We start from the raw sequence: 72,089 nt of genomic DNA, 5'->3' as shown, positions 1-72,089 counted from the left end.
TTTTGTGTAACAAAAAACACCCTTGTCGGTTCTGAAGGCAGTCTTGTCTTCGTCTTGTGGTGCCATTTGAATCTGGTGATAGCCTTTGTAGGCATCCAGGAAACATTTGAGCTTGAATGGCGCCACGGAGTCCACCTTTGCGTCGATGTTTGGGAGGGGGTAACAGTCTTTCGGACATGCTTTGTTGAGGTCCTTGAAGTCAATACACATCCTCCATGACCCGTTGCTTTTCTTTACCATCACAGGATTGGCTACCCACGTCTGGTATCGGATCGGGCGGATGATGTTTGCGCGCAACAGGTCCTCAACTTGCTCATTCATGGCCTTCGCCTTTTCATCCCCCATGATTCTCTTTTTCTGAGCAATTGGCTCCACCGACTTGAACGTGTTAAGAGAATGTTGCGCCAAGTCTCGCGGAACCCCAGTCATATCGGAGTGTTGCCACGCGAAGACCGACGTGTATTTTGTGAGCAACCTTTTCATTCTCAATCTCGTTTCGTCTGAAATGGTAGCGCCAATTGTGACCGTTTGCTCTGGGAATTTTGGGTTTAAAATCCACTTCTCTGGCGCATTGTCCGCCATTGGAAGTTTCATTCTCCCTTCCCGCGGCGTACTTGTCACTGCGCACAAATGATCGCGGTAAACAAATGTTACGCCTGTTGGTGTAGGGAACCCCAATGCGCCGTGCGCTGGCGACGGTACAGCATTAAATTGGGCAATCGTTCCCCTACCCAGGATCATATTGTGGCATGACGTGGTGGGCAAGACCAAGAAGTTGACAACTTCGGCTCGCTTGCGCTCATCATCCCCCATAGTTAGTTCAAACTGAATTTGACATAGGGGATGGATGATTTCATTTGAAACACCACAAATTGGTGCGTTCACCATCTCGAGCCGCGCTTGGTCTGCCGGGTCTAACTTTCTGAAACATTGCTCATACATAATGTCAGATTCGCTTCCAGTGTCCACCAGGACCTTTGACACTTCGTAATGAGCAATGTGTGTGGTGATGACGAGAGGGCTGCTGATTGAAGGGCCTCCCCTGATTCTTGGGAAGATAACTTGCTGCTCGCGCCAATCTCCGCTGATTTGCGCGCTTCTCTTTTTTGACGTCTGCCCTTGTCGTCCCCCCTCAGCCACACAGATTCTTTTGTATTTCTTGCTGGCAGAGGCTCCTTCCGGTTGCTCATCTTCTATTCTTTGGTTTTTCACCAAATGAGCCAGCCTGCCTGATTTTACATCCTTCTCGATCGCATCCTTTAAATGATGGCATGCGTCGGTGTTGTGGCCCGGGGACCTGTGAAATTCACAATATTTGCCACTGTTTTGCGGTCCCTTGTAGTGTAGTTGCTTGGGGGGCTTGAATTGGACATTCTCAGTACTTAACACATGTGAAGGTGTTTTAGTGAGGGGAGTCCATATTCTTGGCAGAGGTCTGCTAGGATCTCTGCCGCCCTCCCCCTTGTCACCCTCCCCGCGATTACGAACATCTTTTTGGGGCTGGGGTGAGCTTGGTTGCGTTTGCTTTTCTGCGGAAGAAAAACTTGTTGGTTGCAACCTGGACCATACAGAGTTCTGTTTGGCCCTCTTCTCTTTGCTGCGCGGTGATTCAGCTTGATGCGCTCTTTCTCTTGCCCTATCTTGGGCAATCTGTTTTTCATTTCTCGCGAAGACTCGCGATGCTTCCATTAGTTTTGCCCAAGTGGTGGGCATACCATCTCTGCTTACGAGAGCTCTGCGGAGTTGATCACTGCGCGCGCCTTGTATAAAAGCCACGCGCAGGAGTTGCTCAGTTATACCCCCGATTGCCAGAGACTCCTGATTGAAACGAGTGATGTAGTCCTCAATCGTTTCATCATTCCTGCACACGCAGTGCATGATGTCATCAGGATCGCGCGTGTGTCTGCGCTGCTGTACGAAGTGGGCTTGGAACTTTTCCAATAGTTCCTCGAACCCATCAATTTTCCCAGTCGGCAAGCTCTCGAACCAGACACGCGCCGCGCCCGTAAGGCAGCGGGCAAACATGTGACACCATGTTGGCATCGTCCAGCTCTCTAGGTTTCCCGTGTTATAGAAACCTTGCAAAAAGTCATCTGGATCTGTTGTACCATCATATTTGCCCAGACCACTTGGCATCTTGGTCTTGTGCTGGATGGGGGCCTTAGCGATGCGCTCAGTAAATTTTGAGTGCTTCACTAAGATGGCCGGCCTGTACGGCGTGGTTACGTCCACTTGCCCCCTCACTGGCGGGCTGTACGGCATGTGCAGATCCAGATCTGCTCTGGCTCCAGGCGCCATGTTCACAGGTGCGCGGAGTTGTGAGCCTCCTGCATGAGTATCTCGCGTCTTCCTCATGCTATGCACTTCTTCATCACTGAACTCAGTGTGTGCAGTGTGAACAGAATGTCCTTCTTCCGGCGCGCGCGGCCTTTTTGTAGTCTGCTTATCAAACGCTTGCCTTTGTGTTTGGTCGGCTAGCTTTTTCTGTTTGACCATTTCATTGTACTTTTCCATTAGACGCCGCTGCTCGTTTATGAGCCATTCATTCGGATCATTTGTTTCTTCTTCTGGACCCATTGGTCCTTTCATTTTCGCGCCGGCAAGATTTTGTAACGTGAGATCGTCTGGAGGAGTTTCAGTCTGGCCGTGAGGGGTTGTGATGAGGGGACGGTTACTGGTGGCGCGCGTAGAATCACGCGGCACCCTCAGAAACTGCTGTCCCTCATTGACACCCTCACGTTCAATATCCTCCAGAACTTGATCAGCGTTACGAACGCCAGAAACCATGGTGATTGATTTTTTTTATGTAGATCTGATGAGATCTGATTGCCGTTTGTAACAGTGGATGGCGCCAATGAAGAAACGTGGATCTACTCGCTGGTAGCAGATCTACTTTCCTCGGGTTTTGATTGTACTATTTCACCGATGGTTCTTCTGGATCTGTGTTCTTCCACCTACAAAATGAACAACGCCGTTAACTTACCCCTCAGAAAGGGACAGAGGGGTCCTCTTTGGGGTAACCCTCCGGCGTGAGAATAAGTATATGGTGGAGAAGATAATAATATGTGAGTAAGGGAATCTTAAGAGTATTGCTTAATAGCTGAATACTGTATGATTGTGTGACTGTGTGTTTGTATGTAACTGACTGTGAGTGAATGTAATTCAATATGTTTGAATGTGATATCACTGCCTGTAACTGTCAATGATTGAGTATGAATGTGTCCATCAAAGTGGAGTTGATGCTGTATTTATAGTGCTAGGGTTTCCACTGATTGGGCTCAACCTCGTTGGCCTCCTCCAATCGCACTGCGCCACGTGTCCTCTGGGACACCTGGCGCTTTCTCGTTGGTTGTAATCACGTGGTAGCACTTGTGTCATGCTGAGTTGTCGACCTTTCATTTGGCAGCTGTCAACATCAGCATATTCTTACTCCTTAAAAAGATGCCTTCTGGAAGGTTGTCTGACGTGCACAATCAAGGTTGCCCTAATCCTGATTTGGATAAGGACGAGGTCGATTATGTGCATGTGTGATATGCGCCAATCCTGAGGATGCGCGAGGTCTTCTCTTTATTCTCACGCGCAGATATTTCATGCGCAGATGTGATATGCACGAGCATGTGATATGCGCCGCGCGCTGATGCGCCGCGCGCATATGTGATGCGCGAGCATATGTGTGCCTGGGCAGATGTGATATGCATGAGCATGTAATATGCGCCGCGCGCTGATGCGCCGCGCGCATATGTGATGCGCGAGCATATGTGTGCCTGGGCATATGATGCCTGAGCATGTTTTGTATGCGCCATGCGCATAGGTTTTGGCTTTGTGCCTTCATAATGTCTTTATCTTGTGGGTTGACCCGCCTTACTCGGTGTTGAGGCGGGTACATATCTCTTCACCCAACATTTATGAGTTCGTTTCAGATTGTAGAGTTTTGTGTCAAGTTTGAACCGCGTTAACAAATAAACATAGCCCATTTAACAATCTGACAATTATCATATGTAATAGCCTTTCATCACGTTTTAAATCTAACTTCCCTTTAAAAAAAGGCCAATGCCTATTTCCATTATTAATTAGCGATTCAATAATTTATAGAAATAGAAAATAGTCAAATACATGATTTGGTATTAAATACTTTATAAATGGAAAATAAAACTTTAAAAAATCAATATAAATAGGTTTAGATTAGAGAGAAGGTATCCCATCTCCCCAAGAAACCTCTAATATAAATAACCCTAATTCTTAAACCATCCAACCTACCAATGGACAGACAATCTTCGTTCATCTCAAAGCTTCCGGTGATCAACGCAACGTTTGAGAAGCTGAGAGTAGAGCTTGCCGGCAAGAAGCTGCAAGTGTTGGAAGCAAAACGTGTGGGAGGAGACGTGAAGGAGCTTGAAAAGGAATGGGGGTTTCTGGAATCGGATATTGATCTGTTGGAGCACACAGCAAAGGTTATGAGAGATGCTCTCATGCAAGACGGGAGCAAACTGGCCGGAGTTACACCGGAGATGGTTCTTGTCACCGGCAAAGTTTGATTTAAGGAATTAGTTAGTCTGTTTATGTTTTAATATGTTAACAGATTAAGCTATTCTCGTGTGGGGTTGGTTTAGTTTTTTTTTTTGTTATGGTTGAAACATGTAATCAATTCATCAATGTTCGTTAAGTGTCTTACATTAAAAGTAGAACTGAATCATGGGAATATATGGTTTATGTTTCTTTTTTCTTAAAATAATATATTAATTGGGCATCATGAGTTGTTTAACCAATTTGAGAAAACTAATATAAGGGAATATAGCTAATTATTTTTTCGAACTACAACTTTCATTGAAACAGTAAGAGCCTAGCAAGACGTTATAGGCCCAACTTAGAGGAAACCTATGTCATTGGGGATTGTTTTGCAGGTTATAAACTTACAATACGTGTTGAGGAGATCTTAGAAGTTAGAACATAAAAAACGAGTTTCAGATCGGATGGGTATAGAAGGTCAATGTGTTCAATTAATGTAAAAACAACATAAATAAAAGGGGTGGTCAAAGATGTGATAATTTTTTTAATGGCCAATATATGCTCCAAACATGTTACTCGTTAAATTCATTATATTGGGATACACTTGTCTTTTGATTTGAGAAAAACTCTCACCTAAGACCAACCCCTGTGAACACTCACTAGAAGGCACGACAAATAGGCAAAATCCGTTAAGTTGAATGATCCAACTAGTAAAAGCCACATACTCTCATAGTCTCTTATCACCTGGTGTCGCTGAAACTAGATAATGAAGACAGAAATCAAACCTGAGTCATATAAAACAACATGTCTCTCCTTTACCACTAACTTATTGGCTCAAAGATTTGTCAATATTATAACATCAAAATCAAACATGCTTTTGTTGTTTTTCACTTAAAACTTAACTAATTAAATTTAATTTAATACATTTAAAAAAATCAAATATATGATTTTTTGTCCCCATTTTCTAATGGCTAACAAACACACCCTCCAATTTTAGTTTGCATTCAACAAATTTGTCTTCCATAAAACTTAAACCATCTACATAATAACCTTAACTTAAACTATCAACTACATAACAACCTTGATACCACTAGGCCATATCCTTAAGTACCTTTGGCTAAATATATATATCTACCTATGAGGAATGATAGAGCCTCCAAATATATACATAAAGACAAGTAACTAATGTGAGCCTCCAAATATATATAAAGACAAGTAACTAATGTTTTTGTGAATGATGCCTCACATGCTTCTTTGGCTTTCTAAGGATACAATTGTGAATGCTCAACTTAACCAGTTATGTTTTATTTTGTCAAATTTAACTCATTTTACTGTTCCTAGCTTACAAGTTTGTTTTTAAGTAGTTTGGAAGTTTGAATTATTATATAGTTGATTTAAACTTAAGGTAAAATGAAAAAAAAAACATAAATAAATAAACAGAAAACACCTATACATTTTTATTCCCCATCTCCATATTGTTGGGGATGTTATGGGAAAGCAATTCAAACCTCCAAATTTATATCTTTTGTGAGTGAATATGAGTGTAAGAAAAAGAAAAAAAAAAACAATAATAAATATAAGAATAAGAATAAGAAGTATTTTATAGTAATTGATTAGAGATAAATATAGGAATGGGATGTAGGATCTTTTAAAAAAGTGAGAAACAAATTTAGAAAAATGTGATTTTTATTGTAAGGTCGTGGATATATGTTTTATTTTCCTGATGCCATAACTCTCCTACATCATCTCCATTCTCTCTTAAAATTCTCTTAAAATTCAAAAATATATGTCCACCGCTCGACGTATCTCCTAAACAATGTTATACTTCTGTGATGTATATCGAATGGCATCTAGTAAGTTTTTTACTAGTGTCATAATTTAAAAGCATACACTGTCACTCGATTTCAGGTACAAAATCTTTTTCTCCACTAGTGTCGTGTGACGTTGATATAGTAATACGTAAGGTCTGTCCATGTATGCACACATGTATTGTTTTGAGAGTAGGCAGTTGGATACTAATTAAGCCCGGATCTTACCACTCGTCCAAAAATTCCTAAATTACATTGTTAATATTCTTTTAGTGTCAAGATTTTTTGTTGCCCCTTCCTTTGTCATCACTGTAGTACGAGTTATGACTGTATAGATGCAAATGTGTTTTCGGTTTTGTGATGTCAATTTAAAATTATACATTATTTTTGTTTGGTATTTGGGTTTCAGTTTGAATCTCACTCTTTTTTCCTCCTAGATTAGTTGCTCTTGACTTGAATCTCAAACTCAAGATTTCATATTAATTTTTTAGAATCTCTCGAGATTTTTAAATACATGGTGAATATAGTTATAGTTTTAAAATTTGTTTTCGCTAAAAACAAATAAAAATTATTTTTATTTCAAAATACATGGTGATTTTGGTTGATTTGGTCAAAGCTTTTGGTTATGACCCACATACCACATTTTTGTTTGAAATCTAGCTATGTTTGTGTTGATGAGAATCACCAGTTTGGGATCTTTGTACATACTTGCGCTTTCTAGACCTAATGCTTTTTTTTTCCTGCCTTGTGGTAGGTAATATAAATGGTGGGTTGAAGTAGGTGACGGTGGTGGTGGTAAATGGTAGGTGGCTTTGGTAATTCATAACATCAAGTGTTTTTGAATATATGCCGAAGAATATTTGCATGCCATAATAACAAATCAATAAAGAAAAGTTAACAGCTAATATTTCTGAATCCATCTAAATTAACGGTTTTAGTGCAAATGGTTGTTGGAAGACTTCAAATTACCACCCGCAGGCAACTCATTTTACCCGAGTTTAAATCCTAAAAGAGTAGTGTTCTTCTTTATTAATGACATACATCAATCGAACCGAGACCCCAAGAGGTTCCTTTAAAATTCTTGTCACATGCATGATTCAAACCATAATACACCCTCATTGCCTCAAAGTAACTCAACTAGTATTTACCAATTGAGCCATCCGGCCAAGGATCTTTGACAATATCTGGCCAAATGCCCTTTGATAATAACAATTTAATAACTGGTCCAAAAACTTTATTCATCATTACTCATATGTTAATTAGTAATTACTGTATGTTAATTATCGACCTAAGGAAGTTAGTTATCAAGTCATTCTCTGTTCCCGAGTTAATTTAAGAGTGAAAAAGAAATGAAAGGAAATGAAAAAAAATATTATTGTGTTTCTGAGGATTTTTATAAGGAAAACAAAAAAGGAATTTAAAAAAAATTGTGTTCCTGAGTTCATTAAACAGATGAAAAGAAAACATGTGAAAAGAAAACAATGAGAAATAAATAATATGTTGAAAGAATATGTTTTCTTTCCGGTTTGAAAATAATTTGAAAGAAAAGAAAGGAAAAACAAAATAGAAAAGAAATGAAAACAAAAATTTCTCTTTCTTTTATTTTCTCTAATTTAATGAACTCAGGAAGAGATTATGTATATTAATATGCTACCTAGGCCGATAAGCAAAAACTAGAGCGTAAATAAGTTACCAAATTAAGACCATGATTTAAGATACCAACCTTTGTATAAAGTTTTAGTATTTTAGATTTATACATTTGCCATATTTTTATTAGTTTACGTATGTGTTAATTAAGCAACAAATTAAAAAAGCAAACTGTAATTATAAAGACAATAATTTTAAAAATCTCTTGGCAGCCTTTAGAATGAGTCCAATTTGAGAAAAAGATTGTTTTAATTTTGTCTTATTCTTTTGCAATATTATTGTTAAGTAAGATTAAATAAGCTATTATATTTAAATAATCACGTGCTTATAAACTGAAAAAACAAAAATATGAGTAAAATAAACGATAATTAACTCAAGGAATCTGCCAATGAATATCATATTTTCTTTGCTAGTGACTTCTAGAAAAATACAAAAGTTATAAAGTTTGTTTGTTTATATAACATTTTTCACACAAAAGAATGAAATTTATTTTCACAATATATCATCGGTTTTTATTTTATGAAATGATGATTTCTTATCGTCTCTATAAAACTAACAGGGTATTTGGGTGAACTTTTAAAACTAATGTTTATTTGATTTTTGAGAAGTGTGAGCGCTCTTGAAAAAGAGAAAATTCCAATTTGCCTCCCTGTGATAAATCGGCGGGAGATGTATTGACCACTGAAAAAGAATTTGCCCATTTTGTGCACCTGTGGTTACTGGGTGGGTTTTTTTGGCTCCCTGCAGTGTTTATTATGATCAGAATGCTCCCTGCAGTGGTTAATAATTGGTTAAATAACTATTTTACCCTTCATCTTCATCTTCATCATTAACATTCAAACACATCAAGAACATAAACCCAGAAAATCAAGAACATCAAAAACCCTAACACAAACACAAACCCAAAAAATCAAGAACATCATCTCCGTCTAAGAACCCTAACCCATAAATCTTATACAAACACATAAATTAACATCATCATTCAAACACAAACTCATATCTTCATCTTCATCATTCATCTTCATTTCCTTCACCTACAACCCATCACCGCCGCTGTCACCACCATTCCTTCGCCACACCATATCTTCATCTTCATCACCACCACCCATCTCTTCACCCGTCACCGTCGCCATCATCATCACCGCCGCCGAAAATCGTATTCCGGTCATTAAACATTACAGACGCCATCCTCTCATGCTTCTCTGCCGGAAAATCGGATTCCGAACCTTTTCACATTTTCAACCTCCATCATCACATCACTACTCACCAAACACCATGCGCTACCATTCTTGCTCACCAAAGTGGCATCACCATATTTATTTTCAAATCTCATCCACACCTTAGATCTAGATCTATGCTTTTTTTGTTCAATTTCTTGTATAAAACCTATGGGTTTGGTGGTGGGAAGTTTTCTAGTGGACGATGACGGCGACGGTGACGGCGGGGAGGGATGAGAGAGTTAAGAAGATGATGATGATGGTTGAGATAATGATAATGATGATGATGAGCTGCTCTAGTATTATTATTACTATTATTGTTGTTGTTGTTATTATTATTATTATTATTATTATTATTATTATTATTATTTGTCTAATTACTAAAGTACCCTCAACCAGGGGCTCAATACACTCAACCAGGGGCTCATATTACAAAATTAACAAATACATTGTTACATAATACGCAAATTGTTTTTCAGTGATCAATCCATCTCCCGCCAATATATCACAGGGAGGCAAATTGGAATATTCTCTTTGAAAAACTACCTTTTGAAGCTTTTGAGGGGTTTTTTCAAATACCTTTTGTTTTTCAAAAATCAAATAAGCAAAATTTAACAGTTCACTCAAACACCCCCAAAATATGTACTCGAACTCGATTTGACAAAGACTGGAGTTATCTATTCCTGAACACTTGAACACACCCGATGTACAAAGACTTCATGCATCCCGATCATAATGGGCCTCGGACAAAATCAGTCATATATATATATATATATATATATAGTGATGGACGTGTGACGTAGATTGGAATCACAAAAATACACGTAGACGTACAATTCTTAAAGAAAATTGATATGTTAGTGAATGATGAAACCGTAAATAAGGGTGCCTTTCCCTCACATAGTCCTAATAGATGATATCTAGATCCAAGTTATGCTTTCCCTTTTATGTTTGATACCTTTTCGTTATCTTTCCTTAGCTAGTCCCGTTTAAGATGTGTTAACTACCAATGACCTTTTGATCCAATTGCATAGGGGTGATGATTAACGTTTGGAATCATATAGTCTTAGGTAGGAAACTTGAATCAATGGAGATTTTTCAACAGTGGTGGATTTCCTCATTGGTGGTATAATTGGATGAGTCAGGGTTAAGTGTCAAAATTAGTATGAACAATTGATATCTCGTCCTATAAAGAATATTAGGGGTAGTTTCAAACGTTGTTAAAGAAAGAAAAAACAATAAAAAGAAAAGAAAAGGTGTGCAAAAGTTTTAATTAACTTTGTATTGATTTGACACCGAAGTTCGGATCGACCATAAATCAAACCTTCTGGAAACACATGTTATATTTGATATCTATCAAAATGTGGTAAAATGAATGTGACTAAACATTACTAAAGTGTAACAATATAGCAAACGTCTAAATTAGTGAAAAACATAACTAACACGTTTTAAATCAAAACATAAACAATCAAATCAGGAAAAACTGGAAAAAAAAAATTAAATTAAAATCAAAGACACATGAAATAATTTTGAACATGAGAGTAAAGAGAAAATAGCTTACTGCCGTCAGTGCAAATGTTCGGTTTATTGAAAATTTCCATTCATATTTAATAGTTCATACGTAGTAGCTAATGTGAGGCTATCCCATTTACTAAAGGTTTGTTAAAAGTCAAAAGCAGAGTCAAATTTGAAGTGTTCAATCAGTCACCCACTTGTCATTAGGCTATGTACAGTGGAGGGGCTACAAATTGGGGCGTTTTGCGTCATGTGGCGCTCAGTCAGCAAATGGTGGGTTTTTGTTTTCAGGGTGTAATTGTGTAGGGGCTACAAATAGTAATATATATACATATATATATATATCTCTTACACACAAATATATTTAATTAAAGGCCCGAATCGAATTAAACACGATAATATATTTGGCACAACTCACCAATTTTATTAATCAAGAAAATAACTCAAAACTTGATCAATTCTCTCTTAACCATTACATGAATTCTTTGGGTTTATATAGAGGCTCGATTACAATTAGAGTAAAACACAAACTCCTATTTATCTACTAAATAAAATTTCATCTCTATCTAATAAATAAAATAGATAATTATTTCTAACCGCAATAATTAAATAATTAATGAGATCGATCCATTGGCTCGAACCGGCCCCACCTTCCCGACCCATAACTTGGTTCGGGAATTAACTCCAACAACCACCCCCTTAATTCTCGAACCGGAATAGGCGAACCTTTAACCTCGAACATGTCTCTTTTGTTCTGTTTAAGCTGACCGACGATCTTGACCTTCTCGGCTTTCACAGCCATATTGGTCCTCATCATCTTGGTCTTCACTTCTTGGAACTTCTCTTGATCCATGACTTTGTTCTTTCGGCTCTCCCGAACTCGACCTCCTTTATGACCTTGTCCCCGACCATTCCCTCAGCCGCATGAACTCGCATAACCGCTCCTTTGGTTGCGATTCTTGTCATCTAATCGAGCGAACAACAGTTTTCCTTGATCTTTTGTTCCCGAATCATTTAACTTAATTTGAATCGACGTGGATTTCTTAACATAACCCGGAACTCCCACGGTTAATTTAATCGTGTATAACCGGCTTCTCGTTCGAAACGCCTTCATCATAAGTTTACCCTCGCCATCGTACAAGAGCAAATAATCTTCCTTCATATGAACATTACACCCGTTCTCCGTTGCTTGACCGAGACTTATTATATTATCTTTCAAACTTGGTATAAAATAAACACTGGATAAAACTCGATCACCTCCGGTTTTCGATTTTAATCTTTCCTTTACCGCATATATCAACACACGACCCGTCCCCGAATTTTACCTTACCCGTTATATTTTTGTTGAGTTCGGAAAAATACGACTGGTTACCTGTCATGTGGTTCGACGCTCCGTTGTCGAGATACCAAGTATCCTTTTCCACTTTCTCGGCTTCAAGCCTTTTCGGGTTAACTCGTTCTTCGTTTAAGTAAACCTTCTCATGAAGATTTAAATAACCTGCCAGGCTGGTTCATTCGTTTTAGTGAGATTTGCTTCCTAATTTTCTCGTCTCCGTTCCGGACACGAGGACGCAAAGTGTCCCATCTCGTCACACCAAAAACATTTAATCTGGGAGCGGTCTTTCCTTTCTCTTACCCGTCCTTCGGTTTGGTACGATCTTTGTCCTCCGGTATCCCGGCCTCTTCCACGTTCCCCTGAACTCGACCCACCTTTTCCTCGGTTACCGGACTGATCATACAATTACCTTTGTAACTACCTTCTGATCGATTGAAAAGTAACTGACTTTGAGACTCCGAAGTAGCGCGCTCTCTTCCTCGTAAACGTTCCTCAAACGCCTTAAGTCTTCTTACAGCATCTTCAAACCTCATACTACCGAGATCAACAGTTTGCTCGATTGAAGCTACCAGATTGAAGTATTTGTCTGGAACCGCGTCGAGTAACTTTTTCACCAAAACATCTTGCTCGAATACGTGACCAAGACCTGTTGCCTTTGAAACCATACCGGTTATTTTTCCCGCAAACTGATCAATAGTCTCGTCTTCCGCCATCTTGAGTTTCTCAAATTCACTTTTCAACGTTAGGAGTCGAGCCTTTTGGACTCGCTCGGCCCCAACAAATTGTGCCTTCAAAGCCGCCCATATTTCTCGAGCATTCTTGTATTGAGCAACCTGAAGAAGAATATTACCTTCCATAACTTGGAACAAAAACGACCTTGCCGTTTTATTCTTCTTCGCATCAATAGCCGCGCCCTCTTCCGGTTGAACGACTTCCCATAATCCTTGATCGTCCAAAATCGCTTCCACCACAATGGCCCATGTGATGTAATTTGTTCCGTTCAGCTTTGTAACCTGCACTGATATCCCCCCGTTCGCTTTGGGTGGGATTATCGGTCTTTCTTCGGCATCTGCCATTGACTTCTTTTTTCTCTTTCGTCGGTAAACACTTAACGGTGTCGAACTCCCTTGCTCCAGTCCGTTGGAACAAACACAAACAAATCAGTCCCGAACAACTTTTCAGAACCGAACCCGTTTGCTCGTGACACCCCAATCACAAATAACACTTAAAAGAAAAATAAACAAATCTTGTGCAAAAGACTATAACTGTAACAAAATTATTAATGTTTTCTTTTATGCAACCTGTGCAAATTAACCTTTTCCAATCCTTTTACTCCTTTGACTTTTGTGTCACCCAACACCAATCACAAAAGAAAATTACTTATCTTCTTTAATTGCAAAACAATTCCAAAAAGAATATGAACTAGAACTCGTTCCTTGTCCTTGCTCCTTATTCAATCATCCAACAATCACCTTCCTTGTTCATGTTCTCTTTGTTAAGTAGCAGCGACTAAACCAGTTTCTTGTTTAATCGCCACGCAGAACACGTGACGAGAACCCCGGTGACGACAACGAAGATCAGCGGCGGCGGCTTGGGTTCTTGAACTCTCTGAACACGTTTAACAAGAGGTATACTCGGTCCCTTTGAATCACCCTCCTGCTTATCTTGTTCAGTTGATTCGAACCGAACGCTTCCTTCTGTTCGATCAGCAACTCTACACCCCTAGTCTCGCCGCTCGAACACAAACCCGATTATTCTTGGCCTGCTCCTCCTGCGATCTTAGGGTTATTCAATCCTTGCTCTGATACCAATTAAAGGCCCGAATCGAATTAAATATGATAATATGTTTGGCACAACTCATCAATTTTATTAATCAAGAAAATAACTCAAAACTTGATCAATTCTCTCTTAACCCTTACATGAATTCTTTAGGTTTATATAGAGGCTCGATTACAATTAGAGTAAAACACAAACTCCTATTTATCTATTAAATAAAATTCCATCTCTATCTAATAAATAAAATAGATAATTATCTCTAACCGCAATAATTAAATAATTAATGAGATCGATCCATTGGCTCGAACCGGCCCCACCTTCCCGACCCATAACTCGGTTCGGGAATTAACTCCAACAATAATAATAATATAAACAAACAATACACACAGACATGTTGGGCGAGAAGAACTCATTGCCTGCGCCCCATTTCGCCTGAATATCGCCCAGGGAGCGATGTTCGCGCCCCTTCTCGCCCAAACCCAAACCCCACTACACATGGCTTTACCGTCTTCAGGTTCATGATAGATCACCCCACCTAATTTTTCTAATAATTATTTATCATGGAAATTAAGAAAAAAAAATTCTTTTGGTTTCTTGATATTATTGTAAAATAAGAACATCAAATTTGACTTTGAAAAGAATATATAAATTAGTGGCCACTTGGTAGGGCTGTACTTAACTATAAAACAAGCAGGATCCATATATGTTGGAAAATATAAGAAAGAAAAATAAAACATATAAATTTAATTAATTTGAGTTTCAACTCATTAAGTTAAATTTATTTTTAAGTTTCAACTTATTAAGACTAAAAAAAGAGTTTCAACTCAAATATTCAAACAAGAATAAATTTTGAAAACTTATTTATTCCTTTTATTAAATTTATTGAAACATGTTTCTACTTTGAGTTATTTTTGTTTTGAAATTTTGTTTCCTATAAATAGTAATTACTAGGTGTTACTTAGCAAAAAAATCACACAAAAAACAACTAGCTTTTGAGAGACTTTGTATACTCTAAAGAACATTTCAAAAAGAAGCTAAAGAACAATCGAAAAAGACAACATTCTCCAACATTATTATTTTTTGTCTTCATTCAAGGTTTGATTTCGGGCTTGAGTTCTCTGCGGTAGCCTATATATTGTTCTGGTTGTTATACTTTGTGAGACAGACATATTTATCGAAGAAGAGACGGATAATATGTTTTAATGGGTTTGTGTTAAACAAGAATCATCAACCAATACTAACGACTTCAACTGTTTACGTGAAGAGTCAAGAACAAATTCAAAGACACTTTTCATTAGAAGAGCATCGTTGAATATCCTTACATTCAAGTAAATTTATTTATTTTTATTCTTTGAATATCTTTAAATTCAACAATGTAAAATATACTTCACGAAGCATAACCAAAATCTATTAAAGTTGAAAGAAGGTTGAATCAAAACTCTGTTCTTGAAATACGATATTTGAATTTAATATTATACTTAAATAAAATCCTATTTGTACTCCTCACATTATTTCCTAAAAAAAAAGATTTTTTAAAAACAACTTAATATTTTAACTTTTCGTAAACCAAAATCCTTGATTATTATAAACCTTTTCACAAAAATATGTTTGCAAGATTATAGGAAGTTCATTCACTCTTAAATCAAAATAAATAATAAAAGTTAATAAAGGTACTCTCTTTATACATAAACGATCGAATAAAATTAAATGAATAAAATTATTTGAATGTAAAGATATTCAACGGTGCTCTTTCTATGAAATGTGTATTCAATTTTGCTCTAAATTTTGCTCTTGACTTTTCATTTAAACAATCAAAGTTGTTATCGATGGTTGATGATTGTGTTCGACACGGATCTCTTAAAACAAATTTTGCGCCTCTTCTAAGACAAACACATCTTTCTTCCATAATACAAAAATTGCAGTAGTGTGTGTACTGCTAGGAAGGACTCTAGCACTCGAAGTTAAACCTTGAATCAAGAGAAGAAAGTTTAATGTTGGAGAATGCTTTGTGTTCTTAGATTGTCTTGAGACTATAAAAGTTCTCTCAAAATATAGATGTTTTTGGTGTGATTTTCTACCATGTAACACTCGTATTTATGAGAAACCAAAGTTCAAACATGTTTTAAGAATAATTTAACTCAAAGTTGTAGCATTAATGGTTTTGAACAAAATATATTCATGTTTGATTAGTTGAGTTCTTAATTAATAAGTCAACAAAAATGAATTTAACATAAGTTTGGTTGCTTGAGTATTAATCTTGTACTCTAGCTATGGCCTATGTGCGTATTCCTCTTATGGCTAGGCTACCCTTGCTCATTTTGATACTTGTTTGGGCCCAACTTGGTTGGATTATATCTTGCCTTATATTATATTTGGGCCCAAGTTTATATCTATACTGTATACCCTTTTTATTTATTTATTTATTTTTAATTGCTATACCCTTTTAATCTTAATATTTAGATCTAGTGAACATTTTTATATTAAAATAAATAAAAGATTGAAACATAATTTCTTGTTAGACATGTGGCCAGCTGGCCCCTCTAGTCTTAATAAGGCTTGACCATTCTTGATTAAATGTGCAGGCTGAACCTTATTTTACATGAAACTATTGATACAAACATAAACAAAGATACAAATGTTGCCTGTGTGGTTCAACCAATATTTTATGGCCATGAAAATAACAAGTGAGTTACCACATCCTCACTATATATACACACAAGAAACTACAAATGCGTCAACATGCAACACATACTTATGCATAACACAATGTCGAAACACACGGAAATGATAGCGGTTATGCCATTCATCCTAGTTCTAGCAGTCTTACCAGCAACCTTTGCAACAGTAAGCTACAATATCACCAACACCGCTGCACAAACTCCAGGTGGGGTCCGGTACGAGAACCAAATCGGTTACAAGGTCACCAAACACACCTTAAAGTCCGCAAACTTATTCATATGGAGAATCTTTCAACAAAGAAACAAGGCCGACCGTGCAAACGTGACAAATGTCCATCTATTCCTTGATGACATGGACGGCGTTGCTTATTGTGAGAATAACGAGATCCACTTCAGCACAAATTATATTGCAGGTTACCAAGGTGATCTCATGAAAGAATTTAGTGGTGTTATTTATCATGAAATGACACATGTGTGGCAGTGGTCGGGTAACGGGTCCACCCCCTCGGGATTGATTGAAGGGGTTGCTGATTTTGTGAGACTAAAGGCGGGGTACATACCAAGCCATTGGGTCCAGCCAGGGCAAGGTGACAAGTGGGACCAGGGGTATGATGTAACCGCTCGGTTTCTTGATTATTGTGAGGGTCTTAGATACGGGTTTGTGGCTGAACTCAATAAGAAGATGCGGTATGCTTATAGTGTTGACTATTTTGTTGACTTGGTTGGGAAGACTGTTGATCAGCTGTGGAGTGACTACAAGGCTGCTTATAATCATAGTTAAGACATGAACAAGAAAACTTAATTATGTTGCATCCTTATTTAAAAGAAATGGTATAGTTTGACTTTGACTTTTATGGTCAAACATGAAATATTTAAACTTAAACATATGCTTCTGTAATTTTTATTGACATATGTTCCTAAACAACAGAAATAACATCAGTAATGTTGTTGAAATTTCTTCGTTTCTTCATAAGCATCTTGGCAAAATCAAGAGCGCGACGTTCACAGTCGGATCGTTTGACTGGATTAACGATTGACTCAAAGTCCTCGACATGAGCCACCCCAACAATTCGCCTGTTACATAAGTTATCAACAAAATAAAATATTATCAGAATAAGTTAAGAGTTGCATCAGTTATGAATCACCTTATCATTTTGGCAGCCGCAAATCCAAGTGAATCATGGAATAAACCGATCATATATTTTTGTTTTACAAGCTCCCAAAGCTCGGTATCTTTATAAATTTCATGAATATATGCCTCACCAGGCCCGTCTTTGTGTTTATCCCAAAGTGATGTAAACTTTTTGTGAAAAAGATTCCAAGTTTCGGATATGGTATTGATGATCCATTCTTTATATGTCTGCATTCATAATTCACGATACACTAATACTTGACTTATGAAACCAAAAATAGACACTAGTAACAATTTAATATGTTAAACTAGACATACTTTTCGGTCATCCGCATATCCATCTTGCGCAAAATAAGCCAAAAACAGGTTTCCAATGAAAGCGCCGATGTCAAATCCCATTGGACCATAGAAAGAAAACTCTGGATCAATGACTTGAGTTGAATCTTGAGTAACCATGACTGAACTTGTATGGAGATCACCATGTATTAGAGCTTGTGTTCTCTCACAAAACCTAAAGAGTATCAAAATAATAGAATGTGAAATATTAAAAATAAAAATAAAAATGAAAAAAGGAACATAAAGCATGGTTGATTGAGCATGTACATAGACTTGAGCTCAGCAACTTCAACTTTCAACTCTTTGTCATTCCGAATAGCCTCGACATCACCATCAAGATAAGGTGAAGTCCAACGGTTATGTTCAGAAATTTTGTAAGGGTCTGAAAACACCACTTGCTCGGTCAACCTGCATATCTCCACGTTTCCACAGAATTCGGCCACTGCACGAGGTAAAATCTCATGTCATGTGCCTTAAAGCATACATAAACATAAATGTAGCATCCGGCCAATATTGTCCACTTTTTGCACAAGAGCGCATGCATCATGGATTGCTCTAACTCAATCACGATTAACTATAGATATCTCCACTTATCCACATCAAATGCGCCCACTGATAAGCTGATCCAAGAGTTAGCACACTTTTACATGGACCAGTTGGACATAGAGAAACATGCCACAAAATACCAAAACTTGAAAAAAGCGTAACTTGGGCTACAAGTGGCCAAGTGGGGTTACGGAGCTCATAAGTAGCGGACGAAATTGGCCTATATCCAACACGAAATCTACAAAAGATTTTCTCTAAATTTTAGCAATTTATAGTTATGTCTATTCAGAGCTGGCTCTTGGGTTGGGCAACCTGGGCGACCGGCCAAGACACTTAATTTTTGGGCACAAAAAAAATTATATATATATATTTTTTAGTTTTATTTATAAAATAGGTAATCCTTTTATCAGATATTAGGCCCAATCTTTTTTTATCCATAACCCATTTGAAATATTGAGCATACGAGTCTTTTTATTTCGTTACTCGTTAGGGCCTACGGCCTTTTCATTTCAGCTCGGCCAAAACATTTAAATTCTCGAAGACGGCCATGTGTCCTTTTTAGTCTAAAACACGTAAACTAAATTGACATACTTTACAGTTTACACACTCATTAAAGTCATTAACTTCAATATATAATTGCCATTTTGTATTTGTGTCACAATAAAAGTTGCCAAAACTTCCAAAAAGACAACAAAACATTAAAAAAAAAAAAAAATCTTATGTTGTGTAGTTGTAAGATAAAGAAGAGACGTGTAAAACAAAGTGTTAGCCATGAACTCCGACATGTGTTCAGCCAACAAAGGATACTTCACTCCAGAAACCAAACCTTTCCTCAATATTATATGCGGCGGCTCGATATACCGCATCCCGATTAACGACATACTTCTATCAAAGTGATAAACTTCTGGAACATGTTTTGGACACAACTCATGCTGACGTTTAAGAGCTGTAGCTTCAAAGTACGATCGTTCCTTGGCCAACGGCCAAGACTCACCGATCAAACGGACATATGGTACGGCCTGTTTAATAACGACTGAACCGGATGGAGAGATGACGATGTAGACGAAGTTCAGGTTGCCGTCACCTACTTCTTTTATTTTGAGGTTGTTGAGTTCGTGCCCGAGCTTGGAGGCTAAGGATGGCGTGGATTTGATGTATTCGATTAGCGATTTCTCGTCGAGTACTCGGAATCCATTAGTTGTCATGTTTTCCGGTTGGTTTGGTGTTGACGGCTGAAAGATGTTTTGAAGAGCAAAAGCTTGACTTGTTTTAAAGACGAATAAAGATGGAAGATACAATGAACCAAGACCACAACTTTTTACAAAACGAATTGAAATGTAACATAGATGTTTGAAATTTGTTGAGTTCATTATTTATTTTATATTTATATTTTATATAAAATCATAAAAAAAATAATTAATAGTTTGTTGATGTCAACATAGTTGGCCTGAGTGGGGTGGCAGGGCGCGACGTGTTCGCACGGTGAGATAGCTTAATTGTGAAAGTTACCGTTCGAAAAAAAAATAGTTTGAATTAGAGTTAAACATGTCCATATTTCACGTATAGTTTCCTCTTTTAGAAAACTTTCCTGCTATTCACTTAATTGTAACAATAATCATGGTAAGTGAATGCCTCTTAAATTTTGAAGTTAGTTTTTTAAGAATAACTAAAATACCGTCGTGTACAAAAACTTAAAAGATAAAATTAGAAATCATTCTTCACGTTACTCTAATAATTAATCTGTTACATTTTTAATAATCTTGTAACACAGTTCATCCTTTGGGCTAACTTCCATTAGTTCTGGATGTTAATTAACTGCATGCGAAACAAATGTGAGCGTAAATCAGTAATCCTACACATATATGTACTCTTCTTTTTTCCTAGCCTTCTGTTTATTTTCACACGGTTTGGGTTTTAACTTTCACACCCCTACACAAGTATGCATATATGATAAATGTTTAGTATCATATTTAGAAAGTTATTCGATGCAGGTAAAGTGAGAGTTATGTGCTCGCTACTTCAATATGATATTAAAATTGTTTGCTACTATTCTATAGATTTTGAAGTTTGAACAATGCATATACATGAGTGTTATATATGAAATTTCCTCATTTCATGTGTTCATTTGTATTAGGTTAGTAATGACTTTGTTCCATATTTTTGTTTAATCTCATGTGTTTAGGGGTTGTTACAGGTTAAAAACTAGATCTTTATGCCTTTCGATATTGAAAGCTTGTTTTTATTGGGTAACTTATAAGCAACCTGTTTATTCTTGATCAAGTTGATTAAGAGTGACCCGATTCTATTTCCTATCCTAATTATCTCTTGATATCCTGTTCGTCTCATCCTAACCAATTCTAGCAATCGCTGCAATCCCATAACGAACCTATGGTTTTACATATACAGGTAAGTTAGGTATGGTTTGGTTTAGAAAACTTTTAAAGGAAATACATTATTATTTTTCTCATACCCATTAATTGCTTCCAAAAACCTTCAAAATCATATGTATACTTATTTCTCACACGTATTATCAGGCATTACACACATATATTATCCAGCCATCAAATAGAACCACCAGATTTTGATTACAACATGACTACCGATTTTGACCCGCAGTGGTGATATAAGCAGTACATAAGCAAATGACACTAACCCACAGTGGTGATATAAGCAGTACAGAAGCAAATGACGATAAAATAGTTGCAGCTCGTCCTTCTCCTTTAGCGTTCGGTTGACGAACTTTTATTATATTTGCATGTCATCCACATCGCGTGTTAGATTACTGAGCCGTAGAAATAACATCAGCGATGGTGTTAAAACTTCTTCGTTTCTTCATAAGATTCTTAGCAAAATCAAGAGCCCTTCGTTCACACTCCGCTCGTTTCCCAAGATCAGTTATAGACTCAAAATCCTCAACGTGAGCCACCCCAACAATTCGCCTGTCATCCAAACATTCTTACAATACCATAGGACAGAAGAAACATGTTACATACACTAGCATGCGTATGAATTACCTTATCATTTTGGCCGCAGCATATCCAAGCGAATCGTGAAACAAATCAATCATGTATTTCTGTTTAACAAGCTCCCATAGCTCCACATCATTATAAATTTCATGAAGGTACGCCTCACCAGGCCCGTTCTTGTGTGTATCCCAAAGAGAGGTAAACTTTTTGTAAAACAGATTCCATGTGTCTGCTACTGTATCAATTATCCATGCTTTATACGCCTGCATTCACAATAATCGCCTTAAAAAATACAAAATGATGATTAACAAATTCATATTCTCAATAGGTTGACATACTTTCCGGTCATTTTCTTGCCCTGCATGCCCGTCTTGCGAAAAATATGCCAAAAACAAGTTTCCAATAAAGGCACCGATATCGAATCCCATCGGCCCATAAAAAGCAAATTCTGGGTCAATGACTTGAGTTGACTCGTGAGTAACCATGACTGAACCGGTATGAAGATCACCGTGTATTAAAGCTTGTGTTTGTTCACAAAACCTGTACAATACGCCTCAAGTATTATCACAAATGGGAAATTCAATAAAGCGTAGGGAAAAAAGAGAGAGAGAGAAAGAGCAGAATTACCAAAATATACGGTTTTGACAATTGACATCGACAAAATAGCATTAAGTTTTTTATTTGTTTGAATATCATTTAACTTTCTTTTTTAGCTAAGAAAATGAAACTCGCTGCATTAAAGTGGATCCAATCTGTTGCGCCAATACGACACATGTTGATAGGCGATTTTAAAAAGTCAAGGCTATTAACAAATTATCTTGGTCAAAATGGTTATTTTGGTAACTTTCATGAAAAATAAATAAAAAACAGGTGACTTAAGTATTTACTTAGACTTCAACTGAGCAACTTCAAGCTTTAACACATTATCATTCCGAACTGCCTCGGCATCACTATCAAGATAAGGTGTAGTCCAACGATTAAATTCTGCAACCTTATACGGGTCCGAAAACACCACTTGCTCAGTCAGCCTACACAACTCCACATTTGCACAAAACTCAGCCACTGCACAAAAACTTTCCATCTCAACAAACAATCTACCAACTCGAAACCTTAAAAAACACAAAAGCAATCTTATATTCACCTGCACTTTTATGTTGTGTAGTCGTAAGATAAAGCAGAGACGTGTAAAACAGGCTGTTAGCCATGAACTCCGATATGTGTTCCGCTAATAAAGGATACTCCACACCAGCAATTAACCCCTTTCTTAAAATTATATGCGGTGGCTCTATGTATCGCATACCAATTACCGACATTGTTCTGTCAAAGTGGTAAACTTCCGGAACATGTTTGGGGCATAAACCGTGCTGGCGTTTAAGCGCGGTGGCTTCAAAATATGATCTTTCCTTTGTCATTGGCCATGATTCACCGATACAACGAACATACGGTATAGCCTAATCACATGAAAAATGTAATAATAACATTAGTTACTATTTTTTTTATATTATATTACAATAATTTTTCTCTAAAAAGTAGCGCTTCATTCAATATAGAACTCAACCTGGCAACAAGCTACACCGCTAGCCCTTTTTGAATAGCAAAAATTTTGTTATTATTGATATGAATGATGAAATCATGTTTTTAAAAATGGCAAAAAGAAAGGAAAAAAAAAAACCCTTTCGACCCGGACCCGATCTGACCCCGAATCTGTTCCGACCCGACCCAAATCAACTCTTTTTTAATTTGACCCATTTCGACCCTAACCCGCTCTGACCCAAGACCATTTCTGACCCGACCTGACCCGTTTTCCAGTCCTAAGCAAAACCAAGTCGTTTAAAAACAAAATTCATAGATCGTTGGGTACATAACTACATAACATTACTATTTCAGTTACATTATTATTGGTTTGTATATCACATAAACCCTAGGTATTGTAAGTACTATTAGCTACTTCAATTAAAGTTAATAAACCCTAATTTAACAAATTACATGGTATTTATGGAATATTAATTGGGGAAAACCTGTTTGATGACGACTGAATCAGTTGGAGAAGTGACGATGTAGACGAAATTAAGGTTGCCGTCACCGACTTCTTTGATTTTAAGGTTGTCGAGTTCGTTACCGAGCTTGGAGGCCAAGGATGGTGTGGATTTGATGTATTCGATAAGCGATTTCTCGTCGAGTACTCGGAAACCTTCCGTTGTCATTTTTTCCAGCTGGTTTGGAGTTGACGGCGGATGGATGAGAGTTGAAGATTCTGTTTGGGGTTTTGGAGTGGAGTACGTTTGTTTTTCAAAAAGGCGTTAATTGCGTTAGAAATGAAATATAGTAATAAAGTAAAGGTTGAACGAATATTATTAGAAAATTATAAAAAGTAGAATTATGTGATTTGAGGCGTGAGTCATGCGTGTTACACGTGACGAGTTGTGATTGTAGGGATAATAATCAAATAATGCATTGAACCTGGTCACTTGTTATTCTGTTGGACTGTTGAAGACATGGGCTCAGAAATTGGGCTTGGTAGTTTTGTTTTGTAGGCTTCTGTTATGGGCATGGAAATCATGGATCAAACATTCCCAAAATCAAAAGACGAAACTGAAGAATCGGTGATGAAGTAAATCTTTTCTATTACTTAACACAATCTAATGTTAAAAAAATTAAGACTTTTTAAAGAAAACCGCATTTTGACTTAGCAGGCCACCTAGTTATTCCCGAACCCGTCCCTATAAAGCCGGAACTAACCCGAATCCAAAAAAAATGTGAAAGATTCATTTCAGGTTTCAATTTAAAAACCCTATCTGGAAAACCCGTAACGTAAATTTCAACCCAAAGCACCCTTGCTATTTAGTACTCCATTAAAATCCCATTCCTACCTAACCAATAAATTAGTATAAATTATAGAAAAACAATAGCTTAGCTGTTTTGATATCCCAATTAATCATGTTTATAACGAAATTAATTATTTTATAACCGCAATAATCCATTATTTAGTAGTTTTAAAACCATAAAACTGAATTCAATACTTTTAATAGAATTTATTAAAGTAATTATTAAAAATTAATAAATAATATCTTCTTCCCTCCCTTTTAATAAAAGTCACAACCACAAAATCTGACTCATTTTATAAAAATTCAAAAAATATCCTTCCAGATTCAGAAGCAATCATGTTGGTTCTTCGATAAGTAGAAGTTATTATTATTATTACTGGTGAATGAATCCAACTACCACCTGACTGACTTCATGCCACTGGCCTTCACTCCTATGGCCACATCACCGTTGCTGTTGACCATCGCCTTATGCATCATCTTCTCCGCCGACTGTTTGCCCGTTGACTCCATCATCCAACACAGCCAGTCGTACTGAAGAGGTAGGTCCCAGCAGAGCCCAGTTGGACCCGCAAGACTCACCTTAAACAGGGACGTCTGCGCAGAGACCAACTGGATCCGAAGGACCAACCATGCTCAGAGACGTGACGTCCTTACGCGCAGTACGCAAGCTGGTCCCGCAGGAAATGCCTCCCAATGATGAAGGACTCCGCCTGTCCCCGCAGCCTCGGATACAAGCCATTAGGGAAGGCCACCCGCGCAGCATGGCTACACGCACAAGGCACTTAGCTCTCGATCAGTGTCACCTGAAGGAATGAGCAAAGCCGGGAGCAATCCCGCACAGAGGCGGGAGGGGGAATACTCCCGCCCAAATAAGCCAGTCTGTATACTGAAGGATCTTTTACTGTACCTGACGAGGTATGGGCGAAAGATCTGATCAGAGATACGACAGCTCACTGATACAGTATGGCGAGCAGCATGCTCCTGTACTGTATCACTATTAGCCGCTGCCTACTCACCAACTACTGTCATACCACGTGCGTAGCCGGCAGTTGGTGGAAAGGGAATAGTATACAGCAGGCCTGGTCACTATCAGCCGCTGCCTACCCACCAACTACCAGCAAGGCACGTGCGTAGGCTACTGTTGATGAACAGGAACACTGTTGCAGCTGGCCATACCTCCTTGGAAACCTACCTTCGGCTATAAATACCCCAAATGGTATGATCATCTGAACACATTATTACATTATCTTATATCATCATAATATACCTGATATCTGCTCTAGCAATCTCTTAATATACTTTTATATTTAAAGAGCAATCTAGTCTGATTCTCACGCCGGAGGGTGGTCACAAGGAGGAACCCCCCCCCCCCTTCTCAGTGACGAGCTCACGGTGTCTGTTTTGCAGGTTATCAGAAGAACCATCTTCCAAGGGTCTAACCCCTCGTGGGAAACAGCTATCCAACCCCCAGGTTACCAGTAATCTGCCCGCCTGTCCGGTTAGTGTTTCTTCATTGGCGCCATCCGTGCATAAAGCTAGAACTTTATTTTTCTCCAGTTTTTTCAAACTTCTACAAAGATGGTTAGAGAAATTCCGGTAATCACAACCCCAGTTACTGGGGTGAATACCGGTAACACAGTTTTTACAAACACTACCCCGGTTACCCAAGCCGGGGCAAGTGAAGTAAATTTTACGAACACTACCCCAGTTACTCAAGCTGGGGCAAGTGCAGTAAATGATCGCCTACTGGGATCCACTGATACCCAGCTTGAGAAACGAAGACTCCCCCGCCAAACTCTCGATGAAGTTAAGGCATGGGCGGAGGCACGACAAAAAGAATTCCAGGCCGAGTTGGACGAACGCTTGCGTTCAGTACAACAGGCCGACGAACTCGAATACTGGGAGGATGACTCAGAGAAATCCGACTCCGACGCGAACCCTCGCCATAGGGCAAAAGGGAAGCGTAAGGAAACGGAATCCCAACCGAAAAGGCATTTTGGACAAGCCTTCAAACCAAAAAGCACAGGTGGAAGTCCACGAGACTTCTCCAAAACGTTCAGACCAAACGTTGCAAATGCAGGAACGTCCAAGTTTGCAAGGGACATTGCGGAAGCAATCGCCCCAAAGAGTGCCAAACAAATGCCTAACATAGGCACATATGACGGTTTATCTGATCCAGACGATCATTTGAACAGGTTCATAGCGGGGGCAACCGTCAGCAATTGGACGGAACCCACGTGGTGTTACATGTTCCAAATGACGCTTGTTGGGGCTGCTAGAGCTTGGTTTGATCGTCTACCGGTCAACCACATCTACGACTGGGCAGACTTCCAACAGAAGTTTAGCCAACACTTCAGCCAGCAACGGAAGTATACCGAGGAACAATGGACAATCCTCAAATGCATACGAGAAGAAGATGAATCTCTGCCAAACTTCATCACCCGCTTCAACTCAAAGAAGCTAAGTTTGGGCAATATCAGCGAAGATCTTGTTCGCGCTGCCTTCATCCAGGGCGCGCATGACCCAGAGCTCATCCGCACCCTAACGGGTAAAGATGGCATGCCATCCACATGGGATGCCATCATGACAGCAGCAAAACTCTATGCGGAAACGGAGAAGCAACTGGGTAGAGATCTCCCACAGAGCACAAACCTCTACGCTCAGAAGACGAGAGAAGACAACGTCCTCTCCACCCGACTAAATAAAAAACGGAAGCAAGGCATTTGGCAGTCAAGGGTAAACTTTGACACCTCATCCGGCTTGCAACATCGATTGGGCGGAAGGGATAATGCACAGCCGCACCGGAACTCCAGATGGACGCCACTCAGCAAAAGCGTCACTGAGATATTCGCCACTGAACAGCTCCCGTGGCCAAAGCCTCCAATAATCCGACATCGTCACGATGCTGATCGGAGCAAATACTGTGACTTTCACAAGACTAAAGGCCACAACACTGAAGAATGCACAGACGTAAAAGACATGGTCGAAGCATTTGTCAGAGATGGGACGCTCGCGCACCTCGTGGCGCAATAAAGGCTGAGCAGGCAGGTGCGTGTAGAACCCCAGCTGGGGAAAACACGAATCAATCACAGCTTCAATATCGAGACTACATGCTGCGTAAAGAACGAGATCCCGAACCAGGTGCGTATCGGCTCGATGGCACTCCCATCCCAACAACATGGAAGGGAGCTCATTTACACAGTTTGCATGTAAATCAATTCCAATTTGTAAAGAAAAGGCCAAGAGCCACTTCTAATGGAAATGATTCTCTTTAAGAACATCGAAGCTGATGATTTTACATTTATACTTTTCTGAACACTAATATGCCGGTTTTCACCGCATAATTACGTGAAGTCATTGCATGGGAAGGCGGTCCTACCCGCACGAACCCAATAACGTGACAAACCTTCACGCAGGTCAGTTTGGGAAAAAGTTCAGCACCCAAAAATGAAAGTGCCGGTCTATCCGCATGAATCATTAAAGGAAACTGAATAATAACCTATTAACAACCGCGCGTCGAACGGTTAAACTATGCAACACTGGTGACGGCGTTCACATTACGTGAAGTCGTTGCATGGGAAGGCGGTCCTACCCGCACGAACCCAATAACTTGACAAACCTTCACGCAGGTCAGTTGAAGGGGAAGAGTTCAATTATCCCATTAAATGAAAGTGCCGGTCTATCCGCATGAATCATGAAAGGAAACCGAACACTAACCTATCGACAACCGCGCGTCGAACGGTTCAAAACAAAATTCTTAAAAGGATGAGGAAAACCTACACGCAGGTCAGATAAGGGTAAAGTTTTGCCATTCTACTAAGTGCAAGTGATGGTTCTACCCGCACAATCACGAAAGAGGAAGCAAGACTTCCTGTTATCAACCACGTTCAAAGGTTAACTTATCCTCAAAAGGTGAGGAAAACCTACACGCAGGTCAGATAAGGGTAAAGTTTTGCCATCCTACTAAGTGCAAGTGACGGTTTTACCCGCACAATCACGAAAGAGGAAGCGAAAACTCTAATCCATTATCAACCACGTTCAAAGGTTAACTTATCTTAATGCCTTAGAAATTTCGAAAAGGAAAACCTACACGCAGGTCAGATAAGGGTAAAGTTTTGCCATCCTACTAAGTGCAAGTGACGGTTTTACCCGCACAATCACGAAAGAGGAAGCGAAAACTTTAATCCATTATCAACCACGTTCAAAGGTTAACTTATCTTAATGCCTTAGAAATTTCGAAAAGGAAAACCTACACGCAGGTTAGATGAAGGTTAAAGTTTAGCCATCATACCAAGTGCAAGTGACGGTTCTACCCGCACAATCACGAAGGAGGAAGCGAAACTTTAACCCATTATCAACCACGTTCAAAGGTTCTTATTCTAAACACTTGGAAAATTGCTAATTTAAACTAAGTATGCAAGTCATAAGTTTATAAAGCAAGGAACCCAAAGAAGGAAATAACAATCTTATACGCAAAAAGATTTATATTTCACAAATTAACTATTACAAGAATGGCCGGGTAACTACCCGCCTAAAAGAATAAAACTATACAAGTCATCTTAGCAATGGGAAGGGATCTTCAGGATCAAGCTTCAGGGCCGCTTCCACTTGGACCCGCTCCGTCAGAAGAACGGGGTGGTTCGAGGAACGCTTTGAGGACAGCTAACCCATCATCAGCAGCAGCTACTTCGTCCACCTTTTCCACCACTGGATGCGGGAAGGCGGCGTATTGGTTCAATGCTTGGTCATAAATGGCTTCGGTATCCACATCGAACAAAGGGAAGTTGGAAGGCGGGACGCCTTTCTCAACAAACCCTAGACCAAGCAGGAAGCCGGCCTTTTCCCCATCCTCATGAGAAGCGTTGAGGGCTGCGGTCATAGCATCATCGTAAGAGGTCTCTGAAAAGACCCGACGCACAACCTACAAAGAAAACACAAGTATTAGAACCTTTTCTTACAAAAGAAAAGCGTGAAGATAAAACTAAACATACCTGAGGCAACGCTTCTCGAAGAAGCCATTGGAGGGCAGCTTGAGCTTCGCTATGGGCGCGTTCGGCTTCGCTCTTGTTAAGGTTGGCAAGTAAAACTTCCTTTGCGGCAGCCTCTTCGACGCCCTTAAGCTTCCGCTCGGTGTGGTCAAGCACCCCCCTCTGGTCCAGGATTTCCTGGAGTTTCTTGGCATCTTCCATTGCCAAGGCATCATGAGCGCGTTGGAGAGCCTCTAATTTGGCCTTGAGCTCCTCATTCTCCACACGCAAAGGCTCAGCAACGGCTTCAGCCTTGGCAGCCCTCTCGGTTGCGTTTCGCGCAGTCTCCCTGGCCAGCCGAAGCTGTTCATTCACAGCTTGGGCAGCCTTGGAGCGGGCCTCGAGTCGCGCCTGAACTTCAACCTCGAGGGCCTTGAAGGCCTTCTCCTTGTCGGCGGCAGCTGCCGCCAGCTGTTGGTTCTCCTCCCGAAGAGCACGCGCCTCAGATACGTCCTTGGCGCGAGCTGCTTTCAACTTGTCGTTTTCACGACAAAGCAGCTCGACGCGCGGCTGCATCCGGGCTTGGAGAACCTGAAGCTCATTGGTTAGCCTACCCTCCTGGTAGCTAGCCATGGCTTCCCCCAACGCACCATGAGGAGCAGCGTGGCGAGCCCAGTCCACGCACTCCACAGGGGTACGAAGGGTTGTTCCTCGGCGTATGTTCCATCGCGGAACATACACTTCATTGGAATCCGACACTGCAAAAGAAACAAAGGCAGTAAGGAAAAGATGATAAAAAACAAGGGAAAAAGAAAGGAACCCCACGCACCTGTAGGGTCAATGACAGGCCGATAGCCGCCAAACCCATCACCTGAACCTAAAGGAAATCCATCCAACAGGTCAGGCAGACGGGAAGGTGGCAAAGATCGGCGGGAAGCCCTGTGCGTACCTGATGGTCCGGCCATCGGTGCCGGTGGCGCGGGCATGGTGGCAGCCGCCGTGGTCGCCGTTGTGGTCGCCGCCTCGTAGTCAGCAGCAGCAGTAACCGCCGGCTCTGTGAAGGATGCTGTAAAAATCGCACTCACGGCCGGCGGTGACGTCATCTCAGCTGGAACAGTCTGCTCAGGAGCAACTGAACCAGCGGAAGCAGGCGCGGTCACCTGGGTCGACGCCTCAGGTAGGCTGACCAAGCCTTCCGTCATTGGCGGAAGGGTATCCCTCTGCGCTTCACCCCGGAATGCGTCAACATCCACGCCTGCACAAAGAAGAAAGTGTTAAATTTATGAAGCGATAAATTTACAAAGACAAATTATGATTGTACTTACGGGTTTTCTTGACCCTGAACGTACGGACGGGCGGGGAGGAACCCGATGGAGCCGGCCTCTTGGTACCGGTCACCGTCGTCGTCGCTGGTTTTCCGGAGGTAACAGTCGTAGCCTCCGGAGCAGTGGTCTTCTCACCACCGGGGTTCCCCGCCACCTCTTCATTATCTGACTCGGAGTCAGATAGAACCACCGGATCAGCTGTGGAGGCCTTCTCCTTCCCTTTCCCGCCGGCAACCCTCTTCTTCCGCACCAACGGAGGAGCATCTGAGGATTCCTCAGAAGAAGACAGGTCAGGAATTCCAGCAGCGGGTACAGCATTGAGGGATTGAGGAAAGAATATCGCCTTACCTGGCCGCCGGTGGCTCAGGATCTCGTGGCCCAGCGGATAGACCTCCACAAACCGATCCGCCGTTTGCTCCAGGATGGGCAACTCGCCCTCGTCCAGAGCACGAGCACCCATCCGCGCGGGACCGTCGGTTTCCCGCGGGTACAGAAGCGACTCTAAATCATTTCCCTCTGAAAGAAAAGAAACAGTTAGAAGACAAACTCGTATCAAAAAGAAAAGACAAGACATACCATAGGGAATAGAGTTCAAACCGTATTCGAGAAGGATGGGAACCTGAGACGCATCCTTCCACACCCGGCTCATCCCTAACATGACCATCCCGGACTCCGCAAACCGGTAAACCGGAGATTGGACCCGGGATATCTTCGAAAACCATTCCGCCTCCTGGTAATTGGGGGCGTGAAGGCTCGGTATCGCTTGGCCATTTTTAAACTTCATGGCAAGGGGGATGGCGCGGGCAGAAATGTAGAAGAATTCCTGCTTCCACGCGCGAAGACTGCGCTCGGTGTCGCAAATCTTCAGACCCTTAATACGGGTCGTCAGGGTGTACCACCCCTGGATGCACCTCCAGGTATAGAAGGTCATCAGGCGGTCCACATGGGGCTCGATGCCCAAAATCCGGCACACCCACTCAAAATGGCGAATCTTGGCGATCGCCATGGGGTGCAGCTCGGTCAAATGAACACCGTGCCTCTCAAGGACACGGTAAACAAATTTTGTCAATGGGAATCTAAGATTCCCATAGACAAAAAATGCAGCATAAACCCCGATCTTGCCTCTGGGGGCATCGTACACGGTCTGGTGGGATTCAGGAAACTCAGGCTCGAGATGATCGAGCATGAACTTCCTGACAACATACCGGTACTGATCGCCGGGCAGAGCACACTGGCACTCGCCAGCAGTACCCCTGTCGTCAGCTATAGCTTCAGCATCACGAGAAGACATCTTGCAGAGGAAGAAGAGAACGATTTCGAGAGAATGCTCGATTGAATAAAGGAGTATTCGCCGGAAATCGCCTTAAAGATGAAGAGAAGAGTGAAAAGTGTGAATTGCAAATAACCCTCTCCCCCTTTATATAGTAATCGCAATTAATGCGGTGAATTTAATGCGGAGGAGAGAGAAATCGAAGGTGCAATGAAACTATGACACGTGGCAAAAAGCAAGCTGGCAACAGCTGTTGACAGGACGCGTGCCAGTAATTTCGCGGCCACGCGCCCGAAAAATCGTGCCCACGCGCCAGAAAAAGCGACTGGAATGACCATGTTCTGTCACGTCACCATAACTTCCTGCACGTCCTGACAGTCAGAAGAAACCGTCGCACGACGTCTCAGAGGTTTGGACTGTTCTTATCTTTTCACCAACTCTTCGAATTTCAAAATTCAAAATTCGAAAATATTAAAAAGTAAGCGGGAAAATACCCCTTACCCCTTGGCAAACAAGTAACCGTAAGACGGATGCGGGTACAGTGTAAAGGCAAAACCCTTCACATACCTAGCACCCGCAGGGAATTGAAGTCAAGAACCTTGGCAAATAAGTAACCGTAAGACGGATGTGGGTACAGTGTAAAGGCAAAACCCTTCACATACCTAGCACCCGCAGGGAATTGACGCCAAGTAAACCTTGGTGAACAAGTAACCGAAAGACGGATGCGGGTACAGTGTTAAGGCAAAACCCTTCACATACCTAGCACCCGCAGGGAATTGAAGCCAAGTACCTCGGCAACCAAGTAACTATAAGACGGCTATGGGTACAGTGTTAAGGCAAAACCCTTCACATACCTAGCACCCGCAGGGAATTGACGCCAGGAATACCTTGGAAGTAAAGTAACCGTAAGACGAGCGCTGGTACAGTGTTAAGGCAAAACCCTTCACATACCTAGCGCTCCGCTGGGAATTGAAACCAGGAAGGATCTTCTGGGCAATGCTTGCGGAAACGGAAATAACATCCCCGCATAGCAGGAACGTCGAGAACTACGTTGTTTGAAGCTCCAGAATGGAATTGGTGGTTTTAACATAATTGATCACTATGTTCAAAACTACCAAAACCTCATGGAAAATACATACAACTGGGACTCAATGCTCCTGACTTGCGAGGAGGTTACAGACCTACCCGCATCATACCCAAAGACCAAGCAGGAAACTCGGGCATTTCTGCAAGTGACAAGGACTTCCGCGGAAAGAATCCCTATGGAAAACCTTACAAAACCCTTTTCAAAACCCTTTGCTTAAGTCCAAAAGTTCACCTCACTTTATTAAACACGCATGAGAAGAACATTGGACTGGGGGGACTTGAAGAGGTAGGTCCCAGCAGAGCCCAGTTGGACCCGCAAGACTCACCTTAAACAGGGACGTCTGCGCAGAGACCAACTGGATCCGAAGGACCAACCATGCTCAGAGACGTGACGTCCTTACGCGCAGTACGCAAGCTGGTCCCGCAGGAAATGCCTCCCAATGGTGAAGGACTCCGCCTGTCCCCGCAGCCTCGGATACAAGCCATTAGGGAAGGCCACCCGCGCAGCATGGCTACACGCACAAGGCACTTATCTCTCGATCAGTGTCACCTGAAGGAATGAGCAAAGCCGGGAGCAATCCCGCACAGAGGCGGGAGGGGGAATACTCCCGCCCAAATAAGCCAGTCTGTATACTGAAGGATCTTTTACTGTACCTGACGAGGTATGGGCGAAAGATCTGATCAGAGATACGACAGCTCACTGATACAGTATGGCGAGCAGCATGCTCCTGTACTGTATCACTATTAGCCGCTGCCTACTCACCAACTACTGTCATACCACGTGCGTAGCCGGCAGTTGGTGGAAAGGGAATAGTATACAGCAGGCCTGGTCACTATCAGCCGCTGCCTACCCACCAACTACCAGCAAGGCACGTGCGTAGGCTACTGTTGATGAACAGGAACACTGTTGCAGCTGGCCATACCTCCTTGGAAACCTACCTTCGGCTATAAATACCCCAAATGGTATGATCATCTGAACACATTATTACATTATCTTATATCATCATAATATACCTGATATCTGCTCTAGCAATCTCTTAATATACTTTTATATTTAAAGAGCAATCTAGTCTGATTCTCACGCCGGAGGGTGGTCACAAGGAGGAACCCCCCCTTCTCAGTGACGAGCTCACGGTGTTTGTTTTGCAGGTTATCAGAAGAACCATCTTCCAAGGGTCTAACCCCTCGTGGGAAACAGCTATCCAACCCCCAGGTTACCAGTAATCTGCCCGCCTGTCCGGTTAGTGTTTCTTCACGTACGACGGCGGTTTGTGCTTTAATCTCGTCCAGCCTTGGGGATATACTTGTGTCGAACACACGGTCAGTTCGTTCTTCAACGCTACTTGACTTTTTCCATTATTATTAACATTGACTTACTGAAATAGCAACTTTGGTTGCACGCCAAGTGTTTGATAATTTAACTGCTCATCATCATATGCTAAGCTAGATCAGTTAGTGTTGTTTGATAAGGTTGATATTATTATTATTATTATTATTATTTTTTGAGAGTTCTTTAAAATAACAGTTACTTTTCTTGATTTCACTATAATTTTGGGACGTGTGGTCACGGTTTGGTTTGGTTGTTAGTCTCAACTAAATTAACCAATCGGTTTTCGGTTTATTCGGTTAATTTCGGTTTGGTTATTAGTCTCAATTAAATTAACCAATCGGTTTTCGGTTTGTTCTGTTAATTTTTCGGTTTGGTTTCGGTTAATGACCAAAATCAAATTTAGGCTAAAATTTTTACTTAGAAATACATGAAATGGATGCATAAATACATGAAATGTTGGGCATAAAACATCAAATACATGAAATGGAGGTATAAAAGCTAGAAATATTAAAATATAAATGGTTCGGTTCGGTTAATTTCGGCTAACTAAGGGTAAAAAAACCGGTAACCACTTTTCGGTTAATTCAGTTTATGGTTAATTTTGGTGTCAGTTTTCTGTTTAATTCGAATAACGATTAAGTTATTGCTCAAGGGATCCGGTATCAAGTGTTATTGATGAATTATGATATGGGTATTTGATATTTTGTTTGTGATAATATGTTCATTTTGCTAACTAGGAAATCACTCATGAGGTAACTATTTCTATTTTATAATTGCAGACTCAAACCGATGATGGTTTCTTGCTAGGTCTTCAGCGCGTGTCACCAGGCATTGTTAATTCGGGTGTAGAAAAACCGCCTCCTGTTTTACTCTTACATGGACTCTTTATGGTAACATCACACAATATTATTAATTTACAGCCTTACCATTTTAACTTTTAGATAATAGTTTTAACTTAATTAGGGTGGTGATGCTTGGTTTATGGACTCCCCAAATCAATCATTGGGATTTATCCTCGCAGACAGTGGTTTCGATGTTTGGGTTGGGAATGTGCGTGGTACGAAATGGAGCCACGGGCATACAACTTTACCAGACGGTGACAAGGTACACAAATTCTGTAATAAATTCAATCATTAATTATCATTAGTTTTTGGCCTAACTCGTTTTCTGTATTTTTGATTTAGGAATTTTGGGATTGGAGCTGGGAAGAAATGGCTCTTTATGATCTTGAAGCAATGCTTACGTACATAACTTCCACAACTAACTCTAAAGCTTTTGTTGTGGGACATTCACAGGTTTATATGCACTTCGTTTTTATCATAAAAATTAATCCAATTAAGGAATGTCTCTTTAATAATCTCCATTTTCATTTTTTTTTTCAGGGAACGATAATGTCGTTGGCTGCTTTTACTCAACCTGATATCGTTAATATGGTTGAGGCTGCTGCACTTCTTTCTCCTATATCATACTTGGATCATATCACATCTAAGTTTGTTCTTAATCTTGTGAACATGCATCTAGACGAGGTGCAATCTCTTAAACTTTATTCAAAGTCAATTGAACTTAAGTTTTTGGAAGCTATAATACATCAACATTTTATTTACAGGCGCTATCATTACTTAGAATACACCAACTCAACCTGAAGAGGTTTTTTTAATCTTTATATTTTATATGATTTTGTAGTTGTAATAATATCATTGATGATATCTAAATATCTGCGTTTGTTTTCAGTGACATTCTCACCAATATTGTAGAGATGGCTTGTGACGGTGGGCGTGTAGATTGCAGTGATATGTTAGCATCTATCACAAGTTATTTAATAAAATGATTTAATAAAGGAACATGAATGGGGGCATGTTCATGTTCGCTCATTTACTTTAAGCAAACATGAACAATTAATCAAACGGAATTTGTGTTCTTGTTCATTCGTTAAGAAAATGAACATGCTCGTTCGTTCTTTATAAAACTTAATGAACAGTTAACGAACGTAAACAAACCTAAACAAACAGAAATGGACATAAATGTACACAAACGAACATAGTTGAACATAATTGAACAGACCGAAACAAACACAAACGGACATATTAATATATGGGCTTGTAATTTTAGGTTTTAATTAAAAGTGAAAAACACAATATAAATAAAATTATAATATATATTTGAAATTTTCTAGTAGTATTTATCGAGCATAAATGAATGAACATATATGAACGAAACATGTGTTCATGTTCGTTCATTTAATTAAATGAACAAAAAAATTTATTTATGTTCATTTGTTTATATAAACGAAGATGAACCAACCTAGCTCCATACGATTCACTGAATGTTCGGGTCGTTTACATGCCTGTTGTTTTTACTTTTTACTCGCGTCTTGCAGGTGAAAACTGCTGCTTCAACAGTAGTCGTGTCGATTTCTATCTTGAATATGAGCCTCATCCTTCATCATTAAAGAACTTAAAACATCTTTTTCAAAGTATGGTCCTTTACTATATCAGTTCTATTATGCAAAACAATATATTTACATTGTTAAAGCTATTTTTTTCGTGTAGTGATACGCAAAGGTACTTTCGCAAAGTATGATTATGGGACTCTAAAGAATATTCTACAATATGGACAATTAAAACCGCCAACATTTGATCTTAGCCAAATCCCTGAATCGTTGCCTGTATGGATGGCGTATGGGGGAAATGACGCGTTGGGAGATGTGGTCGATGTGCATCACACGTTAAAGGAATTGAGATTAACACCAAGTGTTTTGTTTCTTGAAGATTATGGCCATGTAGATTTCCTATTGAGCACAAGAGGATATGATGATCTTTATTGTAAGATGATTAGCTTCTTTAGGTCTTGTGGAAATGGGATTTCAAGTAGATCTTGAGATATGCAAATATGATTGTTTTATTTGTGGGTGTCAAAATAGGCGGGTCGGGTTAAAGTCAAAATGGGTTGTTTTTAGAATGGGTCATAATGTGGAATTTGTCTTAGAGGCGTTGTATATTTGACAAACTTTCATGAAATGATTGTATTTAACTGTAAATGGGCCTGCTAACACCGAATTCAATGCTTCAAGCCACCTCTGTAACATGTTTGATTAAATAGGCTGTGTTCGGATTGGTTTGTTTAACTCATGTGGGTTAGCATGTTGAAGGGTTCTCCTACACATGTAAGTGGTAATTATAATCGTTAACTGCAACGTTATGATGGTTACCTACCTATAAAACAGCTATGTTACACGTTGAGAACACAAAATTAGAATTTCATAGAATTGCGTATTTTCGTACATGTAAAGCCTTTTGTTTTATATGGTTCTTCATTTCATAGCCATGAAATACTTTAATCCGAAAATGATATATACACTTAAAAATGTTGTTTGGACGAGTTAGCGATACAAAACCCACATCCACAATGGTAAAAATTTACCAATCATGATTCATGACTAGAGACAGAAAACAACATTTTTTCTTTTCAAAAGTCAGAGCATCCACAACATATCTGGAACCCGATCACCACACGAACAAGAGGGGGCAAACTACCTAGTGTTGTAGAGCTCAGGTCGCAAAGTTTGTTGTTGCAAACTAGAGACAGGTGAGTATGGTGGGCAACCACTCTCACATCCCTCACATACATATAGATACATTGCATGCATATAAATTTAATATTTTTAATGAGGTTTGTGGATGTTTGACGTTGTAGAAAAAATGAAGGTTTTTAATGTATGTTGGAAATATGATGTGTCATGCTGACATTGATATTTGTGAGTTTGTTTATACCGGTGGCTGGCGAGAAATGGTCCACTCAGATTAAAAAAACTAGGATAATGAAATAAAATAATTTCCACCTCCATTCCAATAATTAAACTAAAAGCTATCATTTTTTAAAATGTATTCCCCGAGATTTTATTGCTTTCACACACCACTCACAAACATAGTAAAAGTTAAATCAGCAGGGCCATTAGTTGGCGTGTTTACCTGATTTCTTCAACATAGTTAGCTTACTAATCTCATCCACAAACTCTTGAATATTTCGATCAGAAGTTCCACCTTCTGCCACCGCCTCCTCCGCTGCTCTCTTCCACTTCATCGCATTCCTCTTCATCTCCGCCGCCTTCACACCACTTGTAGCCTCCCTCAAACACTCCTCCACCTCCCTTCTTCCAATCACCCTATGCTCAACCTCACCCCTACACATCCGGATCCCAACCTTCCATTCATCAACCAAGTATTTGGCATTAGTCACTTGATCCCCCCACTGCGGGAATGCCACCAACGGAACACCGCTTGATAAAGTCTCCAATGTCGAGTTCCACCCACAGTGAGTCACAAAACAAGACACAGAAGGGTGGGTCAACACCTGTGCTTGTGGGCTCCATTGGACCACTATCCCCCTCTCACCCGCTTTCTCCAAGAATCCCTCGGGCAACTGAATGCCAGGTTTCCTGGTATCATTCGTCCTCATGACCCATAGAAACGACACACCCGAATTTAAAACACCATAAGCCAACTCCTTCACCTGCTCTTGGCTCATGCTCACCACACTTCCAAACGATATATAAACCACGGAAGAATGTGGCTTTGAATCGAGCCAATCAAGACACTCATCAGCTTTTATCAGGTCCCCAGAGATATTCGAGCTGGTTTCGAGTAGTGGGTTTTTGAACAACGGACCCACAGATCGAATCGGGCATACTTGAGACATGTACTTGATCAAATCGCCCTCTAGTTCTTCAAAGGTTTCCATTAATACACAGAAGTTGTTAGACACTTTCTTAAACTGCCTTGAAATGACTCTTCCTAAAAACAGGTAAGGCGATGAAGGAAGTAGAAAGCTGGGAATCTCATCGGATTTGAGTAGCGCCATGTTTGGCAACTGAACGTCAATGTCTGGCTGATCTTCACTCGGAAAAGGAACTAACGAGTTTTCGTAATGATAATACGACGAAAAGCAAGCACATGACTGCACCCAAAGCATTGCACAAGGGATGGTTAGCTCTTCCGCTAAGTCTGAAACCCATGGCACAAACGGGTTCTTAATAAGGCATGAGACTGGACTGCCGTTTTCTGCATGGTGGTTGATGATGCCGGTGAGTGATGTCTTTCCATAAGCCTCAAGCCTAGACATGTACGTTTCAAGGTCATAGCGTTCATCATCGTTGTCTTCGGAGCATCCGTCATCAAAGAATTCGAACCGGATCATGCCACCACAGTTCCCTACAGGGGTTGGATCACCAGAGACCGCGGCTCCGGCTTCCTTCATTTTCTTTCCGATGGATTTGGTTGTAGAGAATGTGACTAGAATATTATCTCCCTTGGAAGCTAGGAGCTTGCCTAGTCTCAGAAGGGGGTTGACGATGCCTTGTGATGGAAAGGTAACTAGGAACACATGCACAAGATCTTGATCTTCTTTAGTAGCCATTGATCGATATATGGTAATCTCTATTTCTAATTAGAATTAAAGTTGGTTTTGTCTTAGCAAGACATATACAGATAAGAGTGATCGATGCTATAAAAATGAAGAGCTGATGTACGTTTGTTTATGTTAATTAAAGCTCTTAAACATGAAGCAATCATTGAGTTGAATAAATGAACCTCCAAAGGCTTGTTTAATTATATGAATGAATGACTCACTGACGTGATCAACTTACCAAATACAAAAATAAATTATAAAAAATACAACCACTATTTATTTAATGTTCGAACAAGGATTTTATTCAAACTCAAGATTAAGACAATCAAACTGCAGCCAGATAAATAATAAGTTATTAAATGGACAACGATGTTTATTTTTTATAATAATCATTTGAATTATTGACAGGCCACTGAGTCAGTCAATCATTTTTATTCTCCAAGTATGACTTGAGACCACCGTTAGAAGGAACCCCACCATAGGTGAGAAAAACCTTTTCGTCCAACGTGAAAACCCTATTTTATATCATAGAGTGCACTACTAGAAAAATGAGTTTTTGCGACGGCATTTATATTGCGACCATTTTGCAACCAAAACAGCGGTAAAAAAACTACACGTTGCAAAAGCACTATTGCGACGGAAATGCGACCAAAGATACGGTCGCAAATTGGCTAGTTTTTGCTGCAGCCGTCATAAATTTTGCTACCATAAAAGCTGTCGCAAAACTTACCACCATGTAAGCGGTCGCAAATCAACAAGATTCTGCTACCATAAAAGCGATTGCATATGGCTACCCAAAAAACGGGTCGCAAATCTTGCTACCATAAAAGCAGCTTTATGACCAAAATGTTTTTTAATGTATATTTTTGTTAAATTGTTATATATTAAACCTGTTAATAATCTTCATATTTTTATAATTAAGCATTTATTCATCTTTCAAAATATATGAAACCACTTAAAATTATAAATTACAATGTCAAAAATCCGAGCAATCGTAACATATTAAACATTCAAACTAAAGTGTTTATAGCCTACCTTTTAACATAGTTACTAACATAACTTCAATCTTTGTCATTCAATTGCGCATAATAACTTTCTTCGCCTTAATCTTTTTTCCTTTTCGGTTGCAACTCCTCAATAATTCCATTTAAAATTTTTTTCCTCTTCTGTCTTTTCCTTGACGAGCTCTTTGATAACCATGTTTAGCTTTTCAATCTACAATAAAATCGGTGTATTCACAATCTACAAACAACCAATGTATAGAGGTCAAATAAATCAAGGGTCAAGTCAGGCTTTTTATTATATTCATAGTACTCATTCAAATCATTAGGGGTGATCAAACGGGTCCTACCTGCTAAAACCAACCCATGCCCGATTAATGAAAAAGATTAAACCCAGGAACCAACCATAATGCTTATAATCAGTTCAGATCCTAGGCGATCTCTCGGGACCATAATACTTATAATAGGTTAACAACTACAAACATACCTCGATATTGTTTATCATCCACTTTGTACGGATTCGTTTGTCAAATTCACCAAAAATTGATGCGGTCTATTACTGAGAGAGGAGTATTGCTGCTTGGAGGAGCTGACTTTTTGGTTCTCCAGGATCACTTGATATGAAACACATAGAATTAAATTAAAAAGGTATGATTAACAAAATTTACATAAATACAACACTAAAAGCCTACAAATTAAATATAGTTGAAGGCACTACTGGTGTCTACAAATCTAACCTTTAGTAGTCTGGCAACAAAGTATTTGATTTAGTCTCAGCCAATAGTCTTCACAATACTGTCAAGAAGGTATCATCAGCTTTTGATTACTCCGGACCTAAATTTTTTTTGTCTAAGTCGGCAACAGTTACAGTTAACATAGTTCTTTATCAAGCAAATGTGTATTTCATGGGCCACCAAACAATACTACATAAATAAAAGTAATATAAAAGTGCATCAATGACGTACAAAACATAAAGTTTAACATAATAACTTAAACGAGCTCGAGCCAATAACTTATATGTGATTATCTTTGTAACAAAGGCTGATATATTACAAGTCATTAACAAAACTACTCGACGTTAAAAACTTAAGTCGAGCCAAGCTTAAACGAACTCGAGCTAATAAGTTATATATGATTATCTTTGTAACGAAAGCTAATATACTACAAGTCATTAAATAAACTCAATAAACTTCTTCAATTACATCATCTTTTGTAGAAAATGGGCACCACTTGAAAATTGTGTGTAAGTTGGAAGACCAATCATCTTGAGTGCCATATAATATATACTCTGATTAATGCTTAGTAATATTAAAACGAATCTGCCAACGGGTAAATAATATAACTATATAAGAATAAAAAAAGATACATTGATTAAATATATGAGTTTAAATATCAATACTCTAGGTTGCAGGTCTACAAGATGGTAATATCAAATAACGTTAAGGGCATAATCATCATTTCCAACATAAAAATATCGAAAAACATTAAAACAGTACCCGTTGCAGCATGCATGAATGAAAACAATAACATCGCCTCCAAGCAACATGCGATGAATGATGATGGCTTCCGAGCAATGTCATCTAGTAAACCTTTAATATGCAAATTTAATAATTTATGGATGACAACCGTCAGGAACTTAACCGTCCAATTACATAATTCAAACCAAGGTTTCGAAGAATGTAACTGTAAATCGGGACTAGAGAACCAGGGGACGAGGCTTACAGATGGTGAGTGTGTTTGCTGTGGCGGTATATAGTTTGCTCAAGCTTAACAAGTTTTTGATCTTTAGGAGCCTAGGAGGTCATCTTCCTCTATACCCCACCCCCACCCCCCAACACCACCACATGAATGTTGAAGCATACCCATGCCTAACTCATTATACTTATACTGTTTTGCTAACTAGCATAATATGAAGAAACAGTTACCTATTTGAATTCTCTTGCAGCCTGAATTTGAAGACCAAAAAATAACTTGAATATCCAAATATGGGAGGATCTGTTGAGGCATTGTGCCTAACTGCCTATGTAACAATTTGGATTACTTATTAGTCACACACAATAATGACGGTTCATAGCCCACGAGCCGATAGATATGGTAAGTCAAGAAGATGGATTTTGTTGCCACTCTTTTCATCCAGTATATTATATATTATATGATATATCTTTGCATAGTTTTAGATAAGTGCCTAATCTCATATATGTTTTCATATTTAAAAACGTGGGTTTGGACTCAGATTCTAATGTGTATTACGCTATGTATTTTTAGTTGTATATCTTATTGTTTGAATATGAATTTATGGATTATGCTCTTTGTTAGAGTTATCAAGGTTTGAGCGCGCAGATTGGTTTGTTCAGGAAACAAATCAGAATTGAAATTTCTAATATGATTTAACCTTTTGAGCAGGAGGTAAAAATTGAGGACCGAAAGCTAGACTGCTAGAGCATGTTAAACTTCTTTTAGACAATGGATTTATGCTAAATAATTAGCGTCTGCAACTGCTGCTGAAGTTAAGGATATAACTAGTGAAGTAACTGTACTTTGAGTACAAAACACAACTTGAAAAAGAGTTAGTGGTCACCCCGTCCAAAACCGGTGGGAAACGATGAGTTTTGATTTTGACAAGATTGAAGATAGTTGCACACAATCAAGCAAACGGAAGCAGCTATTTGAGGCTGCATCGGTTGAAAAAGAACATATAGAAAACAGTACAAGGAAAGGTAATAGGAGTCTAAGAAAAAAGAAGCGGTTTTGAAAAACGATTTGGTAACTTTTTTGCGTCTTATTTTGATATCGATTGTAACTAAAGTGTATATCCACCATCATTAATCCAAAAACCTCTTTAACATTTCAACGCGGGTGTACTTAACGTTTAAACATTTCAACGCGAGTGTCTTAACGTTTAAACACTAGTTATCTTCTCAATTCTCTTGGGATTACACATCCGCAGCAACCCATGGGTCAGAAAACTTGTTTGAAAAAAAATGTAATAGTTTGTTAGTTCAACTTATGTATATAAGAAATTGTGTAGTTATATATAACAACAAACTAACATAAACTATCATATCATCGTCATATCACATTCCAAATTTTTCATAAAAACCCAACTTTCTTTCACAACAACAAATTTTCACAAACCCCATTAAATAATATTAAACGTGTAATATATATATATATATATATATGTGTGTGTGTGTGTGTGTTTGTGTGTGTGTGTGTGTGTCAGAGAGAGAGAGAGAGAGAGGGAGGGAGGTTGCCACATCATCCGTTTGGTACAAGTTTGCAGCAACAAACTTTTCAAGGCAGACTGTGAGAGCATCCACAACATGGATCAAATCCTAGGTTTGGATACATATGTCATCTACAAACTTGAGGAGATGCAAACTTCATTGTTGAGGACTAAAAGTTTGTTTACTAAGTTTGGATATAGAACTTCATCCAAACCACATAGGGGATAAAGGGTGGGGCCCTACTGTCACAATCACACACACAAACATATATATATATATTGACATATATATGTATATTGTATTATTATAATATTATTTGACAAGGTTTGTCGGGGTTTTGTTGTTGTGTAAACATATTGTGTTTTAAAAAAAAAATTGGAATATGATGTGACGTTAACACAACGGTTGTGGAGGTTTATTCTTGGACATAATCTGATGTTGTCTAGTGTCTATTGTAATGCTATGATAATTGATTTTTATATAATTTGCAAATTGACTTGCATGGTCCCACTAATCATGCATCAATATATATACGTTAGCAATTACACAAGCATATGGAGGTGCTTGTATTCAACTCAATATTTGCTTCATTTTTCATTTATACAAACAAACATCCACCTCTTCAATTTTTCAACGTCATCTTTCCATCTGTATAAATTTCCTCAGTTGCCAATAACATGCACCATCTCATAAACCAAAATAAATCAACTTCTCACAAAGTCAAAACAACTTTATAACTTCTAATATCCATCAATGGCTGCTAAACAAGATCTTGTGCATGTTTTCCTCGTTACGTTTCCAGCACAAGGCCACGTCAACCCCCTTCTGAGATTAGGCAAGCTTCTGGCTTCCAAGGGAAACGTTCTCGTCACGTTTTCCGCAAGCAAATCTATTGGAAAGAAAATGAAGAAAGCCGGAGCCGCGGTCTCTGGTGATCCAACTACTGTAGGAAACTGTGGTGGCATGATCCGGTTTGAATTCTTTGATGACGGATGCTCTGAAGACAATGATAATGAACGCAATGACCTTGATACGTACTTGCCTAAGCTTGAGGCTTACGGAAAGAAAGAACTCACTAGTATCATTAACTACCATGCGGAAAACGGTCGTCCAGTTTCGTGTCTAATCAACAACCCCTTCGTGCCATGGGTTTCGGACTTAGCGGAAGAGCTAAACATCCCTTGTGCAATGCTTTGGGTGCAGTCATGTGCTTGCTTTTCTTCGTATTACCATTACGAGAACTCGTTAGTTCCTTTCCCGAGTGAAGATCAACCAGACATTGACGTTCAGTTACCAAACATGCCGCTACTCAAATCCGATGAGATTCCCAGCTTTCTACTTCCTTCAACGCCTTACCCGTTTTTAAGAAGAGCCATTTTGGGGCAGTTTAAGAACCTGTCAAAGAACTTCTGTGTGTTAATGGAAACCTTTGATGAACTTGAGGGCGATTTGATCAAGTACATGTCTCAAATATGCCCGATTCGAGCGGTGGGTCCGTTGTTCAAAAACCCACTACTCGAAACCAGCTCGAATATCTCTGGAGACCTGATAAAAGCTGATGAGTGTCTTGATTGGCTCGACTCAAAGCCACAATCTTCCGTGGTTTATATATCATTTGGAAGTGTGGTGAGCTTGAGCCAAGAGCAGGTGACTGAGTTGGCTTATGGTGTTTTAAATTCGGGTGTGTCGTTTCTATGGGTCATGAGGACGAATGCGACTTCTACCGGAGAATCTGGCAAGCTGCCTGGGGGATTCTTGGTGGAGGCGGGTGAGAAGGGGATGGTGGTTCAATGGAGTCCACAAGCACAAGTGTTGACTCACCCCGCGGTGTCGTGTTTTGTGACTCATTGTGGATGGAACTCGACGATGGAGGCTTTGTCAAGCGGTGTTCCGGTGGTGGCTTTCCCGCAATGGGGGGATCAAGTGACTGATGCCAAATACTTGGCTGATGAATGGAATGTTGGGATAAGGATGTGTAGGGGTGAGGCTGAGCATAGGGTGATTGGCAGGGTGGAGGTAGAGGAGTGTTTAAGGGAGGCTACAAGTGGTTCAAAGACGGCGGAGATGAAGACGAATACTATGGAATGGAAGAAAGCAGCCGAAGAGGCAGTGGCAGAAGGTGGAACTTCTGATCAGAATATACAAGAGTTTGTGGATGAGATTAATAAGCTGAGTTTGAAGAAATAAGTTGAGCACGCCAACAAAATGCACTACTGATTAAACTTTCAAAATGCTTATATGAATCATTAAGTTGATTTCCATTTTATTAATTATTGTCATAGTCCTTTTTGTTTTATATTTGAGTAGACCAGCTTGGTCTATGTATCCCTACACACAAACTAAAAGATATTCTTTTGAAATAAAGTGTGTATGTTTTTCTCTAGTCATGGTTCTTAACTAATTATTCTACGTTATATACTTATACATAGATGCAGGTTTTGTATCACTTCTTAGCCTCGAGGCCCTCGACAACTTTTTGACACTTTCCTCATTTTCTAATTAAAGTATTTCTTGTTAAAATTACAAAATCAATAACCAGATAAGACATGCATAAAATTATACTAGAACTATTCTGTATTTCTTAATTTATGAAAAAAAAAAAACGTTTTATTACCGTATTAAAGACCACAAATTGTTATCTGAGGTAGGTGGTGGTTGTGACAGGTATTCATTGGTGTGCTTTGTAAAGACCACAAATAGTTAATGCTGATGCATGTTCTGTTTTTGAATGACAAACTAACAATCAATAACGTATTCAAGAGGAAAATTAGTAGGTATTAGAGCATCGTAACAACAAACCTTCAAAAACTGTAACATCAGCGTTACATCAAATTCCAAATTTTTCTTAAAACCTCACATTTTCTTCCACAATAACAAATCATCACAAACTGTCACATCATCACCTACCTTTAGGCTATGTGTAGTGAATGAGCTATAGAATGGGGCGTTTTGCGTCATGTGGCCCCCAATCAGCAATGAATAGGTTTTTGTTTTTGGGGTGTAATGGTGTTGTAGTATAACACACACACACACACACATATATATTACACACACAAAATATTAAATTAATAATATTCTCCACACAAAATCGCCGAACAAGAATTTGTCGCCCCCACCAAAATCGCCCATTTTGTAGCCCGAGGGGGCAGTGTTCACCACAAATTTCGCCTCAATTTTCTTGTTTTGTCGCCCCACTACAGGTGTCCTTACAATTAATAACTTTGTGAAATATCCCACATGCCAGTTTGTTTAAAGTTTGATAGTACAAACACAATTGAACAAACTTTTAGCTACAACAATGAAGTTTGCATCTCCTCAAGTTTGTAGGTGACACATGTATCCAAACCTAGTTATTTGTTTCTTTTTGTGGATGCTCTTATGCATTTTTGTGGGGTGTTCCTTCTTTGGTTTGAACTTTGAAGATTGAGGTCCACTTTGACAAGGAAGAAAAAGTGCAAACAAAGCTTGGGACTGTAAAAAAAATGCCCACCCTACTTCTGCTGAAGATCTAGATATCACAAACTGTTTCTTAAACTTCTAGAAAACAGACGTAGTAACAATTAAAATAACCTATTTGGGACGTTGCTGAAAAGGGTCAAACTAACCAATCTGAATCGGAAATTGGTCACTAGATTCAATCCCTCTTCCAAATCGCTGCATCAAATAGTAACAAATAACGTGTTTATGACAGTGAGAAAAAGGACAACCTAGCAAGCCCGAATCGCAATAGGCCACTAGAAAAATGACAACCTAACTTGTTTGCGCTACGTACTGGTATTGAACTTGTACTATTTAGGTTTTGATGCTTTTAGTGCCCGATACTGAATCCTAAAAGACTTTTGCCAGTGAACAATCGAAGACGTTCAGTTTTATTAATATTCTTTTTATAATATTATTAATTTTCTCAAATAAGTTGTGTTAGTTATGTTTTTAGTTCAAAAATATTTAGTTAACTATTTTAGTCAAATATTGTTGATGGATGTAAATAATGACGTGAACAATTGAAGTATAATTTGAAGGATTTAGGTATCAAGAGACAAATGTTTTAAAATTTGAACACTAACGACATATACCATGGATATTTATTATGAAATAGACAAAAATCGAAAAAAGTATAAATTGTGTGAACGAAATTAGTACAATATACCTTAAAAGACCAGAAACTTGTGCAATTCAGTTTTTTATAAAGATTAAATGGTCCCCTAATCAGGCTTCGATATATATACACGTTAGCAATTACACAAGCATTGGAAGTGATTGCATTCGACTTTATAATTGTTCAACTTCTCACCTAAAAAACTGTAGCTGTTTTGTCCACAAACGTCCACCTCTTCAATTTTTCAACATCATGTTTCCATCTGTATAAATTCATACCAACTCATAGACCTAAAATATATCTCATTAAGTCAAAAATGGCTACTAAAGAAGATATTGTTCATGTGTTCCTAGTTACGTTTCCAGCACAAGGCCATGTCAATCCCCTTCTCAGACTAGGCAAACTCCTAGCTTCCAAGGGAAAAATATTCTCGTCACATTCTCTACAACCAAATCCATCGGAAATAAAATGAAGGAAGCCGGAGCCGGGGTCTCAGGTGATCCAGCTCCTGTAGGGAACTGTGGTGGCATGATCTGGTTTGAATTCTTTGATGACGGATGCTCTGAAGACAACGATGATGAACGCTACGACCTTGACACGTACTTGCCTAAGCTTGAGGCTTACGGAAAGAAAGCACTCACTAGTATCATCAACCACCATGCAGAAAAAAGTCGTCCAGTCAAGTGTCTAATCAACAACCCCTTTGTGCCATGGGTTTCAGACTTAGCGGAAGAGCTAAACATCCCTTGTGCAATGCTTTGGGTGCAGTCATGCGCCTGCTTTTCATCGTATTATCATTACGCGAACTCGTTGGTTCCTTTTCCAAGTGAAGAACAACCAGACATCGATGTCCAGTTGCCAAACATGCCGCTACTCAAATCCGATGAGATTCCCAGCTTTCTACATCCTTCAACGCCTTACCCGTTTTTAAGAAGAGCCATTTTAGGGCAGTTCAAGAACCTAACAAAGAACTTCTGTGTATTAATGGAAACCTTTGAAGAACTAGAGGGCGATTTGATCAAGTACATGTCTCAAGTATGCCTGATTCGATCTGTGGGTCCGTTGTTTAAAAACCCTCTACTCGAAGCCAGCTCGAATATCTCTGGAGACCTGATAAAACCTGATGAGTGTCTTGATTGGCTCGACTCAAAGCCGCATTCATCGGTGGTTTATATATCGTTTGGAAGCATTGTGAGCTTGAGCCAAGAACAGGTGACTGAGTTGGCTTATGGTGTTTTAAATTCGGGCGTGTCGTTTCTATGGGTCATGAGGACGAATGTGACTTCTGTCGGGGAGTCTGGAAAGTTGCCTAAGGGATTCTTGGAGGAGGTGGGTGAGAAGGGGATGGTGGTCCAATGTAGCCCACAAGCACAAGTGTTGACTCACCCCGCGGTGTCGTGTTTTGTGACTCACTGTGGGTGGAACTCGACTATGGAGAGCGGTGTTCCGTTGGTGGCATTCCCCCAATGGGGGGATCAAGTGACTAATGCCAAATACTTGGTTGATGAATGGAAGGTTGGGATCAGGATGTGTAGGGGTGAGGCTGAGCAAAGGGTTATTGGAAGAAGGGAGGTGGAGGAGTGTTTGAGGGAGGCTACAACTGGTGAAAAGGCGGCGGAGATGAAGAGGAACGCGATGAAGTGGAAGAAAGCAGCGGAGGAGGCACTGGCAGAAGGTGGAACTTCTGATCGAAATATTCAAGAGTTTGTGGATGAGATTAGTAAGCTAACTATGTTTAAGAAATCAGGTTAAGCATGCCAACTAATGGCCCTGCTGATTTAACTTTTCACCGCACTGTGTTGATGTGAATTCGAGTGTTCAGTTTAGCATGTCATAGGGGATAATTTAATTCCCGTGGATCTTTCAACCGATTTATAGGTTTTGCATCACTCGGCCCTAAGCCTGATATAGTATCTATACTGCATTTAGCTAGACAGCTTTCCAAATCCTCTATGTTTTACACTAAACAGTTTCATATTAAGTTAATCGGATAAGGCGGAAAATACTATAAGATCGATAATATATTTCTCTGTGAATAATACAAAGTTCGAATTTCATTAACGTATTGAAACCACAAATAGTTAACGTTGTTGTGGATACATGTAGTGGTGTAGCTAGAAATTATTTTCCTAAAGGTCTGGAAATTTTTGAGAGACGGACGTTCGATTGTTTGTCACTAACGCTAAGAGTTTTTTGTGCGTTCTGATTAAGCGGTTCCGGTCGAGTCACATAATAAATATAGGAAAAATCAAATTATTTTTAATTAAAATGTGGGTTAAGGTTCGTTGTACACATTTTTACGTGTTCAATGTCCAAAAAATTTCTACAAGTGTGATGTACAAATAGGGGATTATGTAACACTAAAAAGCTACCCGTTCTCTAAAAACTGCCTACGGCCCTATTGACTAAAAATCATTATCGTATAAGTATTATGTGGTAATGTGGTGAGGCAAGTTGGAATTATTGGCACCCATGCTAACTAAAAGAGGACTCCCCGTCAACATTCGAAAATAATTTTAGAATCTTTTTACATAATATCCAGTAAATCCAATTTCCGTTAAGTTTTATGAATAGTTGTTGACACGTAGTGGGTTGTAATTAGAACATGCAGAAATGTCACTGAAGGTGATCAAGTTCACGGGATCTAAAGAGTAGTTGAGTACCTTGACCGCTTTACGGGTTTATAGTATATGAAAAGGACAAAACCAAATTTATCATGTGAAGGCCATGTACACCAACATGAGCTAATTAAATATTAGCTAAGTAGTGACATAATAATTTTGTCCTTCGTATTTAACATGCTCGATAGTTTTCACTATAATAAATTTGATGACATCAAGAAAGTGATTGAAATTTGAAAGTTAAAATTAACCTTTTGATCCACTTTCGTGGCCCGTGGGTTTGTCGATCTAGTTTTCTTGCATAAGTTAAAAACAATAAATTAATAAAGGGAAAATTCTCAAATAAGCGTTTATGAAAACGTTTTTCAGGTTTTAGATGTCATTTGCAAGAAATTCCCAAAATAGATATTATAATCTAGTCGTGACGAATAGTTTGTATAACCAATTAAAACTTGACACGTGTCTTTAAACTAACCATAACGAGCAGATTTACTAATCATTTACTCTTCACGACTAAATAAGTTTTATGTCTCGTAATCAACGGCCACGAGTAATTCATAAGTTCTTTAGTCGCGACGAGTAGATTGTAAAGTTAAACTAGTTGCGGCGAGTTAACTACTAATAAACTACTTGTGTAGGGAATGTAAACTAGGTAAACTAGTCGTCACGACTAAAGGACTTATGAATTACTCGTGGACGTTGATTACGAGGCATGAAACTTATTTAGTCGTGACGAATAAATGATTAGCGAACCTGCTCGTTACGATTAGTTTAAGGGCACATGACAAGTTTTAACTGGTTCTACAAACTACTCGTGTTTAATCATAAACTACTCGTCATGACTAGTTTATAATACCTATTTTGGGAATTTATTGCAAATGACACTTAAAACCTGAAAAACGTTTTCATAAACGCTTATTTTGGGAATTTTCCATTATTATTATTATTATTATTATTATCCCTAGTGGTTACAAACAATTAATTTCTTTTGTAAAAAATTTCAGCTAATGCTAATCATGCTTTACTATTTCTAATTGCATTTGTTATTAATCGATTTAATATATATCGATCATCTTTTCTTCATGAATCATTAACAAAATCGTTTTGTTAATTACTCTGGTACATATTATTTGATTTATGTCTCGTTTATTTAATCGAAGGAACCAACAATCCGAGTACTCCAGTATAGGTATCCTTCACTTTCGAATACAGGAACGGGTGTTGAAATAGTTGGTAGGGGATGTGTAGGGTTAGACATCAATACAGATGAATAAGAACACAAGCATCCAAGGTACATATTATTTGATTTCTGTCTCGTTTATGGTATGTGAAGTTGCAAACTCACATGACTTAAGAACAAAAAAGATAATATAGCCGAACGCTAGCATTCATAGCTTACTGATCAACAGCCACCTAAAAAGTACAATACATAGACTACAACTAACTTGTAGAGAGAGTCTCTTATTTATACTCAAGACTCGGTAAACACATGTACCACACATCCATGTAGCAATCCATCTGTTAAAAGTTCACATAAATTTTGAATTAGTTTCAAAGTAATTTTATATTATATAAATTCATTACAGCTTTAAAAGATGTGCATTTAAACAAATTAAAGTTAGTCCCCACAATGATGTTTATGTGGCAAGGACGTGAAAATTATTGTGAAGATATATGGATCAACCCCCCTGTACCATCAAATTATAAGCTACGTGCACTTTTGTACACCAATATTCAAAATCAAGTTTGTTCAGGATACGATGACCAAGAGCAAATGACTTCATTTACAAACATCTCAATATTCTTGTCCAATGAACCACCATCCATCACCGCTGCATGCGCCGCGGTCTTCAAACCGAACACATTCTTCCTAAACTCCTCCGATCTCGGCCCACTCATAACCTCTTCCACACATCTTCCCACTTCCTCCCCATCAATAACACCTTCTGAACTCTTCTTCAACTTCACGCCAACCTTCCAAACATCGGTCACAAGCTTAGCGTTTGTAGGCTGATCCGTCCACTGCGGACAAGCAATAACATGCACACCCGCAGTCACACTTTCAATCAACGAGTTCCAACCACAGTGACTCAAGAAACACCCGACTGATGGATGAGACAACACTTCTGTTTGTGGGTTCCAACTCACAATCAACCCTTGTTCCTTAATCTCCTCCAGAAACCCTAGTTCCGGCAGTTCTTGATTTTCTGGAAGCCTTATCACCCATAAAAATGGCCTTTTCGTGTTTTTAAGACCGGTCGCTATGCTCTCTATTGCTTTTTCAGACCAAAATAAGAGAGTTCCGAAAGATATATAAATAACTGAAGATGGTTTTTGTTTGTTTAACCATTCCATGCAATTATTATTGTTATTAGATTTGAAAAGATCAAAACTAACATCATCTTCCTTACCTAATAGTGTTGCTGGAACTATTGGTCCTACCGGCCAAAACACGTTTCCGGTATTGTTAATTGACACAATCACGTCTTTCTCGAGCTCCATGAATGAATTCCCCAGCACCCACTTTACCTTGTGCATGTTGTGGAACACTTTCTTAAGTATAGTATCAAAACTACGTAGTGTATTTGATGGAAGAACAAACGAAGGCAACTCTTCCGCGTGAAGAACGGGCAGTCCGGGCAATTTAACGCTTAAGTTCGGGTTACTTTCTGTTGGGAAATCATTGAGACGATTGTAATAATGATTGTATATTTGGTACAAGGTGGATGGTTGGATCCAGAGCAGGGCGTTGGGAACACCAACCTCAGCTGCCACATAAGATACCCACGGCACGAAAGGTGTATGGATGATGCATGCAAATTTAGTTGAGTGGGACCGGATTAAGGCCAAGAGGTTAACGGGTCCGAAATTGTTTAGGGTATCCATGTAATAATCCCTATTAGCACTTCGGTTGTAGTCTATTGGTAGACCGTCAGAGAAGAACTTGAGGTGAACCCCGCCGATGGAGGCGGGGGCCGACGATATGCCTTTTTTGGTGGTGGCGAGAGTGACATTGAGGCCTTTGGAAACAAGATTTTGCCTAGTCTTAGGATGGGGTTTTTGTGGCCTTGAGCCGAAAGAGTAACCAGAAGAACATTTACGTGCTGTTGTTGTTCACAAGAACCCATTTTTTAAGGTGGAGAAAGATTTGTGGTGATTGAGCAGAGGACGCGATTGGCATTTATAGACTGTCGTATAATGTTAGAAGTGTACAACTCAAATAGTTTGATGTCACTTTTCAAAGGCTAATTTGAAATTGACTTTGTTACCTATTTAAATTTGCTACAATTAATGTTGTCACTTGCTGTTGTAGTAGGAAATATTTTTCAGAATAGGATAAAACTTAATGGTGAAATGATTTTTTGGAGAGAGAAAACATCTATTAGGAAAGTAGAAGATTCGTCATTTGAAAGTAGGAGATTCGCACTTTTTCTTTTTATTATTTACTTTATTCTTTTTAGTATTTACTTATTTTCTAAATATATAATAACCTTTTATAAATAACCTTATTTAACAAATAAAAAGTTTATTTAACAAATAACGTTTTTAAATACGTTTTTTCTTTATGTTATTTATTAGTTTTCTAAATATCAGTATTTAAATAAATATAAAATTTAATATTAAAAAGATTTTTTCACCAATAAGTAAATATCAGTATTAAATCTTTTTCTTTGCAGTATTACACTTTCTAATGTTATGACCAGTTTCTAAATATCAGTGTTACAAATGGTGGATCTCATACTTTCCTAATACATGTTTTCTCTCTCCTACAAAACCATTTCACCATTAAGTTTTATCCTATTTTGAAAAAAATTCATTGTAGTAGACTTGGTGGTATCCAATTTTTTAATTTTTCATACGAGAACATTTTAGAGGCATAATTAGGGGTATCTTAGAGCGTACACAATGCCAACGATATCAAACGCGACACATAAATTAGTTGCTATTTGACTAATCAGCTTTCTATATTTCCTACAAAGATCTTATACCGTGCGTTGTGGTTTAAGCCATGACCAGAATTCATTCTTTAATATTATTTTATCTAGCGTTGATATCAATAGGCCACCTAAGCTTATTATGATTCAAATGAGCGAGAGAATTCAACGAGTTTTTTTTTTTTTATTATTTCATGTTTCGAAAATGTATCATCATCGTCATCGTCGTATTTAGTATATCCCACAATAGCAAAGCTATGGTAGGATCTGAGGAGGGTAAGATATAGACAGCCTTACCTCTACCCTTTAGGAATAGAGAGGCTGATTCCGATGATACCCTCGGCTCGATAGTAGTTTTGCATCAAGACTAACATAAGGCACATATGTCACACCTCCATCTTGGGCCTGTGAGTGCGACCAACAATTGGTACCATGTTTGTAAATATATCAGAGTTACGGTTTAATGCGGAAGACTTTATAAAACATGTGGAATTAAAGTTAATAAATATTTATAATACAAAATATGAGACACAAGTCTCATTAAGTTTACTTGTTTATAAGTTTTACAGAACCACCATTTGTTATAATTATGTTTAACAAAATATCCGAGCCATCGGATGCTTGAGCACTTCGTCTTCGCAAGCCTATTCTTGATTACCTGCAAAATGTTATAAAATACGTCAGCAACGAATGCCGGTGAATATGCCGACGCTAAAATATTTTTCTTTACTTAATCACCCCTCGGGACCACGTAAGGCTCGGCCCAACTTGGCTTAGGAATAATTAAGTTAAAACAATTTCATCATAAACTCGAGTCTCTACACTAGGTCACCCCAGCAAACACCGCAGCGTTCGACTTAGTTAAGTACCCGTATGTATACACATGGTCATTACTTCCCGCATGCGAGCGTGACTATAACCAAGTGTGGTGCGATGTGCCCACCGCGTTATTACCACATATGTAAGGATTCAGACAAACGTATACTACAGCCTGAGGGCTAGGCTTATACTCTTATTTATAATGTTTTTAGAGACACTTAGTTTCATGTAAAACTTTTCATATAACACGTTTGACTCGTTTGAAAACAAGTTTGTAAAAGTTGGAGCGTATTCACCTTTTCGATTTGGATCGGCTTCAAACACCTTCCGAGGGTTTTTCCCGTTGTTATCTCGCACATATAGTACGAGTATAACCTTTTGTTAATCGGATATACAATCCGGCTTAAGACCTTTAGTCTTGTTTTATAATCGCCACCTCGATTTACTTTAAAGCTTTAGTTTATAAAGTAAACTCTTTTCTTTTTAAACCTTTAGTTTAAAAATATCTTTCTTTCTTTTCTTATAAGATAACCTATAGATATCTTATTTTCTTTAAAACTCTATGTTTCTTCTTTCTTAAGAAACACATATATTTCTTTTCTTTATTATTTAAGAATAGTTATTATTGCTTAAATAATAATTTTATAACAAAGAATATATTCACACATATATTGTATCTTATTCATGTTTTCTTTATTTCTTTTCTTTGTTATATTTTCTTTTGTTTTATCGAGGTATCGAGTATTTCCTCGACTTTAGGTTTTAAGCCTTTTTAATATTTTATTATTATTTTATTTGGGCATTATGCCTACCTTTGTCGGCTTAACAAACCCTACACACTTGAGCAGTACTTCGTTGCCGCTTGGTTTCGATCAACACTTTTTCCTTCTTCACTTTCTCTTTGACGATACTTCTCCACACCTTGGCACGTTTTACGAGACACTTCAATACTCCTCCATACGTTAACTCTTATTCACGAGGCAATCTTCGGGGCGTCGAGATTATAACACCTTCTCCTTTTGAACGTCGTCGGGTGGTAGCAAGATTATCGAGGTAATGTGTACGGAAATTGAGATTCGTCGTGGCACGCTTTTCGATGGAATTCTAGAGAGAGAGTGATTCTTTTAGAGGGAGAAAAGTGAGCTGATTTGGTGTTGTGGGAATGAGAGGCCGATGGCCTCTATTTATAGGCAAAATTTTGGAGCCCGTCGCGATACGCGATGGCCTCCTTGGCTAGCCCGTCGCATATCGCGACGTAGGCTGCCTGAGTCACCACGTAAAACCTGCCACGTGGCGACACGTGGCAGGCGTTGTGCCGCGTGGCGGCACGTGGTAGACGCGTTGCCACGTGGCGACACACTGTGCCACCGTCTGCCATGTGGCACACGTGTCATGATGTGTCAGGAAGGTCATCGCGATACGCGATGACCTTGATCCTAAGGCCGTCGCGTATCGCCATGGGCGAAAGAATCAAAATTTTTATTTTAGTCCTTGGAGTTTGGAAATTGGCCGAAATGGTTCCTTAACTTTCAAATTTTGACATTTTTGGCTCGAAATTTCCGTGATGTTACAGCATAACACTCAACCATTGTGACACCGCCGATTGGTGCATGTACCCTTGTCTTTCGGCTATCAACACCACCACATGATGCCTGATTAACCTTTCGCCACTTTTAAAGTTATTTTCACGAGATTAGTAAAATAACGTCAAAATTAGGACAATTTCACTTTTTCCCACCCGAGGATTCACACATACATATATTATATATGTGCACCGCAAGCAGGACGATGAAAATGTATAATAACTATATAACTTAAAAGAAATAAAAAGAGTTAACTAAAAAGTATATAAACACAAATACATGACGACAACTACACATATAGAGTCCACGATGTATAATCTATGCCCATGAGATAAAGTAAAATACACGAGCGTTATCCCTTAAGTATCGTTAACCTTAATCTTATATCTTCATAAATTCCTATCTTATACCATGTTCTCAGAGAGATGCAACTCTAAAAAATATAAGCATTTGTAAACATATTTAATAGTAAATTATTATATATATATATATAATATAACTAGCTTTTGAACCCGCGTATTACACGAGATCTATCAAATAATACAAATAAATTAGATCCATTATTTTAATTGTGATTTTTAAAATACTTATAAATTAATTTAATGTAGATTTAATGAAAAAAAACAAACGGGTGGTTGACAAAAAATACTAAAATAGCATGGTTTTAATGGAAACTGTTTTGGTCAACAATCTAATAAGGATAACGTGACCAAATTTGTATAGTGAGGTCTAGTGCTAGTATAACAATGGTGAGTATATAAACGAAATAAGTATGAACACCGTGATTTGTTGCGAGGAAAAAACCTTGATCTTGATCAGATCGTCGGCAAAAAACCCCGGGTGATGACAAATCGTCTATCACCAATTTATTAATATCAAAGATGTGTTACAAATGGTGGAGTTTATAATCAAAGATTACAAATAATCTAAGTGTATGTGATCTGCCTTGAGTGTGTTTGCGATAGAGAGAGAGAGTTCGAGAATGTAAGCAGTGAGCGAATGAAAGTGTGTGTGTATCTAGCTTTGATCATAACCTTAGTATATAATAAGAAAATTATATATATATATTAAAACACAACCTTCTTATGCATCAACTGTTGTACTCTTGGCTGATATAGTTGTACAAATTTCTTAAGCTTTGTATGATGACACCTGGATCAGAAGAAGCTGAGTCACGAGTGTTTGATTATTCGTAGTGGAGTCATGACTCATGAGGGACTCTCTCTCTCTCACTTGCATCTCAATTCCAACCGTCACATATACATCGTTGTGTTTCTTCTTTATCAACGGATCTTTTTCGTCCACAATCGTCTTCAATCTCTGTAACCACCATGGTCATCACCACCGTCGTGTTCAACATCCCATCTACCGTTGCCGGGTTCCATTTGGAAACCCTAGGTGGCGGAGGTGGTCCGATGTCGTCACCACCATCTATGTTGCCGGGTTCCATTTGGAAACCCCTAGGTGGCGGTGGTGGTCCGATGGCGACTGCCGGTGGTGACGGTGAGGATCCGGGGGTGGTGGCGTGATACGGTCAAAAGGGTGAGGGAGGAGGCTGACCTACTATGACCGCTTCCTTTACGATAAGTTTGCTTCGGTGAGCAGTTAAGGTTTACAAATTGTGTATTAATTTCGTTGTTTTGCTTACGTATGGTTGGATTATTTGTTTTCCTGGTTTATCGTGTGATAAATGCAATTTTTGCGTGTCTTGAAATGTCTTGGAGTTTTTCTGATTAGAGGCTGTAATGATGATATTATACTTATTGTAGTGGCGGTTTTTGGGTGTTTATGGCTTGAATCGTGTTCAAGGTTGTGATCGGATTCGTTGTTGCAGATATGATGTGGTGGATTGGGTGTTCACGTCTAACCTACTCCTGGCAGGTTATGTATGGAAACCTAGGGAGTGGTGGTGGTTCACTGGTGTTTGCCGGTGGGGAGTCTCTTGACTCACTACTACACAAAGGGGCAAAAGCGACCGAAATTTGCGACCAACCAAAATGGTCGCAAATTAGCGACCGTATTAGCGACCAAATCAACAGTGGTTGCAAATTTACCGACCAAAACAAAATCGGTCACAAAATCAGCGACCAAAACAAAACCGGTCATAAAATTAATGACCGAACATTTTCGGTCGTTAATCGGTTGCAGTTGTAGCGACCGAAATTGTTTTCGGTTGCAAATATGGTTGCTAATTTTAAAAAAAAAAAAAAATATAAAATATAAATATGTTCAGTCGCAAAAATGGTTGCAAACTTTTTCGACCAAATTGTTTCGGTCGCAAAATCAGTTATTTGAACAAGATCGGCCGCAAAATTAGCGACCGAAGATTTTCGGTCATTAAACGGGTGTTGCGACCGAAATGTTTCAGTTGTAAATATGGTCGCGGTTGTAAAGAATAACAAAATCGAAGTTTATTTGGTCGCAAAAATGGTTGCAAATGTTCACTCCGAATTAATTGGTCGCAAAATTAGCGACAAAAGCAAGATAGGCCGCTTACCCAACTCTCTATTGTAATTGGATCATTTTATTTAATATTAAGTTGATTTGATATATATATATATATATATATACATATATATATATATATATATATATATATAAATATATATATATAATACACCCAATTGAGTTAAGGTAATCAGTCAAAAATCCCCGAGACCCACCATGTCTTTTTTATTTCTTTGGGATTAAAGCAACCCCAACTAAACGAAGAACCCCGGTGTTGCGACGGCCTGCTGGTGCAGTCAGCAAAAAAAATTACATTTTCAACGTCCAAATATAACAAACTTATATTAAAGAAAAAAAACATAACCCGCTAGTTGCGGCCTGTGAACGACGTGAATTCGGTCAATATTGACATTAATGAAAAAACCGTGCACTGCGGCCGAGAACGGGCCGGTACAGACGTTGTAGACACTAAATCATCAAACACAAAATGTCTTAAATAAAAAAAATAAACATAAAAAGAAAAAAATATTAAATGGCTAATTTGGTGTTGCCAAGTGGACCAATTCGATACCAGAACTAAAATAATAAAAAACTTGTATAGTTTTTAATAAAAAAAAAGTGACATGTTTAAAACGACATTTATATGGTGGGTAAAACTCGGGCGTTATAGTGGCAACATATTTAAAACAACGTTTACTTAATCGGTAAAACGTAGGCGTTGTGGCGGTGCTCTATTCTCATTTAATCGGTTATGTTTGTTACATCACATGAATTTTTAAAAAAAAATACATATTAAAAAGGGGGAGAAAAGAGAAAATTAATTGCAATATGCAAAAAATGTTTATTGTGAACGACCTAGTATATACAACTGGACCCATTTAAAATAAACAAGTAAAAAAACATATCATAAAATCGTGAATGACCAAGACTCGAACATGCACAGCAGAAGGCAGTCGAAAAAACCTTGCGACTTACAACCACCACCATCGCACCAGCCACCACATGCGTCACTAGCATACAAATTCAGTTGAGTTGGTTAAATACTAAAATAAGATATTCTGAAGAAGACTTGTTGCACCGACGTTTTGCTAATAATAATAATAATAAACAAAACGACAGAATATAGCAATCCCTTTTCTTCCCGTTATCTGAATCAACGAACACACCTAAAATTTGAAAATTTCAAGCCTCATCTGACCCTAAACCTCAAATCGATCTTACTATAGCCCTCCTAACACCGGTGAGTCATCTGATCCTGCTTAAATCACGTTGACTCGTCGCCCGTATTCTGAATCAGCTGAGTGACGTGTTCATCTGATTGTTCCTAACTTACAAATCAACAACTTCTAGTCGTTTAAGATTTTGGACGCAACCCCACTGAATACTAAACAAAATATGGTTAGTGTTTTTTAGTCAGTATCGATCAATCATGTTATTTGGAAAGATAATGAATTATGTGTTAGCAATTTTACATTTAGTCAGTAACCTACATTCTGTAATGGATTCGGTATTCCTGTGGATTACCGGTACCTATACCCAGGGCCGGCCCAACGGTATAGATAACCCAAGCAAGGGCTTTCGGCCACCTGTTTTCTGAGGCCCTTAATATTTTAAAAAGAGTCAATTGGGCTTTAATTTTGGGTTGTGAATTAACACATATGTTTGGGCTATGCGGATGGAAATAATAATAGCGTACGTTAGGCCTGACATATCGTGTATACCCGTACACGATAAGACACGAACACGAAATGGGTATACCTATACACGACACGAAAACTTATCGTGTACCTGTAACCCAAACATGAACACAAACCTGTTAATACCTGGTATACATGATAATACACGATAGTACATGGTAATAGCTGTTTAGAAACACATATTTGACAACCTTTTAGCGAAACAAAAGTCGAAGAAAGTTCATAAAAGTCTTAATATAAAATATCAAAGTCGACGGGTGGAGGCCGGAGAGAGTATGGCCACGACGGGTGATGGCCAGCATGAGAGGGAAGGTCGGCGAAGGATTTCAGGTGATGGCCGGCGTGAGAGGAAGGATGGATGTTGAGACTTGAAAGACAGACGACTGTAAGAAACTAAGAATGAATTAGGGTTAGAGATAAATGGATAATGGGATATAATATAAGTTATAACTATATATTATATATATATATATATATATATATTTAATTTTATAAATAACTAGGTATTAACAGGTACCTAACAGGTAAACAGGTATTATACATGTTTAGACACGAAAATTAACAGGTAATTTCGTGTCTACCTGTTTATTACACGAAACCTGTTAAGGTCTTACCTGTTACCTGTTAAAGTCGTGTAGGTACGTGTCGTATATTCGTGTCTCGTGTATAAATTGCCAGCCCTAGTGTACGTTCAACAGTTCATCTCATAGGAAATTATATTGCTTTTTTTATTTTTGGGATATGACTATTAACAAATAAGAATAAATTCAAATTATATTTCAAAGTATTTGAATATATCCGTTCACAATCAACATGCAAAATCATCATTTCTATTTTAGGAGTTTGTTTTCACCTTAATTTTTAAATGCTCATTTGTAGGTGTATCATACCATAGATAAGTCTTAGCCTTTATATTCTTATATATGTATTATACATATCTATGGTAAATAATAACTTTATTTTCAAACTATTACATTTGCATATGGAATCTGTTATTGTGAGTTATGACAAATCGTAATTTTGCAATTTATTAGCAATTTTAAACGGTTAAGGATCCAATCAATTTTTTCTACTTGCACACACAAGCTTATAGGGTACCAAAAATAACATTCTTTTGCAAGCCAGGTAAATAACAAAACTAAGTAAAAAAAGGAGGCCCCGATTTTCAATTTAGCTTTAGGCCTCCAAAAAGGTTGGGCCGGCCCTGCCTATACTGCCCAGGGCAGAAATGGATTGCATTCTAAAACATGAGCCGGTATTGGTACCGGTACCACCTAGTGCCGAAACGGATTGCATCCTAAAACAAGAATCGGTACCGATTTAAATCGGTCGGGATGGTAATGTATGGTGTTGGGAACTATTTGCTCATCCTTATAATTATCTATAGAGTTAATGGCCATTTTCGTCCCTGTGGTTTGCTACTTTCGCCACTTCAGTCCAAAATTTTTAATTTTGTCAATTTAGTCCTCATAGTTTTAAATTTTAGCCAATTACGTCCCATCCGTCTAACGGCATCCAGCTATGCCGTTAGTTTAAGGGTATTTTTGTCTTTCTCCTTTTAATTTTGAGTTAATGGTCATTTTGGTCCCTGTGGTTTGATATCTTTGCCAATTCAGTCCAAAGTTTGAAAATTTGTCAATTTAATGTTCAGTTTAATTCAGTTTTTTTTTATTTTTTATGTTTTTTGTTTATAACCCTAAAGAGCGTAATTCAAGCCCAAAACCATTGAGCAACCTCAAATACTGGTATGCATTTACTCTGTTGATAACAGTAATCATACCCCCCCCCCCTTATATTTAGTTTCTAGACATTTCCTAAAATCTTCTCCATGGTGGAATTCAATGGTAAAGTGGTCAAGGTAATTCCCTGAAATCGAATTATACACAAAAAACTAAAAATTGTTTTGTTGATTAATGTATAATAGTTGATTACGACCCAGATTTTCGTTATGATATGTTAATCTCTAAACCCTAAATATTATGCATTCATCAAAGAAACGATTTTTAGTTTTTTCCGTACAATTCGGTTTCACGGAATTGCTTTGACCACTTTACCATTGAATTCCACCATGGGGGAGAGTTTAGGAACCGTCTAGAAACTAAATACGAGAGGAGGGGGTATGATTACTGCTGTCGACAGAGTAAATGCAGACTTGTTTTGGGCTTGGATAATGCTCTCTAGGGTTATAGAAAAAAACTGACTTAAATTGACAAAATTTCAAACTTTGGACTGAATTGGCAAAAGTATCAAACCACAGGGACGAAAATGACCAATAACTCAAAATAAAAAGGAGAAAGACAAAAATACCCTTAAGCTAACGGCATAGCTGGATGCCGTTAGACGGATAGGATGTAAATGGCTAATATTTAAAACTATGAGGACTAAATTGACAAAAATACAAATTTTGGACTGAAGTGGCGAAAGTAGCAAACCACAGGGATATACTAAAAGAGATTGCTGGCGCCACAGAATGGAGTTATGCATATTTTTTATATATGTTTAATTTAATGTAGGATTATTGGTCGGTTGCATGTTTTCTTGTGTAATTTGTTGTTCAGATCCTCTGTTTCGCTTTCTAATCATCAATTTTAGATTCAGGTACGTATGTTATAACATTTTAATTAATTTTGCCCTTTGTGTTCGATGTGTTATCTGTAGTTAGGGCTTGTTTACATTTGATTTTTCTTTTGTAGTTAGGGCTATTTCTCTTAAGAATGTAGTGGTTTGATTTCATTTTTATGGTTAGGGATTTATTTAGTGGTAGGATTTAGTTAAACTGAAGGATGGTTTTTTGTTTATTTTTTGTTGCAGTTGCTTTTTGGTTGTAGGATTTGGAACTACAAGCCTTTTTGGTAGGGCTGTAAACAAGCGAGCTACTCGAGATCAGCTCGTGAAAAATCTCGATTGAACTTAGCTTAATCGAGCCTGAGCTCGAGCCTAAAAGTAAGCTCGTTTAATAAACGAGCCCAAGCCAAGCTCGAGCTCCATATAAGTTAAACGAGCCAAGCTCGAGGGCCCGGTTCGGCTAGTTTGCACCCCGAATTTTTGGTGCCTTGTAGACAAAATTAGTTTGTTGTTTCGTGTGAGTTACCTAGTATTGCAGATAGGTTTAATACACCGACCCTTTATATGTGTCATGCCAGTAGCTTAGTTCTAGTAAGTGACATTAAATTTTGTGGCTGTCATAATGCAATCCTTCATGCCTGCACTTTTGTAGGTAATTAGATATATGTTGATACATACTCTTGTTATATTTGGTCAATTTTGTTACATTTTGGTCTAACCTGTTGCTCATTCATATTGTTGAGTGTAGTTGATTGTTAGGTGGTTGATGTTTGGTTATAGGACTTTCAAGTGTAACATTTAATTTTGACACGTTTAAGACAATTGTTACTACATACTGCAAACAGGTTAATTTTGACACGTTTAAGACAATTGTTACTGCATACTCGCCCATCAAATGATGTTAATCGACCTGAGTCGTCTCGAAAAAGAGGACATGTCTTCAATTTCTGATGTCTATGCAGCTTACGCCTCTGGTTTGGAAGCTATTGATGTTCGCACGACTATGCATGTATCAGACACAAAAAAAAGTTTTGGCCCGACGCAACGCGTCGGGTAAAAGTCTAGTTAAATACCAACTCCACAATATCATGGAGGATGTTTTATAGATGATCACAGCTTGAAACTCATAAAAATTGTGAGTTGTTTCAGGTTATATTACATCTAATGGGTTAACAGTTATAAAAAATAATAGTTTCATTTATAAGTCATTTTATTAAAACAAAATGACTGAAATATATGGAAACTCATCAAATGGGTTTCATTTATAAGTCACTTTATTAAAACAAACTTAGATTTTATTTATAACGAAACCCGTAGAGGTGGGCATATATCGGTTAACCGAACCGATCTGAAAATCGAACCGAAACCGAACCAGTTTGAAACCGTTTATGCAGAAACCGGTTTGAAACGAACCGGTTGAAACCGTAGGTTCGGAACCAGTTTGTAATTTTCTTCACCAAGACCGGTTCCAACCTGATTAACCGAACCGAAACCGGCCAAAACCGATCAAAAACTGGTCAAAATCCGAACCGAAACCGATCAAACCCAAACCGAAACCGATCATACGTAGTCAATAAACCTGTTTCAACTCGAACCAAAACCATAATAAAACGGTTTTGACTTTTGTTGACCAAACCGATTTTGAGTTTTAAACCGATTTGTGCACCTCTAGAAACCCATCAAATGGGTATTTATGCTTATTACATAATGTATTCTTAGAACGCTTTTTAATTGATTGGGATGACTTTGAAATTCAGGGCTTACATTGACTTTATTATATATGACGTGGTATACTGATCGAGAATGGATGTATAAAAGAACAACCAGTGATGGATTTATCAATAAGGAATATTGTGACAATGTGAAGTTGTTTCTCGACTTTGCCTATTCTAATGAAGAAGCACTTGATAAAAGGGTAACTAAGCATGGAATATTGTGACATTAGATGTCCATGTTTTAAATGCCAAAATGTCTTCTACTTATGTAGATCAACTGTTCATGAACACTTGCTTAAGAATGGATTCTTGAGTAACTATACAAAATGGCATGCACATGGCGAATCTTCTATCCAGGTAGCACAATCTTCTACTACAATGGAAGTTGATGATGATGATGGTTATAGACGCATGGTGTTGGATAGCATGCAACCATCTGATTATAATTCTACACATAACCCAAATCTAGACTCAAACAGCGGGACAGAACACGTACCGAATCCCGAAGCAAAGAGATTCTATGACATGTTAGAAGCCGCTGACGAACCTCTATGGGAGGGAATGAAAACCACAAATTGTTCAAAGTTAGAAGCTGCCACAAAGTTTTTGAATTGGAAATCAACGTTCAATGTATCCACTCCGTCTTACAACCATATTATTTCCATGGTTAAAGCAATGATGCCTAAAGATAATAAGCTCCCGGGAAGCTTTTATAATACAAAAAAAATTCTTGAAAAGCTTAGTCTTCCTAAAGAACGAATCGATGTTTGCAAAAAACATTGCATGTTATTCTATAATCATGACAAGACACTGACACGATGTAAATATTGTGGGGAATCTCGTTACAAGAGTGGCCAAAATAAGGTATCTAATTTGGTAATGACGTACATGCCTATTGGTCCTAGACTTAAAAGGTTATATATGTCTACAAAAACGGCTAAAGATATGACTTGGCACCATGACCACAAAACTAAGGATGGAAGCATGGCGCATCCAAGTGAAAGTAAGGCTTGGAAGCATTTTGACTTGAATAATCCTGACTTTGCGAATGAGATTCGAAATGTTCGTCTTGGGTTATGCACCGACGGCTTTAATCCAAATAACTCGAACTCGAATCCTTACTCACTATGGCCTGTTTTTCTTACAATCTATAACTTGCCTCCTTGGATGAGTTTGAAAGATTCATTTATTAATTTAAGTTTAGTTATTCCTGGAAGAAAGAGTCCGAGTCAAAACGTGGATATGTTTTTAAGACCATTGATAGACTAGTTGAAACAACTTTAAGAGGAAGGAATTGAAGTTTATGATGCTTACCGTAGAGAAAATTTTATGATGAAAGTCATCCTTTTATGGACCGTCAGTGATTTCCCTACCTATGCAATGTTATCAGGTTGGAGCACGCATGGAAATTTAGCTTGCCCACATTGTATGGGAGACACGGAAGCCTTTCGGTTACATGCTGGAGGTAAATCATGTTGGTTTGACTGCCATAGAAGATTTCTACCTCCATCACACCCATTTCGTAAGGATAAAAAGGGATTTCGGGCTAAGAAATCGGTACCGTCATCATTAGGACCTCCACCAAAGTTAACTGGTTGGGATTTATACGAACAGGTGTTTGACATTTCAATTGTCTATGAAGGTGAAGAGGTAGGTCCCAGCAGAGCCCAGTTGGACCCGCAAGACTCACCTTGAAAAGGGACGTCTGCGCAAAGACCAACTGGATCCGCAGGACCCACCATGCTCAGAGAGATGAAGACCTTACGCGCAGTACGCCGGCTGTTCCCGCAGGAAAAGCCTCCCAATGGTGAAGTAGCCCGCCTGTTCCCGCAGCTGCGGATACAAGCCATCAGGGAAGGCTACCCGCACTAATAGCAAGGCTACACGCACAAGGCACTAACTCTCAATAATTCAGTAATGTCACCTGAAGAAGGAATGAGCAAGCCGGGAATACTCCCGCCCAAAGCCGGGAATACTCCCGCCCAAATGAGCCAGTCCGTACGCTACTGGAGGACCTTTTGTACTGTACCTGCCAAGGTATGGACAAAAGATCTGACCAAAGCAGCGACAGCTCACTGACAACAGTACGACGAGAAGCACGCTCTAGTACTTAAAGTCACTGTCAGCCGCTGCCTACTCACCAACCCTCACTGTGGCACGTGCGTAGCCTGCAGTTGGTGGAAAAGGAATAGTGCACAGCCGGCCATGTCACTATCAGCCGCTGCCTACCCACCAACCACCTGGCACGTGCGTAGCCCACAGTTGGTAGAACAGGAATATTATACAGCCGGCTGTACCTGCTTGGAAACCTACCTTCGGCTATAAATACTCCAACACCTTGGAACGGTATTATCATCTTATATCTTCATATATTATCTGATATCTGCTCTAGCTATTTCTCTTAATATACACTTATATTCAAGAGCAATCTAGTCCGATTCTCACGCCGGAGGGTGGTCACAAGGAGGTACCCCCCCCCTTCTCAGTGACGAGCTCACGGTGTCTGTTTTGCAGGTCATCAGAAGAACAACCATCTTTGCCGGACCTGACCCTCGTGGGAAACATCTACTTAACCCCCAGATTATCCGTAATCTGCCGGGGTCACTTAGTGTTTCTTCATTGGCACCATCCGTGCATAAAAGCTAGAACTAATTCTTTTTCAGTTTTTTCAAAACTTCTGGAAAGATGGTTAACGTTACTCCGGTCCCAGGGCCAGCGAGTGACCAAGAAACCCCGGTAACTAAAACCTCAGCTACTGGGGGGAATACCGGCGAGTACACACATTTTACGAACACTACCCCGGTTACCCAAGCCGGGGCAAGTGCAGTAAATTTTACGAACACTACCCCGGTTACCCGAGCCGGGGCAAGTGCAGTAAACAATCCTTCACTGGGATTCATTGATACCCAGTTGGAGAAACAACAAACGAGGCTCCCCCGCCAAACACTTGATCAAGTTAAAGCGTGGGCAGAAGCACGTCAGAAAGAAATCCAAGCTGAGTTGGATGAACGTTTACGTTCACTCCAACAGGCTAATGACGAGTTCGGAAACACTCAATAGCTCAACATGAGTAATGAGTGCGAGTATGAGGAAGATTGGGAAGAATCTGACAGTGACGCAAACCCGCGCCATAGGGCGAAAGGGAAGCGTAAACAAGCGGACTTCCAACCGAGAAGGAATTTTGGAGAAACCTTCATACCAAAAAACACGGGTGGAAGCCCACGTGACTTCTCTAAAACCTTCAGATCAACTGTTGCAAATGCGGGAACGTCCAAATTTGCAAGGGACATTGCAGAAGCAATTGCCCCGAGAAGTGCCAAACAAATGTCCAATATAGGCACATATGATGGTATATCTGACCTAGACGATCATTTGAACAGATTCATAGCGGGGGCAACCGTCAGCAATTGGACGGAACCCACGTGGTGTTACATGTTCCAAATGACGCTGGCTGGGGCAGCCAGAGCGTGGTTTGATCGTCTACCGGTCCACCACATCTACGATTGGGCAGACTTCCAACAGAAGTTCAGCCAACACTTCAGTCAATAAAGAAAGTATACCGAAGAGCAATGGACGATCCTCACCTGCATCTGAGAGGAAGATGAGTCTTTGCTAGACTTCATCACGCGCTTCAATTCAAAGAAGCTAAGTCTGGGCACTATTAGCGAAGATCTTGTTCGCGCCGCCTTCATCCAGGGCGCGAAAGACCCAGAGCTCATCCGCACCTTGACGGGTAAAGATGGCATGCAATCCACGTGGGATGTCATCATGACAGCAGCTAAACGCTTCGCGGAAACGGAAAAACAACTGGGTAGAGATCTTCCCCGGAGCACAAACCTCTACACACAGAGGACAAGAGAAAACAACGTCCTTACCGCCCGACAAAACAAAAAGAGGAAGCTTGGTATTTGGCAGTCAAGGGTAAACTTTGACACCTCATCCGGCTCGCACCCTCGGTTAGGCGGAAGGGACAACATGCAGCCGTCGAACCGGAACTCTAGATGGACGCCGCTCACCAAAAGCATCACCGAAATATTTGCCACCGAGAGGCTCCCATGGCCAAAGGCTCCAATAGTCCGACAGCGTCACAACGCTGATCAGAGCAAGTCCTGTGACTTCCACGGGACAAAAGGTCACACCACTGAGGAATGCATATCCTTGAGAGACATCGTCGAGACATTCGTCAGAGATGGGGAACTCGCACACCTCGTGGCGTAATGAATGCTGAGCAGGCTAACGCGTGTAGAACCCCAGTTGGGGAAAACACGGATGAAACTGCAGCTTCAATGTTGGAGACTACATACTGCGTAAACAACGAGATTCCGAACCAAGTGCATATCGGCTCGAAAGGCTCGATGACACACTCATCCCAAGAACATGGAATGGAGCTCAATTACACAGGCCGCATGTAGATCAATTCCAAATTTGTAAAGAAAATGCCTAGAGCCACTTCTAATGGAAATGATTCTCCAAATCACATTGACGCTGATGTTCTTACATTTATACTTATAAACTTTCCACACTGATATGCCGGTATTCACCGCATAAATAAGTGGGGAAGTAAGTCGTTGCGTGTGGACGGCGGCAAAACCCGCATAAACACAAAGAACGGCAAAAATTTTTAAGAGATGAGGACAACCTTCACGCAGGTCAGTTATAGTTAAAGTTTGGTCATCCCACTAAATGAAAGTAACGGTCCTACCCGCACAATCATGATAGAGGAAACTGAACATTAACCTATTGACAACCGCGCGTCGAGAGGTTTAACTTATTCAAAACACTGATATGCCGGTATTCACCGCATAAATAAGTGGGGAAGTCGTTGCGTGTGGACGGCGGCAAAACTCGCATAAACACAAAAAACGGCAAACCTTCACGCAGGTCAGTTATAGGTGAAGATTGGTCATCCCACTAAATGAAAGTGACGGTCTTACCCGCACAATCATGATAGAGGAAACTGAACACTAACCTATTGACAACCACGCGTCGAAAGGTTAACTTATTCAAAACACTTAGAAAATTTCTAAAAAGATAAGGGAAACCTTCATGCAGATCAGTTATAGGTGAAGTTCGGTCATCCCACTAAATGAAAGTGGCGGTCTTACCCGCACAATCATGATAGAGGAAACTGAACATTAACCTATTGACAACCGCGCGTCGAAAGGTTAACTTATTTAAAACACTGATATGCCGGTATTCACCGCATAAATAAGTGGGGAAGTAAGTCGTTGCGTGTGGACGGCGGCAAAACCCGCATAAACACAAAAAAAACGGCAAAAATTTCTGAGAGATGAGGGAAACCTTCACGCAGGTTAGTTATAGGTGAAGTTTGGTCATCCAACTAAGTGAAAGTGACGGTCCTACCCGCACACTCATGATAGAGGAAACTAAACACTAACCTATTGACAACTACGCGTGAAAGGTTAACTTATCCAAAACACTTGGAAAATTGCTAAGTTAAACTAAAGTATACATGAGCGAATCATATATTGTTTATGAGGTAAAACAAGTGCCAAATTAAACTATAATATGCATGAGCAAGTCATACAACGTTTATAACGCAAGCCATTAAGTGAAAGTGACGGTCCTACCCACACAAACATTTATATTTCACAAAAAATTCAAATATTACAAGAATTGCTGGGCATATACCCGCATACAAAAATATAAACCTATTCTAACAGTGGGAAGGGATCTAAAGGTTCAAGCTTCAGGACCACTCCCTCCAAACCCACTTGTACCCGCACCATCAGTTGGCTGTGGCGGTTCAAGGAAAGTCTTGAGAAGGGTTAGCCCATCATCAGCAGCAGCAATCTCGTTCACCTTCTCCACCACCGGATGCGGGAAGGCAGCATACTGATTCACTGCTTGGTCATAAGCAGCTTCAGTATCCACATCATAAAGAGGGAAGTTGGAAGGCGGGATGCCTTGCTCAACAAACCCCAGACCAAGCAGGAAACCAGCCTTTTCCCCATCCTCATGAGAAGCGTTGAGGGCTGCGCTCATAGCATCGTCATAGGATGTGTTAGTGAAGATCCGATGCACAACCTACAAAACAGAAGTATATCAATAACTCTTCTAAGTGTAAGGAAAAGCGTAAAGAAGTTATGAAGCTGCACATACCTGCGACAACGCTTCTCGAAGAAGCCATTCCTTGGTAACCAGAGCCTCCTGGAGGGCAGCTTGAGCTTCATCACGGGCGCGTTCGGCTTCGTTTTTAGTAAGGTTGGCAAGCAACACAGCTTTAGCTGCAGCCTCTTCGACGCCCTTCAGCTTACGCTCAGTGTGGTCAAGCATGCCCCTCTGGTCCAAGATTTCTTGGAGCTTCTTGGCGTCTTCCATGGCCAAGGCATCATGAGCCTGCTGGAGCCTCTCTAGTTTGGCTTTAAGCTCCTCATTCTCGGCGCGTAGAGGCTCAGCAACGGCTTCAGCCTTGGTGGCCCTCTCAGTTGCGTTCCGTGCAGTTTCCTTAGCCAACGAAGCTGTTCGTTAACAGCTTGGGTAGCCTTGGAACGGGCCTCGAGCTGGGCCTGAACTTCAACCTCGAGGGCCTTGAAGGCCTTCTCCTTTTCCGCAGCAACGGCGGCAAGCCTCTTATTCTCCTCCCGGATAGCCCGCGCCTGAGCCACTTCCAGGCTACGCGCCGTCTTTAACTTGTCGTTTTCACGACAAAGCAACTCGACGCGCGGCTGCATCCGGGCAAGGAGAATTCT

General features: G+C 39.4%; 4 protein-coding genes and 4 pseudogenes across 5 annotated transcripts; 4 read left to right on the top strand and 4 right to left on the bottom strand.

The window, feature by feature from the left end:
* The first annotated feature begins 16,515 nt into the window (after positions 1 to 16,515).
* On the top strand, positions 16,516 to 17,390 carry LOC143599117 (uncharacterized). The gene has a single exon (XM_077077155.1). The coding sequence runs from the start codon at positions 16,545 to 16,547 to the stop codon at positions 17,262 to 17,264; it is 720 nt and encodes a 239-aa protein (XP_076933270.1). The 5' UTR covers positions 16,516 to 16,544; the 3' UTR covers positions 17,265 to 17,390.
* A 10-nt stretch (positions 17,391 to 17,400) lies between these two features.
* On the bottom strand, positions 17,401 to 19,760 carry LOC143599116 (methylthioribose kinase-like). The gene is made up of 5 exons (XM_077077154.1): positions 19,214 to 19,760; positions 18,219 to 18,400; positions 17,934 to 18,126; positions 17,629 to 17,843; positions 17,401 to 17,557 (listed from the first exon to the last, which is right to left on the bottom strand). The coding sequence occupies exons 1-5, from the start codon at positions 19,700 to 19,702 to the stop codon at positions 17,401 to 17,403; spliced, it is 1,236 nt and encodes a 411-aa protein (XP_076933269.1). The 5' UTR covers positions 19,703 to 19,760.
* A 1,184-nt stretch (positions 19,761 to 20,944) lies between these two features.
* Positions 20,945 to 23,735, bottom strand: LOC143599114 (methylthioribose kinase 1-like). 2 transcript variants are annotated; one of them, XR_013147239.1, is made up of 7 exons: positions 23,482 to 23,735; positions 22,605 to 22,914; positions 22,351 to 22,525; positions 21,802 to 22,003; positions 21,512 to 21,726; positions 21,164 to 21,436; positions 20,945 to 21,115 (listed from the first exon to the last, which is right to left on the bottom strand). XR_013147239.1 is itself a non-coding variant. In XM_077077153.1 (6 exons), the coding sequence occupies exons 1-6, from the start codon at positions 23,665 to 23,667 to the stop codon at positions 21,277 to 21,279; spliced, it is 1,248 nt and encodes a 415-aa protein (XP_076933268.1). In that variant the 5' UTR covers positions 23,668 to 23,735; the 3' UTR covers positions 20,961 to 21,276. The 2 variants fall into 2 exon arrangements, 1 of the variants encoding a protein (XP_076933268.1); XM_077077153.1 differs by having other exon boundaries at positions 20,961 to 21,436.
* Positions 23,736 to 34,205: 10,470 nt separating this feature from the next.
* LOC143599113 (triacylglycerol lipase 1-like) lies at positions 34,206 to 37,286 on the top strand. The gene is made up of 9 exons (XM_077077152.1): positions 34,206 to 34,256; positions 35,046 to 35,156; positions 35,230 to 35,370; positions 35,451 to 35,561; positions 35,649 to 35,792; positions 35,873 to 35,913; positions 35,998 to 36,077; positions 36,644 to 36,739; positions 36,816 to 37,286. Exons 2-9 carry the CDS (start codon positions 35,154 to 35,156, stop codon positions 37,142 to 37,144), a joined length of 945 nt encoding a protein of 314 aa, XP_076933267.1. The 5' UTR covers positions 34,206 to 34,256; positions 35,046 to 35,153; the 3' UTR covers positions 37,145 to 37,286.
* Positions 37,287 to 38,191: 905 nt separating this feature from the next.
* Positions 38,192 to 39,678, bottom strand: LOC143599112 (gallate 1-beta-glucosyltransferase 84A23 pseudogene; annotated as a pseudogene).
* A 4,809-nt stretch (positions 39,679 to 44,487) lies between these two features.
* LOC143599111 (gallate 1-beta-glucosyltransferase 84A23 pseudogene) lies at positions 44,488 to 46,088 on the top strand (annotated as a pseudogene).
* Positions 46,089 to 48,284: 2,196 nt separating this feature from the next.
* LOC143599110 (gallate 1-beta-glucosyltransferase 84A23 pseudogene) lies at positions 48,285 to 49,745 on the top strand (annotated as a pseudogene).
* Positions 49,746 to 52,354: 2,609 nt separating this feature from the next.
* LOC143599109 (UDP-glycosyltransferase 84B2 pseudogene) lies at positions 52,355 to 53,742 on the bottom strand (annotated as a pseudogene).
* Positions 53,743 to 72,089: the final 18,347 nt, after the last annotated feature.

The sequence above is a fragment of the Bidens hawaiensis genome, unplaced genomic scaffold (assembly GCF_021521415.1).
Source record: "Bidens hawaiensis isolate Kalapana, Puna unplaced genomic scaffold, B.hawaiensis_p1.1 tig00051515_1, whole genome shotgun sequence".
Classification (NCBI taxonomy): Eukaryota; Viridiplantae; Streptophyta; class Magnoliopsida; order Asterales; family Asteraceae; genus Bidens; species Bidens hawaiensis.
This window is presented reverse-complemented; position numbering and strand designations above follow the sequence as displayed.

Excerpts from the sequence above, each read along its gene's own strand:
- LOC143599117 (XM_077077155.1), top strand. The coding sequence starts at position 16,545 with ATGCAACACATACTTATGCATAACACAATGTCGAAACACACGGAAATG.
- LOC143599116 (XM_077077154.1), bottom strand. The coding sequence starts at position 19,702 with ATGACAACTAATGGATTCCGAGTACTCGACGAGAAATCGCTAATCGAA. Across the intron at positions 18,127-18,218 it reads GTTGCTGAGCTCAAGTCTAT|GTTTTGTGAGAGAACACAAG; the intron begins GTACATGCTCAA and ends GATACTCTTTAG. Across the intron at positions 17,558-17,628 it reads GCGGCTGCCAAAATGATAAG|GCGAATTGTTGGGGTGGCTC; the intron begins GTGATTCATAAC and ends CTTATGTAACAG.
- LOC143599113 (XM_077077152.1), top strand. Across the intron at positions 35,562-35,648 it reads TTGTTGTGGGACATTCACAG|GGAACGATAATGTCGTTGGC; the intron begins GTTTATATGCAC and ends TTTTTTTTTCAG. Across the intron at positions 35,793-35,872 it reads TGAACATGCATCTAGACGAG|GCGCTATCATTACTTAGAAT; the intron begins GTGCAATCTCTT and ends TTTTATTTACAG.
- LOC143599114 (XM_077077153.1), bottom strand. The coding sequence starts at position 23,667 with ATGACAACGGAAGGTTTCCGAGTACTCGACGAGAAATCGCTTATCGAA. Across the intron at positions 22,526-22,604 it reads TACACAACATAAAAGTGCAG|TGGCTGAGTTTTGTGCAAAT; the intron begins GTGAATATAAGA and ends GTTTTTGTGCAG. Across the intron at positions 21,727-21,801 it reads GGCAAGAAAATGACCGGAAA|GCGTATAAAGCATGGATAAT; the intron begins GTATGTCAACCT and ends TTGTGAATGCAG.